Source organism: Salminus brasiliensis, chromosome 1 (genome assembly GCF_030463535.1).
Source record: "Salminus brasiliensis chromosome 1, fSalBra1.hap2, whole genome shotgun sequence".
NCBI lineage: Eukaryota > Metazoa > Chordata > Actinopteri > Characiformes > Bryconidae > Salminus > Salminus brasiliensis.
Genome location: NC_132878.1, coordinates 18,449,267 through 18,502,099, shown reverse-complemented (window position 1 = coordinate 18,502,099; position 52,833 = coordinate 18,449,267). Strand labels below are relative to the sequence as shown.

At 40.1% G+C, this 52,833-nt stretch overlaps 2 protein-coding genes across 3 annotated transcripts; both read right to left on the bottom strand.

The window, feature by feature from the left end:
- Positions 1–2,173: 2,173 nt before the first annotated feature.
- On the bottom strand, positions 2,174–26,567 carry LOC140573844 (protein NLRC3-like). Of its 2 annotated transcripts, none has more exons than XM_072693436.1 (9): positions 26,348–26,567; positions 13,979–14,035; positions 12,554–12,879; positions 9,628–9,669; positions 7,056–8,847; positions 6,781–6,945; positions 6,244–6,417; positions 5,149–5,195; positions 2,174–3,943 (listed from the first exon to the last, which is right to left on the bottom strand). In XM_072693436.1, exons 3-9 carry the CDS (start codon positions 12,819–12,821, stop codon positions 3,399–3,401), a joined length of 3,033 nt encoding a protein of 1,010 aa, XP_072549537.1. In that variant the 5' UTR covers positions 12,822–12,879; positions 13,979–14,035; positions 26,348–26,567; the 3' UTR covers positions 2,174–3,398. The 2 variants fall into 2 exon arrangements, with proteins under 2 accessions (XP_072549537.1, XP_072549545.1); XM_072693444.1 differs by having other exon boundaries at positions 12,554–12,852.
- A 7,256-nt stretch (positions 26,568–33,823) lies between these two features.
- LOC140573835 (NACHT, LRR and PYD domains-containing protein 6-like) lies at positions 33,824–44,861 on the bottom strand. Its single transcript, XM_072693424.1, has 8 exons — positions 44,806–44,861; positions 43,382–43,707; positions 42,668–42,677; positions 37,887–39,665; positions 37,612–37,776; positions 37,075–37,248; positions 36,010–36,056; positions 33,824–34,788 (listed from the first exon to the last, which is right to left on the bottom strand). The coding sequence occupies exons 2-8, from the start codon at positions 43,647–43,649 to the stop codon at positions 34,244–34,246; spliced, it is 2,988 nt and encodes a 995-aa protein (XP_072549525.1). The 5' UTR covers positions 43,650–43,707; positions 44,806–44,861; the 3' UTR covers positions 33,824–34,243.
- Between the last annotated feature and the right edge of the window lie 7,972 nt (positions 44,862–52,833).

Genomic DNA, 52,833 nt, shown 5'->3' with positions numbered 1-52,833 from the left:
CCTGCTAAAGTCCACAATCAGCTCCTTCGTTTTGCTGGCATTTAGCTGGAGATTATTATCCTGGCACCAGTTCTCCAGGGTTCTAATCTCTTCCAGGTAGGCCTTCTCGTTATTTCCTGAGATCAGGCCCACCACAACTGTGTCGTCAGCAAACTTAATGATGTTGGTGGAGCTGGAAGTGGCTTTGCAGTCTGAGGTGTACAGCGAGTACAGCAGAGGGCTAAGGACACAGCCCTGAGGGGCTCCGGTACTGAGGGTGAGGGTGGGTGAGACATGCTTGCCTACCCGAACAGCTTGTGGTCTGTTAGTCAGGAAGTTGGAGATCCAGTCACAGATGGATGGGTGGAGACCTAGATCTTCCAGCTTTGTGGTGAGTCTTGAGGGAATAATAGTGTTAAATGCTGAACTGTAGTCCACAAACAGCATTTTAACATAATTACCCCTCCCAGCATCCAGATGTGTCATCGATGTGTGGAGAAGGTGAGCGATGGCATCATCTGTGGAACGGTTTGGACGGTATGCAAACTGAAACGGGTCCAGGGTGTCGGGCAGCGTGGATGTGATGAAGTCTCTCACCAGCTTCTCGAAGCACTTCATCACGACTGATGTGAGGGCGACTGGGCAGTAGTCGTTGAGGCAGGCTGGCTGTGGTTTCTTCGGGTTTGAGGTTCATGGTATATCACTGCCATGTATCAAACTCTCATTAATCAACTATGCCAAGGAAAATACAGTTTTCCATTCTAGGGCTTATATAAATAAATAAATTTTTAAAAATACATTTATACATAATAAATTACTGACATTTTCCTCAGCTACCTTGCTAGTTTGCAAGCTAAAGACTAGACATCTAACAAAACCAAAAAAAAATTGCAATGTTTGCATGTCCAGCTGATTAGCACTCTGAGGCTAACATAGCCGAGGCAAATAATGAGTAGAGGTACCACTTGATAATATCTCCCAAGCAAATCCCAAATTAATGAATCTATAAGGTGCTTCTATGCAAAATTGTAAGCATTTGTAAAAGCTTCATACAGTTTTTACAGACAACCGCACCTGCTTTTACAACACAGAACAGCATCAAACTAGTTGCAGGACTTCCAAATGTCCATTTTAGTATGTATAGCTCAAGCAGGTTAAGCTGGACCAGCTTAGCTCTTGACCAGCATAGGGTATGTTTTGAGTTTGGGGGTTTAACTGGTTTACAAGCATGATCAACCTAACCAAGCTAGACAAGCAGTATGACGAAGCTTGACAATGCTGGTGGACCAGCATGACCAGAAAGACCAAGCTTGTTGACTAGCATGACCAGCGAGACCATGACCTGGCCGACCAGCATGAACAAGCATGACCAGAAGCAAATGTAACATACACTATGCTGGTCAAGAATTATTTAGTTGGATTACCATAGGGTAATAGAGTTAAGACATTAGTGAGTCTAATTAGCCAGCATGTAAAAATGTTTTGAAGCGAAACCTCGGCAACAAAAATGGTCGTAATCTGACATCATTTCATTTATAAAAAAGAAATTAAAGATTAAATTATATCAATTATAACATTTGATATGCTAGGTTCAAACTGAGCTTCAAGGCCTTGGTATTGTTCTTGCAAAAGCAATGTTCAACTGGCCTAACAAGCAAACATGCAGAGGCTTTGTTCACCATGTTTTGCACATGTCACTTGTGCAGCATAGGTGCGACACAGTTCCAAGTGGTGAGAAAAAGATGCTATGATGCTGTCAAATAGGTTTAGAAAAGTAACAAAGTGAGAAAGAAGAGGGTTTGGAATCCTATCTGAGCTGTTCAGACTTCACAGTCACAATCTGATTCCAGTCGTTTATACAGATAGCTCGAATTATGGCTGCTGATATGTGAACACTACGTCTGCTGCAGGCAACAGCAGGAGTAATTTAATGTGATGAATGGCTTTGGTTTTCCTCACTAGCACTTCACTAATTAAATCAGCACAAATCAGTTCAGGTACAAGCGTGTCACTCAAAGTCACCCAAGGTCAGGTTGTTGAAAGGGCCCCATGGAGAAACGAACAGGAAACTGTAGGGAAGGCAATCAGACTGCCCACCCTTCCTGTCTGTTCCTGAGAGGCCTGGGCCATTTCCAAAGAGTTTAGATCTCAAGCTGAAATCTACTGGAAACCCAACTAGTGGGGAAAGGGCATGATAAAGAATGACAGAGCACCATCTAGAGGCTACTCTGGGAAAGACAGGCTGCTCTGGGCATGTTCTGACTGATCATAATTACAACAAATTGATTCTCGGTTGCAGATTCAGCAGATTCCAAACAAAATGACACAGAGTAATGATGTTCACTCTCTCCATGTTCTTATACTATAACTAGCCGCTGGGCGGCAGGAGGCATATGAATGAACACTGAACATGCTATCATGGGTTCATTATGGCCATTGGATACTGAAAAAAATACAATTACAATGGATAGCGTAAAACAAGCAGCTGATATTGACTTTTGTTTACTTTCTACTACCCAACTTGGTGCCCACTGTGTTCAGCACTACATCATCTCTACTGCAAGATGGAAACCAGGAATCTGGTGTTCACCAGTGTTATGTGCAGATGTGCAGATGTGTTATTTTTTACTTGTTATTTTTCAGATATTGTATGTCTGTGGAACTGATCCATAAATTGGCCGACGTACAGAGTGGTCAGCAACTAAACCTGTGTCCTTCTAACTGTGTCCTTCTAACTGTGTTCTTTTAACATACACATCAGTAACTTTAATTATTTTTTGTTCTTGATAAGACCGTACTTACATACATGTTCATGCACAGCCCATGTAACATACAATTCTTTCATTAACAGCTTTCATTGTGTAGCTTAATGCAATTGTACACTTTGCAAAAGGCAGGGATAAGGCCTTTGATACAGTATCAGGGTCTCTGGGTCCCCAAACACAAGGGAAATCATCATCATCATCATCATCATCACTATGATTCCAGAGGCAAACAGCGGCATGAATTATGTAATCATGTAAATGACACAATTTCAAAATCCTGTCACTGGAATTCCTGATCCCATGTCCCTTAATTTTCTCCTTGAGTTTAAAGTCTGTGCTGCCCCTTTGTGGCCAGTTTTGCTAATTGCACTCCTATGTGTTCCGGACATCCAAGATTTAGACCAATTACAGAGTGCTTGTAAACAACAACCAGTGCATATTAACTGCATAAACCACATAGCCGATTGCATGTCAGACCATTATGTCATTATTTTATATTGTTATCTTTTTTCCCCCAATTGTTTGGTTTTTCCTCCTCCCCAGATTTTCTTGGCCTACAGTAGAGTAGTCTGTGTATTGGGTATTCAGAAAAGCCTGCGTCTTTCCCTGAAGACTCTTGAAGATCCTTCTAGCTAGCAAACAGCTTCTTATATCTCATATCTTACACAAGTGCAGTGAACAGTCATTATTAACCCTAAAGCCTGCATAGAGGGGCTCTGTAAATGTCTCATGGTAAGTATGTAATAGATGAAAGGAGGTTGCATGCCGTGCGCCAGAAGAGACACTGTAGAAGGAAAGAGTGCTGGCCGGCCAGTCCAGATACACTCCTGCTCTGTTGGAGCGGAAGGGGGGGCCAGTTAAGATGATTTTCTCCTTGTTGTGCAGGACAGAGTACTCGTCATTACAGAAGATCAGACTCCAGGACTTTTCATTCCACCCGAACTGAGACTCAGCGGCATCTCCCTGCCTGACAATTCCTTTATACGTCACTGCAATTTCAGCTTCATCACTCCACTCGGCCTCCCAGTAGCAGCGTCCACTCAGGGCCTCTGTACTCAGCACCTGCTCACAGTCGTCAAATCTTTCTGGACGATTGGGATACGGCTGCTCCTCTCCTGTGTACACCACCTTTCTGTTCCCCTCAGACAGAGAGAGCTGTCTGTGCGCAGTGTTTGGGTCCAGTCTGATCTCACAGGCATCTGCAGGCAAGAAGAAAAATCAGAGAACACAATTAAAGAGTGTGTGTGTGAACCTGTGATCACCCTAGTGTAGTTATTTTACTCTGTTTTCCCTGTGGTGGCCTAGCTTGGACCAATGTCATATGGAGAGGGCCCATAGGTCAAGACACACCAAACCGATGCGGATGAAATCAGCCAGTTGATGATCACCTGCATTCTGCTCGCCTTAGGCTGTGAGATTTTGAAATGAAATACTCCTCAAAGACTACAGCTGTAGCCTGTATGGACATACTCAATGTACCTCCATGTCAGGAACACGACGCTCTGTAGGAAGTTCTATGGGTGGGCTATATGACAATATGACAAAATACAGTATGTTTTTGTGATAAGCAATATGCTTTTCTGAGCCTATGCTGGACATTGTTAGTAGTTACAGTAGTTACAGTACTCGGCAGCACATATGTCTTTCAGTATGTCTTTAAGTATCATGATATATTATTTTTATCATATTGTTCACCAGACAATTATTCACCATTGAGATGATTGTATGATTGTAAAACTGCGACGTGACCTGTACCATTATTTCATTGTAAAAATAAAAAGCTTGGCACTAGCTGCGGGAAGAGGTGAATTTTGATACATTACCATTATTTCAACACTATATATCAACATTACCAACAGAAACTGCATATTTCACTGGTTAATTATGTGACAAAAGCCTCAAGTACCCCATGCTTTATTTGGTATATTAAATAATATAATTTTTTCTTTAGATATGTTTGAGAAATTTAAATATATTTGTTTAAAAATTGGACATTCAAGTAGAAAAGTAGTCCCAAATGTCAGAAGCTGTTCCCTTTGTGTGAGAGTACCACACAGTAGATTCTCTTATTGGGTGCTGACGTACAGCTCTCTCACAGACAGATGCCAATGCTGATTTACCATGTTTAATAGGCCAAAACAGCACTGACAAAGACTGACTAGTGGGGGCACAGTGGTGTGGAACAAATCACACAGACTACAGGCAACAATCAGCCACCGATGCTCACCAACAGCCTGATGGCATACAGTGTCTAACAGTGGGCTTGGTGTCACAGGCTTCACAAAAGTGGCCTCTATAGCAGAAGCTGTGTGTAGCGCTGAAAGTCAGTTGAAGTCAGTCAGTTGCCCCACCACTTTCTGCCCACCTGCTAATGTGAATATTACACTAAATCCAGTTAACTTACATTTTCTTAGGCCTGGTTTAATTCTGTTCTCTCCTGCAAACTCCATCCTAAAGACAAAGACAATCATGCACACACAGACATCAAGTTAAATTATTGAAGCACTTAATTAATAATTAATAATCATTTCATATCATGACATAATTTATGGATTCATTATTCCAGTGCATTTAAATTGACCAACATGCAAAGTATGTTCTAGTATCCATTTAAAATACTCTCCACCCCTCAGTCAACTCTTACAGAAGGGCAATCAACTTGCAGAGCCTTCTGAAGCTAATTTAAAAAAACTTTTAAAATTTGAACTAAAAATGTTTATAATAAATTATGATGGGGTGGGCAATCTCACAATATTCTATCATATCATGGTTAAGGAACACTGAGCAATTGCATGTTTCATTTAAAATGCATTGCAATTATTCCTATTTAATTGGATGAAGTGCAGCAGATTTTGAACACTGGACTCAGTATGGAATAATCATCCAGCACTGGGCAGCTCTTTTAGTGACCGGCTGCTTCACCCCAAGTGTGTGAAGGAGCGGTATCGTAGGTCGTTCTGTCCTGCTGCCGGCAGACTGCACAACCAGCACTGCTCCCAGCGGACCACATACACACACTTAAACTACACACACATGTTCATGGAATAGAGATTCCTCAATGTAAAAATACAATGTGCCCCCCATTGTGCAATTAAGAGTCAATTTGCAATTATCTGTAAATAATCTGTAAATAATATTGTCATTGCTTTTTTACTTCTATTATTTATATTGTGTATATAGTGTAATTTATTTATCTACGTTTTTGCATCTGAGTGTCTTGCTATCCCTTTCTGCTGTGGCACTGAGATTTTCCCCACTGTGGGACTAATAAAGGATTATCTTATCTTATCTTATTTAAATATCTGAATAGCAGTTTTCAAGAATCTGCCGTTACTAATGCATTTGGTATGTGTTGCTAAATATATATATAATTCAATGTTTTTTACTGTGATATATTGTTACCATACTGTGCACCTCACTATTAAATTATATTTTAATAATTATTCAAAATTAAAAATACAAGGTATCAATACAGAAACTCAGACAGAGCTCTACTTACCTGAGTGTTTCCAGTCTATATTGTGTATCTTTCAGCTTGGCTGTGAGCAGCTTCACTCCTGAGTCTCCTGGGTGGTTGTAGGTCAGATCCAGTTCTTTGAGGTGTGAGGGGTTTGAACTCAGAGCTGAATCAAGAGAAGAACAGCCTTCTTCTGTAATCATACAGCCAGACAATCTGTGGAGAAGGAAGGTATTCAGATCACGGTTATTATGAAGTGCACAGAGACAAGGCCCACTGAACATAAGGTTGAGACAGAGACAGGATCGAGACCATTCATTCATTCATTCAAGCACAACAACACTAGAGCATGTCATAGGTAAGTACAGTCCAGTACTACTGTGTCAAAACTGTAGAGATAATGACTGCATCTGAACAGCTGAAGGACTTTTCCTTTCTTATTTGCTGTCCTGATTTTTCGGCTAAATTAAAATGAAAAATCAAAATAAATCTGATTTTGCAAAATTGAAGAAAACAAAGAGGAAAGGGAAAGTTATTCCATGTTACATATGCAGACACTACATATTCAGATATACTGACCTAAGTATCTCCAGTTTGCAGTGTGAACTCTTCAGTCCCACACAGAGCTGCTTCACTCCTGAATCCTGCAGGTCGTTGTTGCTCAGATCCAGCTCTTTTATCATTGAACTGAAAACTGTCGCCAGTGCTTTACAGCTGTTCTCATTGAGATTACTATTATCCAACCTTGACAACAAATATTATACTTAATATCTAAGCTTTAAAAGCAGAAACAGCCTGTTTATGAAAGTTTAAAAAAATTAATGAAATAAATGATGAAGGAAAATGATACTTGCAGTGCTCTTTGTGTGGTTTTCACCACTGGCAGTAGTCTCCTCAGTGCTTCATTCGACGGTCTGTATTTCTTCAGTTCAAACTTCTCCTGAGTTTCTTCCGACATCCGCAACACAAACGCCAAAGCTGACCACTGTGTAGAGGAGAGTTTCTGAGTGGTGATTTCATCAGATATCAAGTACTTCTGGATGTCACTTGTCAGGGAAGTGTCTTTCAGTTCACTCAGGCAGTGGAAGAGATTGATGACCTTTTCAGATGATGTGGTCTCCTTGATCTTACTTTGGATGTATTTTATAGTGTCCTCCAAACTCTCTTCTTTGATTGTCAGTTCTGGCAGTAAACTCTTGAGGAGTCTCTGATTGGACTGCAGCGAGAGGCCTATAAGGAAGCGGAGAAAAAGGTCCAGGTGTCCATTTTCGCTCTCCATGGCTTTTTTCACTGCTGTTTTGAGATTATCAACCAGTTTGTGTTTAATTTTCCATTGCATTTTCTTCAGGGTTTGAAGATATGGGCTCTGTGCACCATTTACAAATGTGAAGAACACAAAGACGGCTGCAAGAAACTCCTGGAAGCTTAAATGCACAAAGCTGAAGTGTGTCTCATCCATTTCAAAGATTTGAGTACAAACTCCAGACTGCACTAAAGCTCCATCAACGTCAATGTCACATTCTTCCAGGTCGTTCTTGTAGAATATGACTTGCTCCCTTTGTAACTGAAGAAAGGCTAACTTTCCAAGCTTCAGGATATCCGACTCTCTTAAGGTGTCTCTATCAACCAGTTGTACAGTACTGTCCTTTCTGGATATGGTACTGTATTTCTCACTCTTTTGCTTTGTCTGAAACACCAAGAATCGCGTGTACATTTCCGTCAGAGTTGTGGGAGCATTTTCCATATCTGTGTCGTCCAACATTTTCAGGAGCACTTTAGCTGAGATTTTACAGAAGATGGGGATGTGACACAGAATGTGCAGACTTCTCACTGACCTAATATATGTAATGACTTTGTGGGCTTTCTCTGGATCTCTGAGCCTCTTCTTGAAGTACTCCTGCTTCTGCGAGTCATTGAATCCACGTATTTCGGTAACCTGATCAATGTACTTATGTGGGATCTTATCAGCTGCGGCCGGTCGGGAGGTTATCCAGACGAGAGCTGAGGGAAGCAGCTCTCCTTTGATGAGGTTTATTATCAGCTTATCGAGAGTGTTCTCCTCGGTTACCTCTGAGACTTTCTCCTGATTAAACTCAAGGTGAATTTGGCTTTCGTCCAAGCCATCGAATATAAAAATCATCCTGACATTTTCTCTTAACATCTCTTTTACGTCTTCATCATTAAAATCACGATGGAGGTACTTCACAAGACTCAAAAGGTTGTACTTGTTATCTTTGATCACGTTCAGGTCGCGAAAAGGGAGGTAGAGAATGAAATCTATATCCTGGTTGGATTTGTCTCCAGCCCAGTCCAGAATAAACTTCTGCACAGAGGCTGTTTTTCCTACTCCAGCTATTCCTAGTGTCAGTACTTTTGTACCAGGGACATTTTGACCAGACTGCACTTGGAACACGTCACTGAGTTTGACTGGGGAATCTTTTAATTTGGGATAAAAGGCCTCTATCTGTTTGATTTCATGCTCAGTGTTCACTCCTCCTGTGCAGCTTTCAGTCACGTAGAGTTCAGTGTAGACGTCTTGTAAAGACAAAGCATCTTCTTCCAGTGAAGTCTTGTCAGGTCGCTTTGCAAATTTGTGGATAAAGTATCTTTTCTCTTTTGCCTTGAGATTGCTCCTTTTGTTAGGATCTGTTGGTAAAACAGGAAAAATAAATCTTAAACATTTTTTACATTGACTTTGAGTGAAAGTTAAGAAAGTTTTTTTCTTTTTTGGTTGGTGTGGCGCAACAGATAACCCCACTGCCTGCCAGTGAGCTACCACACCATGTGGGAGACTGGGGTTCAATTCCAAGTCTGGGTGACTGCTACGCTACACCAATAAGAGTCCTTGGGCAAGACTCCTTACACTACTGCCCCACCTCTGTAATATAACTAACCCTGGATAAGAGTGTCAGCTAAATGCCATAAATGTAAATGTCCCTTATGTGCTGCCACAATAGATCAGAACATTCGATGCATGGATAACACAAGACCTCTGAAGGTATCCTGTGGTATCTGGCACCAAGACAGCAGCAGATCCCATAAGCCTCTCGCTGATTTTGACGCATTTTGGTAGGTACTAAGCACTGCAAACCTGGAACACCCTACAAGACCTGCCTGATGTTCTGTGATTGTTCCTGCCTTTAACACATCACCTACAAAAACTGACTGACGACTGGCTCCCTAATATATCCACCCCTTGACAGATGCCACTGAAGATAATCAGTGATTTTCAACTCACCTGTTGTCTGCAAACAGGTAGCATAACACACAAACATATATACTTTCAGATATTCTTTCAGTTGCCCAATAATAAAATGGAACGCTGTTTAAGCTTATTAGTAAAAGCAAAAACATGAATATTTTAAGCTGAAACTGTTTTGGCATTTATTGCAAAGCATTAGTAAAGATGAGACGTGATGTGTTTACCTAGAGTACTGGTCAGCGTTGGAGTTACCTCATCACATTTGCCTAAAAGAGTGGACAGTAGAAATTTATATCTGCTTCCATTATTATATAAATCCCTTCATCAGCTGACTTACAAGCTTTTTAATAATATAAATACAATAATTATTTATTCTTAGAATGCAGCGTATCACAAAAGTGAGTACACCCATCACATTTCTGCAGATATTTAAGTACATCTTTTCATGGGACAACACTAAAAAAATGACACATTGACACAATAAGAAGTAGTTTGTGTGCAGCTTATATAACAGTGTACATTTATTCTTCCCTCAAAATAACTCAATATACAGCCATTAATTTCTAAACCACCGGCAACAAAAGTGAGTACACCCCTAAGAGACTACACCCCTAAATGTCCAAATTGAGCACTGTTGGTCATTTTCCCTCCAAAATGTCATGTGACGATGTTCGTGTTACTAGGTCTCAGGTGTGCATAGGCAACAGGTGTGTTCAATTTTGTAGTACAGCTCTCACACTCTCCCATACTGGTCACTGAAAGTTCCAACATAGCACCTAATGGCAAAGAACTCTCTAAGGATCTTAAAAGACGAATTGTTGCGCTACATAAAAATGGTCAAGGCTACAAGAAGATTGCCAACACCCTGAAACTGAGCTGCAGCACAGTCGCCAAGATCATTCAGCGTTTTAAAAGAGCAGGGTCCATTTAGAACAGACCTTGTGTTGGAAGCTAAGTACACATGCTCAGCGTCACATCAAAATGCTGCCTTTCAAAGATGGGTGCAGAAGTCCTGTCAGCATTGCTGCAAACATTGAAGAGGTGGGGGGTCAGCTGGTCAGTGCTCAGACCATACGCCACACACTACATCAAATTGGTCTGCATGGCTGTCACCCAAGAAGGAAGCCTCTTCTAAAGTATGTCCACAAGAAAGCCCGCAAACAGTTTGCTGAAGACATGTCAACAAAGGACATGGATTACTGGAACCAAGCATGGTGTCAAGCATGGTGGTGGGAATGCCGTGGTCTGGGGCTGCATGAGTGCAGCAGGTGTTGGGGAGTTACATTTCATTGAGGGACACATGAACTCTACTATGTACTGTGAAATACTGAAGCAGAGCATGATTTTCTCCCTCCAGAAACTGGGTCGCAGGGCAGTGTTCCAGCATTAAAATGACCCCAAACACACCTCTAAGACGACCACTGCTTTATTGAAGAGGCTGAGGGTAAAGGTGATGGACTGGCCAAGCATGTCTTAAGACCTAAATTCAATAGAACATTGTTGGGGCATCCTCAAGTGGAAGGTGGAGGAGTCTTGAATATCCGCCAGCTCCGTGATGTCGTCATGGAGGAGTGGAAAAGCATTCCAGTGGCAACCTGTGAAGCTCTGGTAAACTCCATGCCCAGGAGAGTTAAGGCTGTTCTGGAAAATAATGGTGGCCACACAAAATATTGACACTTCAGGAACTTTCACGAAGGGGTGTACTCATTTTTGTTGCCAGTGGTTTAGACATTAATGGCTGTATATTGCGTTATTTTGAGGGAAGAATAAATTTACACTGTTATATAAGCTGCTGTTATATAAGTATGTGTGACCTCTTTAATTAAATACAGGTATGCGGAAAAAAACTTGGACCCCCAATAAATACATTTATCTTTTTTTTTTTACTTATTTAACCCTATGGTCATTTTGACAATACTGAGAGATGGAGGTAATATAACTAAACACATAAAACTGAAGAAATATCTTTTAAACAGATGTAATTCTCCTGTGAAGAAAAAATGTTGGACACTCCCACAATTGAAATGTCTACAATCAGAATCGGGTGCAGCACATAAGCTGCAGATGATTAGAACATTGTTGGAGAGGATATTGGAGGAGCCATGTAGATGCAGAGGAGTCTGGTAAGGAATTTAAAAAGATCTTAGCACAAAAACAGCCATTCCACTATCCAGAAAATAATTTAGAAGTGCCAACTACCAGCATGGCCATCAAAGAGACTGCCATAGTCGGGAGGTGTGCTGTCAAGCCAAAAATCAGGGCAAGACTCCTAGACTCCTATCCAACGCATATTGTTCTAGAAGTCCTGGTTTTGGTCTAGGTCTTTTCTGGCAAGTCTTGCCCTGATGTTTTTTGATAGTTTACATCTTTCACACCTCCCATGAAAGTCTCTTACTGATGGTAGATGCTGTACTTTGACATCAGATGTCACTACCACCACTAGATGGCTACCTGTAGACCCTGTGATGACATTTTAGGATTGTTGAAGACTTATGGCTGAACTTACTAGAACAGCCTGATCTGGACATGTTGGCAAATGTTTCACTTGTAAATTATTTTCTGGACAGTGGGATGGATGATTTCTAAGAGTTCTGAGATCTTTTTAAATCCTTTCCCAGACTCATATCCATCTAAAACCTTAATTCTGATGGCCTCAGAGAGCTCTTTGGATCTTGCCATAGTGGTACCACTCACTACAACAACCATAAGCAAACCAAACGAAATGTCTGAGGTATTCTAATTTTAGACATTTTAAGTAGTAAAATGTCTAAAATTGTGGTGGCTCTAAAAGTGGCTCTAAAAGTGGTGGCTCAGCGGTTAGAGCGCCGGGCTATCGATAACAGGGTTGTGGGTTCGATTGGGTTAAATGCGGAGGACACATTTCGCTGTACAGTGACAGATACGTGCACCTTTACCTTAGTAATAATTGTGGGAGTGTCCTAACTTTTCCCTCCAAAACAAACTGCATTTCTATTTATTACACCTCACAAATGTTCTTTAGTATTTGCTTAATTATAGTACCTCCATATCTCAATATTGTTCAAATGAATATCAAAAGTCTAGATGCTGAATGTGTTAAAAAAAAGGTTTTCATGTGGTGTCCTATTTTTCTATGAGTTTAAAGAGTAAGTATGGCGTCAGCTGCATTACACTCTTCGTAGTTAGTCTCCAATTCCTTAGCTAGTTGGTTCTGGTGTAACTTCTTCAGGACATCCAGTGTGACTTCCACAGCTTTATTGTGGCCAAACATCTCCACCATCTTATCCACCGTCGTATGTCTCTCTGCATTCTCCAGGTGAGCCCATGGAATAGGGGCGTAACCTTTGATGCCATCTCTTAGATACCACTGGAATTTTTTCATATCTTCCATCCCTAAGCTTTCAAGAGTCTTCAGTAAGATTTCCTTTATCTTAACCATTTTGCATTACTGGTACTGAAGAGCTGAGGAACTGCAGAACAAAGTTTAATGGTGGGTTCTGAAAAGTAAACACAACAGGGCAACAACCCACAAATACAAGACCATTTACTTTTAGAGGAATCATTCCTTTTAAAATGTCAGTCTGTATTTCTAGACAGTTGTCACTGAAATATTAACGTTTCTTTAAAAGTTACATTAGCAAGCCTTGCACTAGCTATGTAATTTAAAAAAGGCCCATCTAAATAATAACAGTACATAATAACAGTAATAATAAAATGCTCTTTGGCTATTAGAAACATTGGTGATCTTGCCATTGCTGACTTGTGACCCTGCTAGTGTCAAGTTACTTACAGTAGCCCATCTGTTGGCATGCAAATCTCTGATGAGGCACATTTGGTTTGTGTGAAAGGCAAATGAAGCTCAGCTTCAGTATTATAATATGATGGACATTTAAAGCACTTGTAATGTATTTGTGGGCACGGACATATTCTCTGAACAGTATCAAAGACCTATTATTTATGACCAGGTAAGTATATATTGACCAGTTTGAGCATTGTATGAGGTAGAAAGGTTAGAATTTAGTTTGAGTAGCATATTCTAAATCTGATTGGATGGAATTGAACACTCTGCAGTAATCAAATGCAAAGAAGTGAACTATTGCCCCAGTTTTCTGGATTAACTATTTTTTTTGAATGTTTTATAGGAAATAATTCTTATTTTAAAACTGACGCAAAACGAAACTACTAAGCTACACTGTCCTAAAACGGAATGTTTAAATAGGAATGTAATTAAGGTACAAACATTTTATGTTAGAACAACTCAAATAAGTTGAATAACTCATTAACTTCACTAAAAATCTCAACTGGCAACAAAAAAGAAAAACGTATTCTTTTATTCCTCAATTGACTGAACATTAACTGCCAAAAAACTAACAGTATAATCCTGTGGTAATGCAAGGGTGACCACTTCCTTACTCCTTAGCCAGCATATAGTCACACTCAGCAACGCAAAATGGTAACTTATCTCCAAAGAAAGCATAATTTAAGAGAGTAAACCAGGCTTATGGCTTTAAAAGTCCAGTACATTAATCTGATGTAGGTTAATGAGATGCTATAGTAAAACTCATTAAAAGCCTGAGGTTTAGGAGGAGAATTTACCTTGATCTGGGTTTGCTCTATAAATCTTCAGATAGAAAAATCCAGGTCCGTTTTCATCTAGATGTCCAGTGCAACAGAAGAAAAAGAAAAACAGCTCAGAGAACACCATTTCTATTACATTACACACACACACACACACACTCTGCCTCACCTGTGGAGTCTGGTAGTACTGACACTTTCATTTTCTGACTGGCACTAAGCCAGAAAGATAAAAACCAATCAAAGTACATTCCAGACACTAGCAGATGAACCATGTGAAATGTGCACATGCATTTTGTGTTTAGAGTTAAGTAACTCCACCTTTATTTATTACAGCTTGATTTCTCCTGTTTAAGCGTTGTTTATCTGATGGGACAGTTTTTGTGGTCCACCGGGCCTTGCACGGTTGTTAGGAGTTCCCTCTAAGAAATCTTCCTAGAAATATTGCCTGACATTTTTCAAATGAGGGTATTTTAATGGATGATTCAACTGGACCTGAAATAAACAAAGAATGGTCTCTGGCTTTTGCAGAAAAAAATATACCGAAGCATAATGTTGGCTAAAATAATTAGATATGATGCCAAAACAGTTCCTGCTCCTCAGTCCTAGGCACATGGCACATTACACACTTAAGGGCTATTGAGACCACACCCCCTACATTCACTGTTCATTCCTCCATCACATGTACAGCATATATCCTGATGATTTTTAGAAACCATTAATTCCAGTTAATTTCCATAATTACCCATTAATTCCCATGGTAAACGTATTGCACTATGCACTGTTATGCCTTCAAGTCTGCTGTTGACCAAAAAAAAAAAAAAAGGCCACTGATGATAGTGTAGGATATAGTTCCTTTAAATCATTCAATGTTTTCTATTAATTCCAAGAAATACCCACAATTTCCGAAACCTTCATGGAAAACATTTTGGAATAGTAATATTTTTGGAAAAAGTTCTCGAGCTAAATTTTCCATGGAAAGACACTGATAATTTACCGGAAATTTATCTGAAACTGTCCACCCCTTTGCAACCCTACTCAAAGCACTTAGGATGTTCCAATATTGAAATTGTGGGCTGATTTTCCAATGTATTGTACACATCTGTAGAAAGCAAATAATTAAAATGATCAAATAATCATATCATAGATCATGTAAATGTAGACATTGGGAGTAGATCTACATTTAAAATATACAGAAATAACATTTACAATTTTCTGTATTTCTGCATATATTTGACCTGCAATTAGGTTGTGAATTTTGACAATGATTCGCAAACATTAGACAGACAGATAGACAGACAGACTACTTTCTAACAAGTAAGATCTGGGTCTGGGTGAATGCGTTGAATCACTCTCCCGCTAGAAGATGTAATGATGGCTCAGATTTAGCATCCTGGCAGACATTCCTCAATGAAAAATGTCTGGGAACTGGACAGAGGCTACAATGTCATGTACATGCCATCACAAGTTTCTTGAGTTCTTGATTCAGAACAGCCTTGCATTACATTTCCACCACAATATTTCCTCCATACCTCTTTTAAATCAAGTACACCCCCTCACTGGTGCCAAAAGGCTCGGTTTTGGCCACAGAACCCAGTTCTGATTAAAAGTCTAATGGCATGAAGCAAACTCCACACTCTACTGGCAAGCTTTCCAAATAGCAATCGGACATGGAGACATTGGTCTGAAATCAAATACTACATACTACAGATTCATTCAAAACCACACTACTTTACTGCTAACTTAGAACAGCAGATGGGAAGACCTTGACAATGTCTAAGGTCAACACAGGTTTCTGCAGAGATGTGCAAGGTCTTGATTTCAATCTAGCTTGCTGTAATCCTTTACTAGCAAAACACAAAAATCATACTTTTAACATCACTGATCATCTCTCTAAGTTAGAGAACTATCAGTCAAGGTCTATCAGTCATAGCAGATACTTTCATCCCTAGTCACATGGTTTGTTTAAGGCACATTGTTTACATACAATACAAGATTTGTCCACATGCTCCACATGTGTCACACAACTGCTTTGTCTCTGGGCCTGTTTACACCTGGCATTAAACATGTGGTTTGTATCTGGATGGTATCTGGATCTACTTTAACAGGACTCTGAGATCAGATTGTACCTTCTTGTATAAAAATCATTAAGTATGGTGGGGGAGTTGCTACCTGATTTGCGTCCCCTGCTTGATATGTGCAGTGCATGCAGGCTTGTGAAGTGAAAACTGTCCAAGGAACAGTACAGAGTCTAGGGTAGTGGCGTTGCTGCCCTCACCTGCTTGACCTCGACCTCCTTACTCCTCATTGGCTAGCAGACTAATGCTACTGCTGAAAAAGCATGGTTAGCCTGCATAGATAGGGCAGACTTTACTGTTTGTTTATCTGCCTCAAAATGAGAGTCATGAGAGTCAAGGCATCCAGAGCTTTTTGGCAGTTACTGGTGTTTCGTTTGTAATGGGAATGGTTTTGGTTGTCAAATGTGTCTCGGAGAGACTAATGTGTTTGCAATACAAAGCAACACGTGGCTCAAACGTGTGAAGTGGTTTGAGTGATTGGATTTATACAGTTGAAACCAGAAGTTTACATACACTATATAAAAAGACACAGATGCATTTATTCCCTCACTGTCTGACATGACATCGGAATAAACCTTTCCCGTTTTAGGTCAATTAGGATTACCAAAATGATTTCTATTTGCTAAATGGCAGAATAATGAGAGAATTTAAGGCAATTTTTATTACTTTCCTCATAGTCAAATACTATTGCCCTTAAACTGTATGACTTGGGTCAAACGCTTTGGATATCCTTCCACAAGCTTCTCACAATATTTGGCAGGAATTCTGGCCCATTCCTTCTGACAGAACTGCTGCAACTGAACCATGTTTGTAGGCCGCCTTGCTCGCACACAGCTTTTCAGCTTTGCCCAAATTTTCTATAGGATTGAGATCAGGGCTTTGTGATGGCTCCTCCAGAACATTGACTTTGTTCTCCTTAAGCCACTTTGTAACCAGTCTGGCAGTATGCTTTGGGTCATTGTCATTTGGAAGACCCATTTGCGCCCAAGCTTTAACTTCCTGGATGATGTCTTGAGATGTTGCTTCAGTATTTCCACATAATGTTCTTTCCTCATGATGCCATCTATTTTGTCAAGTGCACCAGTCCCTCCTGCAGCAAAACAACCCCACAACATGATGCTGCCCCCCCCGTGTTTCACAGTTGAGATGGTGTTCTCAGGCTTGCTTTATCCACAGTGAACTGTATCTGTACTGTATCGACATTACTCTAAAAGAAACATAAATAGCCAGATTAATGTTTGCAAATGCACACAGGGACAAATATCTCAATTTCTGAAGACATGTCCTGTGGTCTGACGAAACTAAAATTGAACTGTTTGGCCATAATGACCATCGTTACGTTTGGAGGTAAAAGGGTGAAGCTTACCAGCTTCAGCAATCATCTTCACAAGGTCTTTTGCTTTTGTTCTTGGATTGATTTGGGCACATTTCAGACTAAAGCATGTTAATCTCAGGGACACAGAACTGGCTGGACATTCCCATCTTGTTCTTACTTGCATATAATTGTTTGTACAGATGAACAAGGCACCTTCAGGCATCTGGAAACTGCACCCAAGGATGAGTCAGACTTGTGTAAGTCAACAATTCTCTGATTTCTTTCGACTTTCCCATGATGTTACACAAAGAACCCATCAGAAGTTTCCAAAAGACATGACCTCATCATATGGGATGTCCCAAATTGTTTAAAGGCATAGTAATCTTAATGTATTTAAACATTTGACTTTGAAGAAAGTAATAAAATTTGCCTTAAAAATTCCCCTCTCTCTTTATTCTGGCATTTAGTGAATAGAAATAATTTTGGTAATCTAAAATTACCAAATCTGATCTAAAATTGATCTAAAATGGGAAAAGTTTATTCTGATTTCATGTCAGACATGATAAAATGCATGTGTCTTATTATATAGTGCATGTAAACTTCTGGTTTCAACTGTATCTGTTTGAAATGTGTCGGGTGTGTTTACACTAGCAGTTTTATGTGGTTCGGCCTTGTCCTGATATAAACCCGATACTGGAGAAACATGAAACGACCAGGTGTAAACAGGGTCCCTGATCAACCCATTACACCACTATGCAACATTTATTGGTTATTGGGGGCTACCTTCTAAAGACTCCGCTGGACTATAAACAGATACGAATAATCAAGATCAAACTTTAAATTTCTCTTCTACACTTTTTTTAACTTGATCATAGAGTTGGCAATTGTAAGAGGTGGTGATTTATTAAGGCAAATTCTGATAGTGATTCTTCAGTGTAATTCTTTTTTGACTAAATGTTCAAAATGATTTATTTATTTATTTATTTGTTATAAGATACAAGCAGTATTTTAGTAGATTAGCAGATAGCAGATTAGATTCCATTCCATTCTAAACGTGCCATTTGCACATTTAAACCTCAGGCCTACGAGTTACATTTTCTCAAGCAGTTTTGCCAATGCCACTGTTCATTGGCTTTTTACCCAAAGCTTACACTTTACATCTTAAATGAATGCATTAATATGATCCACACATCAACGCTGGCTTTCAATTCTATTCTTTCAGAGGTGGGTAATAATTGGTTACACTTACTCAGTTAATCACATCAAGTACAATCAGGATGAATGCGTTTTCCAACTATTTCTTCTTAGTTCTACGGAACTGCAATTTCTGCAGTTTCCTTCACATTGTATTTTACTCTGCTACAGTGGCGACAGCATCTGATCTTCTTAGTAATGCCTAGATTTTATTGTAGACAAAAAAAAAATAGACCAACATTCTTCGAAAAGTAACTTTTTAGGTTGGAAAAGTAACATTCTATGGACAAAAGTATTGGGACATCTGCTCCTTCATTGTTCCTTCTGAAATCAAGGATAATGAAAAAGGGGTTTTTCCTGCTTTTGTTGGAGTAACTGTCTCCACTGTCCACGGAAGGTTTTCTACTGGCTTTTAGGGCATTTCTGAGAGGATATTGCAAACAGCAGAAAGGGCATTAGTGAGGTCAGGCTGTTAAATGATCACTACTCCACCTCAACTAATCCAAAACGTATTGGATGGGGCACCATCGTTCCAGAGAACACAGCTCAACTGCTAAGGGTTGCTTTATTCCCCTCTAGCCTATGCCTGGCATTAGGCAGGGTCCTATTCTATTGGCAATACATCTCTACACGGACTACACAAGCTAAGTGTGCATGCATAATGGGTGCAACCTAACATAGTTGAATGCATGTAGATGGCATTTTCACTATGGATTAAGGATGTAATGTTTTCAGATTTAACGCCTGGACTGATGGCCTTCATACAATTTTCCAGATATTGCTTGCAAGCCCCTGCAATGAGTCACAGTTTCCAAAGAAAGGTGTTGAAAACAAAAGCTACCCAAGAGAGGTAGTGACTGAAATCCAGTGGGGGAACCCTCAGGGCATTTCAAGCCTTTAGAGAAGGTCTGATGACTTCTGAGCACAAAAAAATGTTTTTTCCCCCTATATAAACAGAGACAGTCAAGCAAGCTCTCTGTTAATGCTCAGATTAACAGGCAATGTAATTAGAATGTGACAGGGGGATTCACCAATCATGTGTTGGTTTCCAGTGGGTGAGGCTGATTTCGCAAGAAAAGCCTGCTCCTGAGAGTCTTTATGGACAATACTTCTTTAGGCTGTGTGCCTGCATTTGCACATATGTGTCAGCAATGGATACAGCCTCAAATGGCAGAATGCATTCATCTATAAGGCAAAGATGCACCAGCATTAGCTTAGCACAGCCCTACACATTACATGAATTCTTATTACAGCACTAGCAGAAATAAGCATTTTCAAAACTGAATTTATTTATTTGTTCATTTTTGTGACCGGAACTGAAGGCTTAAGCTGGTTACAATGGTTACAATTCACCGCTGCTGAGATGGTATAATTAATCTATTATGGGGATGGAGATGGACGAAGTCTCTGGTTTGAGCTCTAAGTGTATATTACAGAGCCTATCACAGAGCTTCAACTGCATTTTGTTCAGCAATACATACTGCATTCATGACAGACCTTTTACCAGGTGATATGACTTACGACAGTGATTACTATAATGCTGGACTGTTGCCATGGAGGTTTATCTTTTAAAAAAGGAAAGGCACTGTATCAGTTTGTATTCTAGCAGCAGGCAAGGAATGGATGTTCAAATAAATTAGGCCTGGTTATCAGCCCTGTGAAACACGTACAGGCACCAGGGCTTTTGAATTCTTATCTTAAAACCTCTGCATGCTTACATGCAATTCTGTTTGCCTTAATCAAGACTAATGTTTAACACATCAGCATTTACCTAAGAACAATACACAAATACACAGTTGCTATTTCTCCTTTATGCATGGCAAATCTTAAAGGAATACAAAAAATATTTATATCAAATGAACATACAGATAAACAGATGTGTTAACCACAGATGACTTACTATTCTATAAACACATCTTTACATAGGTTTCGGATGTATTTTTGAAGCAAATTAATTAGTATTTGAGCATGCATTTACTGTGATGAGACTGGGGACAGTCCAAATCAAACGTTTGATTACAACCTCTGTCTAGAATCTCCCAACCACAGCTTTGTTGACCATGCTTTGTGCACAGTCATGCTGGAACAGACCAGGAAGAGAGTTAGAAACATACAATCGTCCAAAATGTCTTGGTATGCTGAAGCACTCCTTCCATTGAAACTAAGGGGTCTAAGCAGTTCCTGAAAAACCATCCCCTACAGCATTATCCCTCCTCTACCAAACTTTATAGTCCCACCGTTCACCAAACCCAGACTCGTCCATCAGACTGCCAGATAGAGAAGAGTGATTCATCACTACACAGAACACGTTTCCACTGCTCCAAATTCCAGTGGAAGCTCCTGCTTGCGGCACCCAGTTTTTTTTTGCCGATGTTAATGCCAGAGAAGGCTTGGAACTCTGCAGTTATTAAGTAAGCAGAGAGTTATGAAGTTATGAAGTGTAATCCTGCTCTGTAACTTGTATGAGTTGCGGTGGTTCCAAAATGTTACAATTTTTCAAAAATGCCACTCACATTTGATCATGGAATATATGAAAGGGAAAACATTTCATGAACTGACTTGTTGCAAAGCCAGCATCCTATTACAGAACAACGCTGGAATTCAGCGAGCTCTTTTATAATTTCACTGAAATATTAAAAGATCATAGAACTCAATAGGTTGCAAATTATTGTAATAAGACTATGGATACAGCTTGATTACTGTGTCAGCTTATTAGCATGCTAAAGGCTACATGGCCAAAAACAACATAAAATAACCAGCCAAACCACAATTTGTGGTCAGACCAAGCAATAATTTAAGTTCTTCCCTACTTGTGGAACATGGGTATGGCAAGGTGGAAAGTGAAATTAGTTCAATTTAAAGCTCAGTATATTGGACTTTCCATGCAAGCCAATACTTTTAGCATACCCAGTTAAGAGTAAAGGTGCTACAAAGAAACTGTGCATGTGAACTGTACCTGTAAATTGGAAAACAACCTTTACATTGACGCGCTTTACACTTTTATTTTGAAGAGTGTCATTTTAAAGAGAAATTAGACCTTTGCTTATACTGTCCAGCCGAAATTGAGGTCAAATGGGGATGCAGGTTTATTAGTCCGCAGCAGATACGAGTTAAGCTGCCAGTGAATGCAAATTTAACCCAGCCAGAAGTGCATTAAATTATGCAAATGTAACAGTGAGATTAATTAACAAGACACATTCGGACTTGGAATGAAAACAGAATGTACTTTTCACGGAAGCGCACGGGTCTAAAGCATAAGCAAAAACAGACAGAAACATTTGACCTCCTGAAAAGTCAAGGACACCTGAAAGCATTTAACAAGGCATAGGCTGACCATTTTTCACACTGACAAGCACACACACAATGAAATAATTTGATGTACCATGTACACGCTATTAAGGTTTCAAAGCAGACTGCTTTATGACAATATAGCAATGTTTTGAAAACTTATTTGAGGAATTCTGATTTAGGCAATTTGAGATTATATATCACCGTGAACCTCACTAGTTGCAGATTCAAGCAGACACTAGCAGGACTGCCTCCTCATTGCAACAACAAAGCATGTTCAGTGAAGTCACACTGATTTTCCTGACTGGATGTTATCTCAGATTATTTAGGAGGAGAAAGTCTAGACATTTTATGACTGGTGTTACAGTGCAAACAAGGAAGGCTATACACCCAACATTTTCCTGTTAGTCATTCTGTTACTGGAAATGAGGAATGCATTAATAAAGTACCTCATCATGATCAGTAATATCTATGCTGTTAAATTCAAGTTCAAGTTACTTTCAAGCAAGATTATAAGATAAGAGGTCATTCACAGAGGCAAATTCACAAACAAAGGGTTTTTACTAAACGTGCAAATGTAATTAAATGTATCTTTCTTACTCCACAATACTATTTGCTTTGTCTAAAAATAAAGTAAATAAAAAATGAAAAAATGAAAGTTAATTTTGAGAAATCACTTTACTGTGACATTATTTAACACAGAAACACACTTGCTCATTTAAATCAGGACCACTGGCATGGTTTTCACTTTACTGATTGGAACTTCAGGAACAGCTTGTATATCTGGTATCCAACATTTTTACATTTCCTTTTTCTTACTGTCACTCTTTACTGTGTATTCAAGCTGTAAAATTTGATTTATTTACTATTCTGTTATTGTTTAAACTTTATTTTTATTTACCCTTTTCCATTCAACGTCTTTTATCAGAATCCACTTCTACGATTTGAAGATGTTCTGTCCATTTTAGCCTCCAAACATATCTGTCAATAATGTGCCTGACCTCACCAACAGGTTCATTTTTTTTTGGGACTGTCACTGAGGTCATGTGTAACAAATACCACAACGGTAAAAAGACAGCAGTGCACCAAGAACCATCACTGTAACCTGTGGCTCATATCTCAATACTCAAATCTCAATACTCAGACAACCATATGGTATATGAACAGAGACGGGAGGATGCCTAAACAGTTGACAGCTAACTACATGACTTCACACAGCGTGAGTGTGTGCTGTTTCAGGATATACTGTGAGTGGAGAGACATTCCATTAAAAAACACTAGAATTTCTATAATACTCGACTTCCCACTATTTATTTACCAGGTCTGAAGAGTAAATAAGAGAAACAAGGAGAACATTTCTATGCCTTCTATGGATCTTCACTCAGGCCGCACAATCCGTACGGGATACAGACACTGCCACAAGGAAGGAGGAAGTAAAATCTCTCCTGATAATCAGGACACCCTGCCCTATGTTTTGCCCTGGTCTCCTTCACTTGCATGGCACGCTCCAGTTAGCCTGCAGCACAGAAACTGACCTTAAGCATGTTTCAAATGCAAATTCATTCTTAGTCACTTTCCTCTATGTGATTAGGGCTGTCTGTGTCCAATCTATTAAACCAGAATCAGTGCAGATCCAACCATGTTTAGCAGAAGGGATATTTTAAGCCCGATTCAATTGCAATCCTTTGTTTTTACTGCTGTGCAATGAAGTCAATGAAGTCTCCAAAGCACAGTCTCCAAAACTGTGTTCTAGCAGGGCGCACTCAGGATTCCCTAGGCTTTATGAATGAAGATTACTCACAGGTCACAGCAGCGTGGAACTATTTTACAGTGAAAAATGAAAACTTAACGTAATGTCTGTGGTTCTAGTGCTTTACTGCGTTGAGCTGCTTTTTCCCCACAGGTTTGCCCTTTTCTTTATACTTTTTTTGCCCTTGCTACCAGATCCATGGAGGTAAATACACTCCTGCTACACCTTTACTTTCGAGTTATGTCTGGTTAGTAATATAGTGTACATATAGTGTCACATTAAAATAGATTTTCCTTCAGGTTTTCAGATTTTTATCTTACTACACAAGACCTTGTTTGGTCAGTGGTTTAAAATGGAAACTAACTCCATCAAATCTCTGGCTGTGACCAAAATGGATCCCTACTTCTTCATTAGTTTTATACTTATGTTTAGTTTATTAAATAACCCACACATTAATTAATAAATTAATTATCTGATGGGAGTCTTTCCTATCAAACTGCATCAGTCAAACTGCACTAAGCAACCACAAAACACTCTTTTGTGTTATTGTTATAATGAAAAAGAGGAGTGGACATGGGGGACCCATGAGGGACATGTCTTTGGTTCTGAAGAATGCTTATGAACTGCAAATACAATGCATTTTACATTTCAATGAGGTTCAGAGGCTTGAATGGCCAGCAGATACATTTGTATCCATCTACATATGGGTGGGAAATACAACTATTTTAGCGTCACTCTGATAAACAATGTTGCAGAATGTTCTCCTAATAATTGTGGACATTGTCAGTACATTAAAAAGTGTTGGCCCTTTTTATTAGTAAATAGCCGATAATCCCAAAGGCTATCCTAAGTATTTCTGTAAAGGTATCACCACTCAAGCTTTTTCTCAGTTTAAACTTATCAAACCATGAAAAGCTAAATATCGTAAACCTGTCTTAAAGTATCAGGATTTGAATTTGACCATATTACTCATCCCTATGTCTCCCTTTGATCCACAAGGCTCTGTAAGCTTTGTCATATGTGGCCTTTTTAAAGCTGAAGGAACCAGCGTATGATCTAATTTTCCAATCGATGGCATGTGAAATAATCCTTTTTCTTAATATCACTCATCAAAGTGAGATTTGCCAGACAAACAGGGAGCCCAAGTGTGCTGGGCTTCAGAGAAAATCCTCTTAAACTCATCAAAAGGATATCGTCAGGCGCTGGCAACGTAGGAATGAACACCCATACGGTTATGAATGAACATGGACACGTCTACAATACAACTAGATACAATCATTGATCAGTATCACAGGGTATCAGCAGGCATCAGTATCAGGCCAGAAAGGACTGGATCAGATACTGGAGGGGAAACTGTGTAATACTGTGTTGTAAACTGTGCATTTCTTCCTTGCAGTGTTTGAGTAGTTTGGGTGTGACAGCTTACTCTTGAAAAACACTCATTTTAAAGCTCAGTAGTTTTTAACAAAGATCAATAATGTCATGGAGAGAGGATACTCAGGCTTTCAGCATTGCAGCCAATCAGAAAAGAGATATTTGCATAGGTTCACCTTAAAGGCACAGTCTCCAAAACAGAGACAAACAGAGCTTGGACATGGTCCTGTAAAATTCACTGAGACGGTTTTACTACATAAAACCATACTGAAGGCACGAGGGAACAAAATATGGAGAAAAGATTTAAGGTATAGGTATAGGCCTTTGAGCTCAAAGTCAAGCCTGACCAATGGAAAAATAAAAATAAAAATAAGTGAGGGACATTCCTATTTGGCTTAAAAGACGAGGGGATATCCTGCATTTTGAAACATCCCCCTATAAAACGGTTGCTCGACTCATTTGTGCCTAAAAATTAAAGTGCTTAAACTTTGGACTAGCTATATTTATTAGCATTTTTTGTGTTTGTTTTTTTTACATTTCTATTTTAATTAACCTTCATATAATTTTCCCCTCAACAAATTGTCTTTGTATATTCTATTTTGTGTATTTTGTATTTATTGAACATAATTTTTAATATAACTTTATTTTTAATATGTTTAGTATGTATATAGTTTTGTCCTCCTGTAGAGCATCAACCTGAGCTTCACCACAAGCATTTCAATGCATAAATGTCCTGACATGTTGTGCAGATGACAAACTTGAAACTTGTCATTTTTTTAAATAAATAAATGTATAAAATAAATAAAATGATTTATAAAATAAATAAATAAAATTATTTATAAAATAAATAAATAAAATAGCAGTCCCACGTGACCAAAAGACTGGACTTCATATGAGCACCTTCTCACCTTCAGCCATACGGGTGGATCACACTCAGACCTGGACACTAACGGGTTATAGTAACGTTAGCCTACCTCACATCGTCCAAACGTTACTGAAGGTTTGCAGTTCACCTCAGCTAAACAAAGGGGGAAACCGGTCTATCGGAAAGTGACAATGGCAGAATAAAGGCTCAGCTGATTTGGAATTAATCCCTGAACGTGTCTGAAAGGCAGTAACAGAGAGAGGCACGAAGAAAACACCAGTCCCACTTCCCATGGCTGCCACTTGTCAGCCACTGAACAGCTCTCAGCTCTCTGTGAGTAGGTGGCTTCATTACCTACCTACAACAACCCAACACAAACAAACCAGCTAACCACCAGCCTCCAGTTTAGGAGGACGACACTGTGTCGATTAGACCAAACGCTGTGGGTCCGCACGTTAGTCTGCCGTGCGTGGACAGAGAGCACCTGAACACGGGTCGTCTGAAGTGTGAACAGGAGTGTGTTTACCTGAAGCCGGAAAGTTCTCAACTCCGCACCAGTAGAGTGACCAGCTGTCGTGGAGAGTCCAGATTCAGTAACCGAGGCGAGTGCTGCGGGTGTGGTTGCACATACAGCGTGGAGGAAAGCAGCCCAAACACGAGCACTGTGATCTCTCTCTCTCTCTCTCAGTCAGCCGGTGTTCAGGGGTGCTGTGTTGTGGATGTGAAACTGCAGCGCCGACTGGCAGCGCCGTCTAATGATGGGAAGTTCGATTCAGTGTGCCGAGCCGATTCTTTCGAACGCAGCGTTTCACTGAATCGAACGTCGACTTCAATGATTCACTGATTCAAACGTCGAGTCTTTTTTTTTTAGTCAGGTAATTTTTTAATTCAGGTAAATTCATATAAGTTTATTATGGTCAGCTAAAATGCTACATACCTTGGGATTGCTCCGAAGTGATAAATTTTTTGCGTTAATTAATAAATTATTATAAAATTATTACATTATAATTAATTTAAATATTTTATCTGTACCTTATTGTACGCAAATAATTGCACTTTTTTTTAATGTGAATAGAAACTAATCTAACATTATAAACGTAGGGTTTTCTGTTGTTTTGTTAAAAGTCATTAGACCAACTAATACGAAAAAATAAAAGTTTAAAAGTCACTGGTTGAAAAAGTGGTTTGATCGATGTCTTCACATTTGTGCTCAGCAAACTCACAGAGCATATAGCCTATTTAAGATATGGACAATAACTGGTGTTAGTTATCTTAGTATTACATTACATTATTTTAATTAGCTACACTGTAAATACTGAAAACTAGAACGTTGCAGATTTAAAGTGTTTGAATTAGTATAAAATGTCGCTTCCCTTCCCTTAAACTAAATGTGCTTTGCTTTGTTTCATTTAAAGTATATATTTAAGTTAAAAACAACCAGTTAAATTGCTTACAAACAACAGGATGCACACACATCACGGTAGGACTCGTGAATCAGTTTGAGTCGGTTCAAAAGAACCGATTCAAAAGATTCAACTCGGCAAGCAACGTCTGCAGACAGCAGAGACCAACAGCAAACGTTCACACCACAGTCACGTGGATAAGGAGCTGGTCCTGAGGTGTTCTGCTTTAACTCCATAGTCTGAAACACTCAAACGCAGACCCACAGTGATCAGCTGTCAACGTTGAAATGTTATTCCTCAGAAAGTTCTAGGAGGTTCAGACAACAAAGTGACAACAGTAAGAAGCTGCTCCTTGTTTAATTGCGGCAGTCAGACAGTCAGTCTGACAAGATCATGTGGCAGTGTTACTTAATGAGCTTGTGACATTGTGACAACCTTTCTGAGACAAGGTTGACAGCACCACCTTTCAACAACATTGTTTCAATGTTGTAAAGAAGAGTCCAGCATTGTGACAATGTGTGTTTTCTGAGAGGTGACCTACAGCTGCTGCTCTGCTCAACTGTTGAACTTGGCCACTTCATTTGCCATCTAATTTGTTTTCCAAATTTGTGCTTTAGGACTGGCTGTACGCACTCGGTGGAACATCATTAGGGGCCATCGCATTACTGTATTGGCTCATGTGAAGTTTCTTTAGATGGGTCCTTGGAGGAGTAAAGAATCATCCAAATAGGCATGAGCTTCATCCTCTGTTTCAGAACCTCTTCTAATATTCCCCTGTTCACTTTGTTTGGCCTTTTCCATCAGGGGAATTTCTAACAATATTAAAGGTCCCAGTGCATTTATTGAGTATTTTAAGTTCATTGATGTCATAGTAAAAATGTGACTTTGGTTGAGGCGTGTGATGAGCATTGCTCTGATTGGCTGTTAGCTAGCTGAAGAGATTGTAGTAAGGTTTGGAAGGGAGGTAGCTTTTAGTCTAGCACAAATACAGTGTGTGCAGAATTATTAGGCAAGTTATATTTGAGAGGATTCTTTTTATTATTGAACAACTATGTTCTCAATCAACCCAAAAGACTCATAAATATCAAAGCTTAATATTTTTGGAAGTTGGAGTGTGTTTTTTTTTTTAGATTTGGCTATCTTAGGAGGATATCTGTTTGTGCAGGTAACCATTACTGTGCAGAATTATTAGGCAACTTAATAAAAAACAAATATATACCCATCTCACTTGTTTATTTCCACCAGGTAAACCAATATAACATTTAGAAATAAACATTTCTGACGTTCATAAACAAAACCAAAAACAAATCAGTGACCAATATAGCCACCTTTCTTTACCATGACACTCAAAAGCCTTCCATCCATAGATTCTGTCAGTTGCTTGATCTGTTTACGATCAACATTGCGTGCAGCAGACACCACAGCCTCCCAGACACTGTTCAGAGAGGTGTACTGTTTTCCCTCCCTGTAGATCTCACATTTCATGAGGGACCACAGGTTCTCTATGGGGTTCAGATCAGGTGAACAAGGGGGCCATGTCATCATTTTTTCTTTTTTTAGACCCTTACTGGCCAGCCACGCTGTGGAGTATTTGGATGCATGTGATGGAGCATTGTCCTGCATGAAAATCAAGGTTTTCTTACCACTGCTTGAAGGTGTCTTCCAGAAACTGGCAGTAGGTCTGGGAGTTGAGCTTCACTCCATCCTCAACCCAAAAAGGTCCCACAAGTTCATCTTTGATGATACCAGCCCATACCAGTACCCTACCTCCACCTTGCTGGTGTCTGAGTCAGAGTGGAGCTCTCTGCCCTTTACTGATCCAGCCTCGGGCCCATCCATCTGGCCCATCAAGAGTCACTCGCATTTCATCAGTCCATAAAACCTTATTTTTACCATAAAACCTAAGATATTTCTTGGCCCAGTCTTGACGTTTTATCTTATGTTTCTTGTTCAATGGTGGTCATTTTTCAGCCTTCCTTACCTTGGCCATGTCCCTGAGTATCGCACACCTTGTGCTTAGTGAAACTCCAGTAATGTTGCAGCTCTGAAATATGGCAAAACTGGTGGCAAATGGCATCTTGGCAGCTTCACGCTTGATTTTCCTCAATTCATGGGCAGTTATTTTGCGCCTTTTTTTTTCAACACATTTCTTGGGACACTGTTGGCTATTTGCCATGAAACGCTTGATTGTTCGGTGATCACGCTTCAAAAGTTTGGCAATTTCAAGACTGCTGCATCCCTCTGCAAGACATCTCACAATTTTTGACTTTTCAGAGTCCGTCAAATCTCTATTCTGACCCATTTTGCCAAAGGAAAGGAAGTTGCCTAATAATTAAGCACACCTTATATAGGGTGTTGATGTCATTAGACCACACCCCTCCTCATTACAGAGATGCACATCACCTGATTTACTTGATTGGTAGTTGGCTTTCAAGCCTATATAGCTTGGAGTAGGGCAACATGTATAAAAAGGATGATGTGATCAAAATACTCATTTGCCTAATAATTCTGCACACAGTGTACCGATTCATTTTTTTTTGGCCTCTCCCGGCCTCCAAGCTGGGACCTGTTACATAACATGTTTGAATTGGCCCATTTTACAGCTTTGTTTTACTTAAGTGGGTTTCAAAAAAAAAAAAAAAAAATCAAAAATCAAATTTTATTTGTCACATACATAGTCATACACAGTATAACTTGCAGTGAAATGCTTTTTTGACAGTCTGCCCACATCAAGCTATACAATAAAAATCTACATTTAAACTTAACTAAACCTTAACTTAATGAAGTAAAGTGCAAAAGTGCAAAAGAAAAATAAAAGAAAAATGAAGAAAATAAAAATAGAATAAGTTACATTTAAGTTAAAGAATAGAATATAAAAATATGAAAATATAGAAATATAAGCAAAAAAAAAATACAGAATACAAATATACAAATATATATACAGAGATGAAATAGTGCGTGTCTGTGTGTGTGTGTGTGTATATATATATATACATACATATACATATGTACATATTTATCTGTATGTGAGTGTATGTGTGAGTTAAAAAGAAATATTTTCATTATTGTCCGTAGTGTGTTTTCCGTGAGCCATGGTTGTGTATTGTAGTGAGTGAGGGTCCAGTTTGTGTATGTAGATACTTTGATTTAGTGTCCTAAGTCCCTGTCCCCATTCAAGGCACGGATGGCTTGTGGAAAGAAGCTCCTCCTCATTCTCTCTGTGTTAGCCTTCAGGGTTCTTAAGCGTCCATTGTTGGGATGACTGGGGTCCTTCACAATCTTCTTGGCCTTGGTCCAACACCGCTTCTTGTAGATGGACTGCAGGTCAGGAAACTCCATCCTAGTGATTCGCTCTGCTGAACGTCTCACTCGTCGTAGCGCTTGCCTGTCCTGCTTGGTGCTGTTCCCAAACCAGACTGTGATGTTCCCCGTGAGGATGCTCTCGATGGTGCAGGAGTAGAAGGATCGTAGTACCTTGGAGGGCAGTCTGAAGTCCCTCAGTCGTCTCAGGTGGTATAGGCGCTGACGAGCCTTCTTCGTTATGGTGTTGATGTGGCAACTCCATGACAGGTCCTGAGAGATGGTCACTCCAAGGTATTTGAAGCTTCCTACCCTATCCACCGCCGTTCCACTGATGTGGACAGGTTGGTAGCTCCTCTGCTGTTTCCTGCTAAAGTCCACAATCAGCTCCTTCGTTTTGCTGGCATTTAGCTGGAGATTATTATCCTGGCACCAGTTCTCCAGGGTTCTAATCTCTTCCAGGTAGGCCTTCTCGTTATTTCCTGAGATCAGGCCCACCACAACTGTGTCGTCAGCAAACTTAATGATGTTGGTGGAGCTGGAAGTGGCTTTGCAGTCTGAGGTGTACAGCGAGTACAGCAGAGGGCTAAGGACACAGCCCTGAGGGGCTCCGGTACTGAGGGTGAGGGTGGGTGAGACATGCTTGCCTACCCGAACAGCTTGTGGTCTGTTAGTCAGGAAGTTGGAGATCCAGTCACAGATGGATGGGTGGAGACCTAGATCTTCCAGCTTTGTGGTGAGTCTTGAGGGAATAATAGTGTTAAATGCTGAACTGTAGTCCACAAACAGCATTTTAACATAATTACCCCTCCCAGCATCCAGATGTGTCATCGATGTGTGGAGAAGGTGAGCGATGGCATCATCTTTGGAACGGTTTGGACGGTATGCAAACTGAAACGGGTCCAGGGTGTCGGGCAGCGTGGATGTGATGAAGTCTCTCACCAGCTTCTCGAAGCACTTCATCACGACTGATGTGAGGGCGACTGGGCAGTAGTCGTTGAGGCAGGCTGGCTGTGGTTTCTTCGGGTTTGAGGTTCATGGTATATCACTGCCATGTATCAAACTCTCATTAATCAACTATGCCAAGGAAAATACAGTTTTCCATTCTAGGGCTTATATAAATAAATACATTTTTAAAAATACATTTATACATAATAAATTACTGACATTTTCCTCAGCTACCTTGCTAGTTTGCAAGCTAAAGACTAGACATCTAACAAAACCAAAAAAAAATTGCAATGTTTGCATGTCCAGCTGATTAGCACTCTGAGGCTAACATAGCCGAGGCAAATAATGAGTAGAGGTACCACTTGATAATATCTCCCAAGCAAATCCCAAATTAATGAATCTATAAGGTGCTTCTATGCAAAATTGTAAGCATTTGTAAAAGCTTCATACAGTTTTTACAGACAACCGCACCTGCTTTTACAACACAGAACAGCATCAAACTAGTTGCAGGACTTCCAAATGTCCATTTTAGTATGTATAGCTCAAGCAGGTTAAGCTGGACCAGCTTAGCTCTTGACCAGCATAGGGTATGTTTTGAGTTTGGGGGTTTAACTGGTTTACAAGCATGATCAACCTAACCAAGCTAGACAAGCAGTATGACGAAGCTTGACAATGCTGGTGGACCAGCATGACCAGAAAGACCAAGCTTGTTGACTAGCATGACCAGCGAGACCATGACCTGGCCGACCAGCATGAACAAGCATGACCAGAAGCAAATGTAACATACACTATGCTGGTCAAGAATTATTTAGTTGGATTACCATAGGGTAATAGAGTTAAGACATTAGTGAGTCTAATTAGCCAGCATGTAAAAATGTTTTGAAGCGAAACCTCGGCAACAAAAATGGTCGTAATCTGATATCATTTCATTTATAAAAAAGAAATTAAAGATTAAATTATATCAATTATAACATTTGATATGCTAGGTTCAAACTGAGCTTCAAGGCCTTGGTATTGTTCTTGCAAAAGCAATGTTCAACTGGCCTAACAAGCAAACATGCAGAGGCTTTGTTCACCATGTTTTGCACATGTCACTTGTGCAGCATAGGTGCGACACAGTTCCAAGTGGTGAGAAAAAGATGCTATGATGCTGTCAAATAGGTTTAGAAAAGTAACAAAGTGAGAAAGAAGAGGGTTTGGAATCCTATCTGAGCTGTTCAGACTTCACAGTCACAATCTGATTCCAGTCGTTTATACAGATAGCTCGAATTATGGCTGCTGATATGTGAACACTACGTCTGCTGCAGGCAACAGCAGGAGTAATTTAATGTGATGAATGGCTTTGGTTTTCCTCACTAGCACTTCACTAATTAAATCAGCACAAATCAGTTCAGGTACAAGCGTGTCACTCAAAGTCACCCAAGGTCAGGTTGTTGAAAGGGCCCCATGGAGAAACGAACAGGAAACTGTAGGGAAGGCAATCAGACTGCCCACCCTTCCTGTCTGTTCCTGAGAGGCCTGGGCCATTTCCAAAGAGTTTAGATCTCAAGCTGAAATCTACTGGAAACCCAACTAGTGGGGAAAGGGCATGATAAAGAATGACAGAGCACCATCTAGAGGCTACTCTGGGAAAGACAGGCTACTCTGGGTATGTTCTGACTGATCATAATTACAACAAATTGATTCTCGGTTGCAGATTCAGCAGATTCCAAACAAAATGACACAGAGTAATGATGTTCACTCTCTCCATGTTGTTATACTATAACTAGCCGCTGGGCGGCAGGAGGCATATGAAAAAAATACAATTACAATGGATAGCGTAAAACAAGCAGCTGATATTGACTTTTGTTTACTTTCTACTACCCAACTTGGTGCCCACTGTGTTCAGCACTACATCATCTCTACTGCAAGATGGAAACCAGGAATCTGGTGTTCACCAGTGTTATGTGCAGATGTGCAGGCTGTTATTTTTTACTTGTTATTTTTCAGATATTGTATGTCTGTGGAACTGATCCATAAATTGGCCGACGTACAGAGTGGTCAGCAACTAAACCTATGTCCTTCTAACTGTGTCCTTCTAACTGTGTTCTTCTAACATACACATCAGTAACTTTAATTATTTTTTGTTCTTGATAAGACCGTACTTACATACATGTTCATGCACAGCCCATGTAACATACAATTCTTTCATTAACAGCTTTCATTGTGTAGCTTAATGCAATTGTACACTTTGCAAAAGGCAGGGATAAGGCCTTTGATACAGTATCAGGGTCTCTGGGTCCCCAAACACAAGGGAAATCATCATCATCATCATCATCATCATCACTATGATTCCAGAGGCAAACAGCGGCATGAATTATGTAATCATGTAAATGACACAATTTCAAAATCCTGTCACTGGAATTCCTGATCCCATGTCCCTTAATTTTCTCCTTGAGTTTAAAGTCTGTGCTGCCCCTTTGTGGCCAGTTTTGCTAATTGCACTCCTATGTGTTCCGGACATCCAAGATTTAGACCAATTACAGAGTGCTTGTAAACAACAACCAGTGCATATTAACTGCATAAACCACATAGCCGATTGCATGTCAGACCATTATGTCATTATTTTATATTGTTGTTATCTTTTTTCCCCCAATTGTTTGGTTTTTCCTCCTCCCCAGATTTTCTTGGCCTACAGTAGAGTAGTCTGTGTATTGGGTATTCAGAAAAGCCTGCGTCTTTCCCTGAAGACTCTTGAAGATCCTTCTAGCTAGCAAACAGCTTCTTATATCTCATATCTTACACAAGTGCAGTGAACAGTCATTATTAACCCTAAAGCCTGCATAGAGGGGCTCTGTAAATGTCTCATGGTAAGTATGTAATAGATGAAAGGAGGTTGCATGCCGTGCGCCAGAAGAGACACTGTAGAAGGAAAGAGTGCTGGCCGGCCAGTCCAGATACACTCCTGCTCTGTTGGAGCGGAAGGGGGGGCCAGTTAAGATGATTTTCTCCTTGTTGTGCAGGACAGAGTACTCGTCATTACAGAAGATCAGACTCCAGGACTTTTCATTCCACCCGAACTGAGACTCAGCGGCATCTCCCTGCCTGACAATTCCTTTGTACGTCACTGCAATTTCAGCTTCATCACTCCACTCGGCCTCCCAGTAGCAGCGTCCACTCAGGGCCTCTGTACTCAGCACCTGCTCACAGTCGTCAAATCTTTTTGGATGATTGGGATACGGCTGCTCCTCTCCTGTGTACACCACCTTTCTGTTCCCCTCAGACAGAGAGAGCTGTCTGTGCGCAGTGTTTGGGTCCAGTCTGATCTCACAGGCATCTGCAGGCAAGAAGAAAAATCAGAGAACACAATTAAAGAGTGTGTGTGTGAACCTGTGATCACCCTAGTGTAGTTATTTAACTCTGTTTTCCCTGTGGTGGCCTAGCTTGGACCAATGTCATATGGAGAGGGCCCATAGGTCAAGACACACCAAACCGATGCGGATGAAATCAGCCAGTTGATGATCACCTGCATTCTGCTCGCCTTAGCCTGTGAGATTTTGAAATGAAATACTCCTCAAAGACTACAGCTGTAGCCTGTATGGACATACTCAATGTACCTCCATGTCAGGAACACGACGCTCTGTAGGAAGTTCTATGGGTGGGCTATATGACAATATGACAAAATACAGTATGTTTTTGTGATAAGCAATATGCTTTTCTGAGCCTATGCTGGACATTGTTAGTAGTTACAGTAGTTACAGTACTCGGCAGCACATACGTCTTTCAGTATGTCTTTAAGTATCATGATATATTATTTTTATCATATTGTTTACCAGACAATTATTCACCAGAGCTGAGATTGATGATTGAGATGATTGTATGATTGTAAAACTGCGACGTGACCTGTACCATTATTTCATTGTAAAAATAAAAAGCTTGGCACTAGCTGCGGGAAGAGGTGAATTTTGATACATTACCATTATTTCAACACTATATATCAACATTACCAACAGAAACTGCATATTTCACTGGTTAATTATGTGACAAAAGCCTCAAGTACCCCATGCTTTATTTGGTATATTAAATAATATAATTTTTTCTTTAGATATGTTTGAGAAATTTAAATATATTTGTTTAAAAATTGGACATTCAAGTAGAAAAGTAGTCCCAAATGTCAGAAGCTGTTCCCTTTGTGTGAGAGTACCACACAGTAGATTCTCTTATTGGGTGCTGACGTACAGCTCTCTCACAGACAGATGCCAATGCTGATTTACCATGTTTAATAGGCCAAAAAAGCACTGACAAAGACTGACTAGTGGGGGCACAGTGGTGTGGAACAAATCACACAGACTACAGGCAACAATCAGCCACCGATGCTCACCAACAGCCTGATGGCATACAGTGTCTAACAGTGGGCTTGGTGTCACAGGCTTCACAAAAGTGGCCTCTATAGCAGAAGCTGTGTGTAGCGCTGAAAGTCAGTTGAAGTCAGTCAGTTGCCCCACCACTTTCTGCCCACCTGCTTATGTGAATATTACACTAAATCCAGTTAACTTACATTTTCTTAGGCCTGGTTTAATTCTGTTCTCTCCTGCAAACTCCATCCTAAAGACAAAGACAATCATGCACACACAGATATCAAGTTAAATTATTGAAGCACTTTTGGATAATTAATAATCATTTCATATCATGACATAATTTATGGATTCATTATTCCAGTGCATTTAAATTGACCAACATGCAAAGTATGTTCTAGTATCCATTTAAAATACTCTCCACCCCTCAGTCAACTCTTACAGAAGGGCAATCAACTTGCAGAGCCTTCTGAAGCTAATTTAAAAAAACTTTTAAAATTTGAACTAAAAATGTTTATAATAAATTATGATGGGGTGGGCAATCTCACAATATTCTATCATATCATGGTTAAGGAACACTGAGCAATTGCATGTTTAATTTAAAATGCATTGCAATTATTCCTATTTAATTGGATGAAGTGCAGCAGATTTTGAACACTGGACTCAGTATGGAATAATCATCCAGCACTGGGCAGCTCTTTTAGTGACCGGCTGCTTCACCCCAAGTGTGTGAAGGAGCGGTATACTGCACAACCAGCACTGCTCCCAGCGGACCACATACACACACTTAAACTACACACACATGTTCATGGAATAGAGATTCCTCAATGTAAAAATACAATGTGCCCCCCATTGTGCAATTAAGAGTCAATTTGCAATTATCTGTAAATAATCTGTAAATAATATTGTCATTGCTTTTTTACTTCTATTATTTATATTGTGTATATAGTGTAATTTATTTATCTACGTTTTTGCATCTGAGTGTCTTGCTATCCCTTTCTGCTGTGGCACTGAGATTTTCCCCACTGTGGGACTAATAAAGGATTATCTTATCTTATCTTATTTAAATATCTGAATAGCAGTTTTCAAGAATCTGCCGTTACTAATGCATTTGGTATGTGTTGCTAAATATATATATAATTCAATGTTTTTTACTGTGATATATTGTTACCATACTGTGCACCTCACTATTAAATTATATTTTAATAATTATTCAAAATTAAAAATACAAGGTATCAATACAGAAACTCAGACAGAGCTCTACTTACCTGAGTGTTTCCAGTCTATATTGTGTATCTTTCAGCTTGGCTGTGAGCAGCTTCACTCCTGAGTCTCCTGGGTGGTTGTAGGTCAGATCCAGTTCTTTGAGGTGTGAGGGGTTTGAACTCAGAGCTGAATCAAGAGAAGAACAGCCTTCTTCTGTAATCATACAGCCAGACAATCTGTGGAGAAGGAAGGTATTCAGATCACGGTTATTATGAAGTGCACAGAGACAAGGCCCACTGAACATAAGGTTGAGACAGAGACAGGATCGAGACCATTCATTCATTCATTCAAGCACAACAACACTAGAGCATGTCATAGGTAAGTACAGTCCAGTACTACTGTGTCAAAACTGTAGAGATAATGACTGCATCTGAACAGCTGAAGGACTTTTCCTTTCTTATTTGCTGTCCTGATTTTTCGGCTAAATTAAAATGAAAAATCAAAATAAATCTGATTTTGCAAAATTGAAGAAAACAAAGAGGAAAGGGAAAGTTATTCCATGTTACATATGCAGACACTACATATTCAGATATACTGACCTAAGTATCTCCAGTTTGCAGTGTGAACTCTTCAGTCCCACACAGAGCTGCTTCACTCCTGAATCCTGCAGGTCGTTGTTGCTCAGATCCAGCTCTTTTATCATTGAACTGAAAACTGTCGCCAGTGCTTTACAGCTGTTCTCATTGAGATTACTATTATCCAACCTTGACAACAAATATTATACTTAATATCTAAGCTTTAAAAGCAGAAACAGCCTGTTTATGAAAGTTTAAAAAAATTAATGAAATAAATGATGAAGGAAAATGATACTTGCAGTGCTCTTTGTGTGGTTTTCACCACTGGCAGTAGTCTCCTCAGTGCTTCATTCGACGGTCTGTATTTCTTCAGTTCAAACTTCTCCTGAGTTTCTTCCGACATCCGCAACACAAACGCCAAAGCTGACCACTGTGTAGAGGAGAGTTTCTGAGTGGTGATTTCATCAGATATCAAGTACTTCTGGATGTCACTTGTCAGGGAAGTGTCTTTCAGTTCACTCAGGCAGTGGAAGAGATTGATGACCTTTTCAGATGATGTGGTCTCCTTGATCTTACTTTGGATGTATTTTATAGTGTCCTCCAAACTCTCTTCTTTGATTGTCAGTTCTGGCAGTAAACTCTTGAGGAGTCTCTGATTGGACTGCAGCGAGAGGCCTATAAGGAAGCGGAGAAAAAGGTCCAGGTGTCCATTTTCGCTCTCCATGGCTTTTTTCAATGCTGTTTTGAGATTATCAACCAGTTTGTGTTTAATTTTCCATTGCATTTTCTTCAGGGTTTGAAGATATGGGCTCTGTGCACCATTTACAAATGTGAAGAACACAAAGACGGCTGCAAGAAACTCCTGGAAGCTTAAATGCACAAAGCTGAAGTGTGTCTCATCCATTTCAAAGATTTGAGTACAAACTCCAGACTGCACTAAAGCTCCATCAACGTCAATGTCACATTCTTCCAGGTCGTTCTTGTAGAATGTGACTTGCTCCCTTTGTAACTGAAGAAAGGCTAACTTTCCAAGCTTCAGGATATCCGACTCTCTTAAGGTGTCTCTATCAACCAGTTGTACAGTACTGTCCTTTCTGGATATGGTACTGTATTTCTCACTCTTTTGCTTTGTCTGAAACACCAAGAATCGCGTGTACATTTCCGTCAGAGTTGTGGGAGCATTTTCCATATCTGTGTCGTCCAACATTTTCAGGAGCACTTTAGCTGAGATTTTACAGAAGATGGGGATGTGACACAGAATGTGCAGACTTCTCACTGACCTAATATATGTAATGACTTTGTGGGCTTTCTCTGGATCTCTGAGCCTCTTCTTGAAGTACTCCTGCTTCTGCGAGTCATTGAATCCACGTATTTCGGTAACCTGATCAATGTACTTATGTGGGATCTTATCAGCTGCGGCCGGTCGGGAGGTTATCCAGATGAGAGCTGAGGGAAGCAGCTCTCCTTTGATGAGGTTTATTATCAGCTTATCGAGAGTGTTCTCCTCGGTTACCTCTGAGACTTTCTCCTGATTAAACTCAAGGTGAATTTGGCTTTCGTCCAAGCCATCGAATATAAAAATCATCCTGCCATTTTCTCTTAACATCTCTTTTACGTCTTCATCATTAAAATCACGATGGAGGTACTTCACAAGACTCAAAAGGTTGTACTTGTTATCTTTGATCACGTTCAGGTCGCGAAAAGGGAGGTAGAGAATGAAATCTATATCCTGGTTGGATTTGTCTCCAGCCCAGTCCAGAATAAACTTCTGCACAGAGGCTGTTTTTCCTACTCCAGCTATTCCTAGTGTCAGTACTTTTGTACCAGGGACATTTTGACCAGACTGCACTTGGAACACGTCACTGAGTTTGACTGGGGAATCTTTTAATTTGGGATAAAAGGCCTCTATCTGTTTGATTTCATGCTCAGTGTTCACTCCTCCTGTGCAGCTTTCAGTCACGTAGAGTTCAGTGTAGACGTCTTGTAAAGACAAAGCATCTTCTTCCAGTGAAGTCTTGTCAGGTCGCTTTGCAAATTTGTGGATAAAGTATCTTTTCTCTTTTGCCTTGAGATTGCTCCTTTTGTTAGGATCTGTTGGTAAAACAGGAAAAATAAATCTTAAACATTTTTTACATTGACTTTGAGTGAAAGTTTTTTTCTTTTTTGGTTGGTGTGGCGCAACAGATAACCCCACTGCCTGCCAGTGAGCTACCACACCATGTGGGAGACTGGGGTTCAATTCCAAGTCTGGGTGACTGCTACGCTACACCAATAAGAGTCCTTGGGCAAGACTCCTTACACTACTGCCCCACCTCTGTAATATAACTAACCCTGGATAAGAGTGTCAGCTAAATGCCATAAATGTAAATGTAAATGTCCCTTATGTGCTGCCACAACAGATCAGAACATTCGATGCATGGATAACACAAGACCTCTGAAGGTATCCTGTGGTATCTGGCACCAAGACAGCAGCAGATCCCATAAGCCTCTCGCTGATTTTGACGCATTTTGGTATGTACTAAGCACTGCAAACCTGGAACACCCTACAAGACCTGCCTGATGTTCTGTGATTGTTCCTGCCTTTAACACATCACCTACAAAAACTGACTGACGACTGGCTCCCTAATATATCCACCCCTTGACAGATGCCACTGAAGATAATCAGTGATTTTCAAGTCACCTGTTGTCTGCAAACAGGTAGCATAACACACAAACATATATACTTTCAGATATTCTTTCAGTTGCCCAATAATAAAATGGAACGCTGTTTAAGCTTATTAGTAAAAGCAAAAACATGAATATTTTAAGCTGAAACTGTTTTGGCATTTATTGCAAAGCATTAGTAAAGATGAGACGTGATGTGTTTACCTAGAGTACTGGTCAGCGTTGGAATTACCTCATCACATTTGCCTAAAAGAGTGGACAGTAGAAATTTATATCTGCTTCCATTATTATATAAATCCCTTCATCAGCTGACTTACAAGCTTTTTAATAATATAAATACAATAATTATTTATTCTTAGAATGCAGCGTATCACAAAAGTGAGTACACCCATCACATTTCTGCAGATATTTAAGTACATCTTTTCATGGGACAACACTAAAAAAATGACACATTGACACAATAAGAAGTAGTTTGTGTGCAGCTTATATAACAGTGTACATTTATTCTTCCCTCAAAATAACTCAATATACAGCCATTAATTTCTAAACCACCGGCAACAAAAGTGAGTACACCCCTAAGAGACTACACCCCTAAATGTCCAAATTGAGCACTGCTGGTCATTTTCCCTCCAAAATGTCATGTGACGATGTTCGTGTTACTAGGTCTCAGGTGTGCATAGGCAACAGGTGTGTTCAATTTTGTAGTACAGCTCTCACACTCTCCCATACTGGTCACTGAAAGTTCCAACATAGCACCTCATGGCAAAGAACTCTCTAAGGATCTTAAAAGACGAATTGTTGCGCTACATAAAAATGGTCAAGGCTACAAGAAGATTGCCAACACCCTGAAACTGAGCTGCAGCACAGTCGCCAAGATCATTCAGCGTTTTAAAAGAGCAGGGTCCATTTAGAACAGACCTTGTGTTGGAAGCTAAGTACACATGCTCAGCGTCACATCAAAATGCTGCCTTTCAAAGATGGGTGCAGAAGTGCTGTCAGCATTGCTGCAAACATTGAAGAGGTGGGGGGTCAGCCGGTCAGTGCTCAGACCATACGCCACACACTACATCAAATTGGTCTGCATGGCTGTCACCCAAGAAGGAAGCCTCTTCTAAAGTATGTCCACAAGAAAGCCCGCAAACAGTTTGCTGAAGACATGTCAACAAAGGACATGGATTACTGGAACCAAGCATGGTGTCAAGCATGGTGGTGGGAATGCCATGGTCTGGGGCTGCATGAGTGCAGCAGGTGTTGGGGAGTTATATTTCATTGAGGGACACATGAACTCTACTATGTACTGTGAAATACTGAAGCAGAGCATGATTTTCTCCCTCCAGAAACTGGGTCGCAGGGCAGTGTTCCAGCATTAAAATGACCCCAAACACACCTCTAAGACGACCACTGCTTTATTGAAGAGGCTGAGGGTAAAGGTGATGGACTGGCCAAGCATGTCTTAAGACCTAAATTCAATAGAACATTGTTGGGGCATCCTCAAGTGGAAGGTGGAGGAGTCTTGAATATCCGCCAGCTCCGTGATGTCGTCATGGAGGAGTGGAAAAGCATTCCAGTGGCAACCTGTGAAGCTCTGGTAAACTCCATGCCCAGGAGAGTTAAGGCTGTTCTGGAAAATAATGGTGGCCACACAAAATATTGACACTTCAGGAACTTTCACGAAGGGGTGTACTCATTTTTGTTGCCAGTGGTTTAGACATTAATGGCTGTATATTGCGTTATTTTGAGGGAAGAATAAATTTACACTGTTATATAAGCTGCTGTTATATAAGTATGTGTGACCTCTTTAATTAAATACAGGTATGCGGAAAAAAACTTGGATCCCCAATAAATACATTTATCTTTTTTTTTTACTTATTTAACCCTATGGTCATTTTGACAATACTGAGAGATGGAGGTAATATAACTAAACACATAAAACTGAAGAAATATCTTTTAAACAGATGTAATTCTCCTGTGAAGAAAAAATGTTGGACACTCCCACAATTGAAATGTCTACAATCAGAATCGGGTGCAGCACATAAGCTGCAGATGATTAGAACATTGTTGGAGAGGATATTGGAGGAGCCATGTAGATGCAGAGGAGTCTGGTAAGGAATTTAAAAAGATCTTAGCACAAAAACAGCCATTCCACTATCCAGAAAATAATTTAGAAGTGCCAACTACCAGCATGGCCATCAAAGAGACTGCCATAGTCGGGAGGTGTGCTGTCAAGCCAAAAATCAGGGCAAGACTCCTAGACTCCTATCCAACGCATATTGTTCTAGAAGTCCTGGTTTTGGTCTAGGTCTTTTCTGGCAAGTCTTGCCCTGATGTTTTTTGATAGTTTACATCTTTCACACCTCCTATGAAAGTCTCTTACTGATGGTAGATGCTGTACTTTGACATCAGATGTCACTACCACCACCAGATGGCTACCTGTAGACCCTGTGATGACATTTTAGGATTGTTGAAGACTTATGGCTGAACTTACTAGAACAGCCTGATCTGGACATGTTGGCAAATGTTTCACTTGTAAATTATTTTCTGGACAGTGGGATGGATGATTTCTAAGAGTTCTGAGATCTTTTTAAATCCTTTCCCAGACTCATATCCATCTAAAACCTTAATTCTGATGGCCTCAGAGAGCTCTTTGGATCTTGCCATAGTGGTACCACTCACTACAACAACCATAAGCAAACCAAACGAAATGTCTGAGGTATTCTAATTTTAGACATTTTAAGTAGTAAAATGTCTAAAATTGTGGTGGCTCTAAAAGTGGCTCTAAAAGTGGTGGCTCAGCGGTTAGAGCGCCGGGCTATCGATAACAGGGTTGTGGGTTCGATTGGGTTAAATGCGGAGGACACATTTCGCTGTACAGTGACAGATACGTGCACCTTTACCTTAGTAATAATTGTGGGAGTGTCCTAACTTTTCCCTCCAAAACAAACTGCATTTCTATTTATTACACCTCACAAATGTTCTTTAGTATTTGCTTAATTATAGTACCTCCATATCTCAATATTGTTCAAATGAATATCAAAAGTCTAGATGCTGAATGTGTTAAAAAAAAAGGTTTTCATGTGGTGTCCTATTTTTCTATGAGTTTAAAGAGTAAGTATGGCGTCAGCTGCATTACACTCTTCGTAGTTAGTCTCCAATTCCTTAGCTAGTTGGTTCTGGTGTAACTTCTTCAGGACATCCAGTGTGACTTCCACAGCTTTATTGTGGCCAAACATCTCCACCATCTTATCCACCGTCGTATGTCTCTCTGCATTCTCCAGGTGAGCCCATGGAATAGGGGCGTAACCTTTGATGCCATCTCTTAGATACCACTGGAATTTTTTCATATCTTCCATCCCTAAGCTTTCAAGAGTCTTCAGTAAGATTTCCTTTATCTTAACCATTTTGCATTACTGGTACTGAAGAGCTGAGGAACTGCAGAACAAAGTTTAATGGTGGGTTCTGAAAAGTAAACACAACAGGGCAACAACCCACAAATACAAGACCATTTACTTTTAGAGGAATCATTCCTTTTAAAATGTCAGTCTGTATTTCTAGACAGTTGTCACTGAAATATTAATGTTTCTTTAAAAGTTACATTAGCAAGCCTTGCACTAGCTATGTAATTTAAAAAAGGCCCATCTAAATAATAACAGTACATAATAACAGTAATAATAAAATGCTCTTTGGCTATTAGAAACATTGGTGATCTTGCCATTGCTGACTTGTGACCCTGCTAGTGTCAAGTTACTTACAGTAGCCCATCTGTTGGCATGCAAATCTCTGATGAGGCACATTTGGTTTGTGTGAAAGGCAAATGAAGCTCAGCTTCAGTATTATAATATGATGGACATTTAAAGCACTTGTAATGCATTTGTGGGCACGGACATATTCTCTGAACAGTATCAAAGACCTATTATTTATGACCAGGTAAGTATATATTGACCAGTTTGAGCATTGTATGAGGTAGAAAGGTTAGAATTTAGTTTGAGTAGCATATTCTAAATCTGATTGGATGGAATTGAACACTCTGCAGTAATCAAATGCAAAGAAGTGAACTATTGCCCCAGTTTTCTGGATTAACTATTTTTTTGAATGTTTTATAGGAAATAATTCTTATTTTAAAACTGACGCAAAACGAAACTACTAAGCTACACTGTCCTAAAACGGAATGTTTAAATAGGAATGTAATTAAGGTACAAACATTTTATGTTAGAAAAACTCAAATAAGTTGAATAACTCATTAACTTCACTAAAAATCTCAACTGGCAACAAAAAAGAAAAACGTATTCTTTTATTCCTCAATTGACTGAACATTAACTGCCAAAAAACTAACAGTATAATCCTGTGGTAATGCAAGGGTGACCACTTCCTTACTCCTTAGCCAGCATATAGTCACACTCAGCAACGCAAAATGGTAACTTATCTCCAAAGAAAGCATAATTTAAGGGAGTAAACCAGGCTTATGGCTTTAAAAGTCCAGTACATTGATCTGATGTAGGTTAATGAGATGCTATAGTAAAACTCATTAAAAGCCTGAGGTTTAGGAGGAGAATTTACCTTGATCTGGGTTTGCTCTATAAATCTTCAGATAGAAAAATCCAGGTCCGTTTTCATCTAGATGTCCAGTGCAACAGAAGAAGAACAGAGAACACCATTTCTATTACATTACACACACACACACACACTCTGCCTCACCTGTGGAGTCTGGTAGTACTGACACTTTCATTTTCTGACTGGCACTAAGCCAGAAAGATAAAAAACCAGTCAAAGTACATTCCAGACACTAGCAGATGAACCATGTGAAATGTGCACATGCATTTTGTGTTTAGAGTTGAGTAACTCCACCTTTATTTATTACAGCTTGATTTCTCCTGTTTAAGCGTTGTTTATCTGATGGGACAGTTTTTGTGGTCCACCGGGCCTTGCACGGTTGTTAGGAGTTCCCTCTAAGAAATCTTCCTAGAAATATTGCCTGACATTTTTCAAATGAGGGTATTTTAATGGATGATTCAACTGGACCTGAAATAAACAAAGAATGGTCTCTGGCTTTTGCAGAGTACGTTAATTGTAAAATTGGAAGTAAATTCCAACACAAAACTGTCTTCCCAACTTGTAAAAAAAAGGAACAGAAAGCACCAGAACACCAGTTCTGCATGCTTTTAATGATTCTGAAAGTTTGTCTCTTTACTTTAGTAAAAAAAAAAAAAAAAAAGAACACACATATGCAGTTATGTAACCACATGAGTTTAAAGATAGATTAAACTTTAGTCTATAAAAGCTGCTGCTATGCAGATATGGTTAATTCAACTATTGGGCCTAGCCAAGAAAGCGAGCGCTGGTCACGCGACTCACGATTGGACGAATGTGAAAGTGTTTGCTCTCATCGTCACGATCAAATGAAGGTCAAGCACCAGAGACACAGGAGTAGGCTAGATATATACTGTGTAAGTGTTTATATGGTAAATGGTAGAGTCTCCTCATGTATATGCCATATTCCTGGATATACACAATAAGCTAATGCGTTAAACATGGACCATACAAGATTGTCTAACAAAATGAGAGGAGGTAGTACAAATGTAGTGTCTACACTGCATCCTAATTCATTCATACATTCAAAAAAAGCTGTAGTTTCCTACCTTTAAAGTGCTGTTTTTAAAGAAAGCATTCCTTCACCTTGAGGGGAAGTATCTTTTCAGCAGCTAGGCAAATGTCCGAGCACATGATTAGATTACACTGGATGAAAATTAACTGCGGTAATACAACCGTATGACTGTGTGTGTGTCCGCTTTGGCTCTCCAAGTTGACAAAACAAACAAATGTGCAGAGTCTGCACTGAATAGTCATGGGGTGAGTGTTAGGATGCCACTTTAGAGAGGAAGAACACACTGCCTTTCAAAATAAACACAGGTCATTCTGGCATGGTACGCCTATCATATCATATCTGATTCAGCTTATTGAGCACTACAGCCCAGGTTTTATGGTATTCATAACAAGCCAAAGTTCAAATTGTGCTCCACATAGAAAATGTATTTGGACTAGACCACTGGTTCTGAGTCCTGCGCAGGGAGTATCACTGCAATGCTAGTTGTAGTTACCCAAGCTGTAACACACACAGTTCACTTCAGAAAGGGCTTGTTAATAATATCATTGACAGGGATTGTCAGTGTTGGGAGCAGTAGAAACTGTACATACACACACACACACACACACACACACACATTAATACATATATATATATATATATATATATATATATATACACTGTGTGTGTGCACTTGTGCACGCGTGTTTAGGCTAAAGGCAATAATGGGGGTGTAATGTCTCCCTCTGCTGGACTCAGTGGTTAGCTCAGGCATATGGGCTGGGTTCCGTCTGTTTGGTGCTGACACTTTGCTTTGTTTCAGCTAAAAGGATTACGGATTTGCCTCTGATATACCTGCCTGTCCTGATGTTAAGTTTTGCCTTAGCCCTAAAGAAGAACCGTTGCACATGCAGCCTTCCACAACCAGTCCGTTACAGGAGGCGAGAGGTTTGCATGGAATTCATTTGTAATATCCATATATTAATAAATAAGCACTGGCCTCACGCCTGTCCACACCAACGACAATCTAGCGCTGCTCCTGCAAAACCTAGCATGTAGGCTTCCCACACTTGCCCACTCCATTTATGTCATACCCGCCCCAACACCTGCGGTCTATTTTTCCCCTGTCCACTTCTGTAGGCAGCTGATAATCTAACCTCCCAAACCCACCTCTCCCAGCTTTGTGATAGCGATAACACGTCTGTTCTAACCCCCAATCTGTTGACAATTTGCCTGCTATGATCACAGTGCTGAATTTGATCCTGCATGCCAGTTACCGTCTGCCAGGATCATGCGGAATCAATGTGAACACCCACCTTGTGAAGTCCTATGATTGGGGGCTTTGTCCATATATATTTACAGTAATGGTGTGGGTTATCCTGGGACATGATGTAAATGACAGGTTTGCGTGAGACCGCTCAGAGGGTCTCGCTTCCCGAGTTAACTTGAGCTCATGCAATGAAAAGGGTGTTGTCTGTGACCCTCTGACTGGTCTCATTAGGCCCAACAATGACACAAGCAAAATGAACAAACAAACAAACAAAAACAAGGGAACAACAAAGCAGGCACTGAGGAAAAAACTCCCCCGACCCTTGCTGTGCAGACACTAATTCCACGTTCCTGTTCATTCTCACACATTTCACCTATTCCCTTACCTCCCAGCCTTATCCACGAACACATTCCCGGCTCTTCCACTTATAAAATGCATCAAATTCCTATCTTTCTGATGCCCTTCTTTTCACTCCCAGACTTCCTCAATGTCTTTCTTTCTCTTGACCAGCGTGTATGTTTGTGAGATGAAATCACGTCATGGCCAGGGTCCCCGTGGCGTGGAACAGCAGGGAGGCTGAGCACACACACACTCGGCACAAAAGCCCGACACAAACGAGCCGGGCCGCTCTTGAGGAAATCTCATCGACCGGAAGAACTGGTGGCCGCATCCAGTGGAGTCTCACGTTATGCCCCCTACCTTCAGGCCTGACCTCTCAACAATGCCCCACACAGGCCGGTCTGGCCATCCACCCTCCATCACTGACCTGATTAATGGTTGTTGAATCTTATGCTAGTCCACAGAATTGGTTTCCAAAACAGGCAAGCTTGTCTAGAATGTTTTCTAGCATACTTCAAACGCTGAGATTTGTGATCAGGTCACAGCTAAGGACTGATGCTAAACTTTCATGAAAGAACATGGGGGGTTATGATTTGCCTGGCTTCCCAGCATACAGCATAGTTCTCTCTGACAGTTTTCTTGGTCTTACTGATCTCACCTTGACCTCCACAGTTCCCCTGAACTGTAGAAACAGCAAGTGTTTGATGAGTGCTAGTCCACGATTCGAAGAGTCAATATTTTGGAAGGTTGATTCAGTTCCTAGTTGCAATTGGTGACTTACCCCAGGCCTGATTTGCAAGGTCAATCTGTGGCTCTATGTTATGACAAAAATAACTGTGCATTTTTTTGTTTATGTTTGTGTTTGTGTGTATATTATGTTTGATTACATGCATTTCTATTAAAAAATGTGTAATTTTGTCAAGGGCACCCAAACTTTTGCAAAAGACTGTACTGTATATGTACAAAACGGTCAGGATGACCTTCTATGCATTCTGACTCTCATTCTGCTTATATCAGAGGCCAACTAGCTGCCCTGACTGACCGTCTGCCCTGACTAGGAATACAGTGGTACAGACAGGACTAATTATCTAAATTAGAACACCACTATTCCACTAAGTCCTGGCAGTACTAAGCTTCACATGAACAGACACCTGAATCTGTTGGAATCATACCACTGAATAAAGGAGAGTCTGCGTGTCTCTGTAGTAATCTGATTCACTAAGAAAGGAGTAACTCCCCAAAAAATCTGTATTGGCAGGATATACAGCAGATAAAGTAAGCTCCCAGATTTTAAACAGGAGAGCTGAATCCACTGCTACAGCACGGCTTGTGTGAAAAACATTGTTGATGGATAATCATGACTATATACTAATAATCGGTGATGAACAGAGGGATGCATGTTTCTGCACTGCAGTCTGCTATGTGTCCAAAAGTACCTAGACAGCCCTAATTTGTGGCGGACACTGATGTTCAGTTGTATGATCTTTAAGTATTGAATAGAATAGAAATGAATGGGGTGCTCTAGAACAGGCACAAATAGGCTAGGGGGGTATAAAACTGTGGGCCTGTGTTATTATTAATAGTATTTTTTGGCATTATTTGTATTATTATTTGTAGTAGTATTCTTGTTGTTGCTGTATTAACAACAACAACAACAACAACAACAACAATAATAATAATAATAATAAACACTGTCATGGCGAGTTAGGCCAGACACAGAGGGATAAACACTCGCAGAGATGGATCCAATGCAAGTAATTTATTACAGAAAAAGGGGACACACAAAAGGGGGCAATTGAGACACAAGTTGCAGCAGCTAAAGGGCATAAACGTGAACCCAGTGATCAACCAAACCAGAACATGGCAAACAAGAGGGTGAAAACACACAGTCCTGAGACCGGGGGTTTAGCTGGGAAACCAGCTACTTGGCAAGAGCGGCTAGGCCGACCCAACCTGGAGCTGCTGCATGGCAGAGGGTCGCCTAGCTGGAGCGAGAGTCATGAGAATAACGTAGCAGATAGAACCGCCGGCTGGCTTGCTCGCAGATGAGGGAGTCGAGCCGAAGCTGGCCTAAACACCCCGTGGTCCGAGACGGGAACCTCTCGGGCTACCTCAAGGTTCCAAACTGACTGTACTGACTGTGACTGTGCTGACTGTACTCAAGCACTGTAAACTCACTGCCAGTATTTCTTCAAAAAGGCCCAACCTTTGAGTCCAACGATCAGTAGATCAAATAAATGAGAGTTATTATATTTATGTTTTATAGAAGTTTATAAACTTCATACTACTTCATTTTCTTCATGAATATGGTTAAACTTTAAGTCAGCCGGTTCTCAGGCCCCCAGAGGAGTCCTCAGGCCCCTACTGGGAGTCATGAGTAAGCGAAAATGTGGACTGCCCGGGAGGCCTTGAGGGCCGGTTTGACAACCCCTGCTTTAAGTCCCTCTGTTGAAAGGATAGGTGGAAGGATGCAACCTCAAAGTAAGGATCACTGGGCATATTTACTGAGTCAGCGTAATGCAGAGTTACAGGTTTAGGACTTTCGTTTGAAAGATGACATGATTCAGTTTGATGTTCATGAGTTGGTTCAAGCACAGAGGGGAGGTAAAGGTCTTTTTGGCCAAGGCTGGCCTCTTACTGCCCAAGACAGAGATTATAGGATTTGTGAGCTGGCTAAGTCCCAAAAAAAGGCTTGAAACACATTCTCATCCTGCAAAGTCCATAAGCGGAAAGTTAGGAAATCTCCACTTTGCAGCTTTGGGAGCGTGGCGTGTCGATTAGTCTAGCACAGTCGTCTCTAAACAAACAAACACCGAAAGCCAGGACCTGTGAGCTGCCACAGTCAACCAACCAAAACAATGCTGATGCAGATCCTTCTCATAAAATATCAACTGACCAGGTTTCAGCTCTTTGGAAAAAAGGCAACTCTGTGGTTTGTTATTCTAATCTGATAGATATTATTAATCTGATAGATTATATGTTGGAAATAACTAATCAGATCTGCAGGCCTAAACTGTGGCAGGCCCGCTGAGTGAGGGGAATGGAAAGATTACGGTATTGCTAAGCTGTGCCATGCTATTTCTGACCATAGAGGGTCGCTGCTCACTTAAGAGTGGCCCAAAGACTTTTTTTTATCATTTAGACTCTGAGGGCCCACACATGGGCCACTCCTTAACTAGTACACCACTAAGTATGTTAGTTTATAAGTTGTAGCAGTTATTAAATAATGAATTAGCTATTAAATAATTGGTTGTGAGCCCTTCAGATAAAACATTATTTTGCCTTACTTTGCCTTACATGTAGGAGTAAATGGAATTAAAAATACATTTTAGGCTCAGAACTATTGTAAAAGACTATCTTGAACATCAGGCATGGGATTCATTTTTATTTCATTTAATTCAACGACTTTTAATGACTTTCTGTGATGTAGCTTTTTAGAATTTTCATTAAAACTATCAGTTATCTGTTACTTTCAGTATTGTGACTTTGTTGCTTTGGCCATCAATGGCACCAATGACCAATGAAGATTCAAATGTCTGTGTTTGAGTTAATAATTGTAATTGTAATTCCTTAAATATTGATAAATGCTGCAGCATTTCTTTAAAGAATCATCCATTTAAAGACTCTTTGGGGAGGCATAGGTGATTTCGGTTAAGAAACGGTTTGAGAATTGGTGCTTCACAAGACTGACCACTTTGTGAGCACCACCCACCGTATAGGTCACTAGGTCTACCTAGGTTGTACAATTACAGAATGTAGCCTATGTCAGGGAGCCCCTCAGCTGCACAAGGTCTGATGAATATGTACACAGATGGTAACTGAACTGTCAATTTTCATAGACGACATGGATTTTGGATGTGAGAGAAACGGTCAGGTGTGCCTGAGCAACTTTACCAAGGGCAAGCCCACTCCTGCACACTGGTCAGAGTGCCAATGATAACCCTTGACCACTGTAGAAAGCATCTGCAATGGACACATGAGTGTCAGAACAAGACATCGGAGCAATGAAGGAAGGTTGCCTGGACTGATGAGTCATGCTTTCTTTTTCATCACTTTTGGGGGGAGGGGGGGGGGTCTGGGACTGAAAGGGGCCCTAAAAAATTGTATTTTGGCAGAATTGTTAGAGTTCTAGGGCCCAGTGTAATGTCCTTTCATGGGGCTCAAAATCCCTGGCAGCGCCCCTGGTGCCAAATACCACAGAGAACACCTTCAGACGTCCAGGTCTTAATGTATTAAATGACTTTGCTATTTTGGAGTTTCTGACAACTACTTGAACTGTTGCGTGACCAGAAAAGTTATTTTCACTGGAAGGGGTGGGATTGGGGGCGTTTGGAAGCCGTGACAGTAACAGGATTCAGCAGGGCAGAGTGGATGTTTCAACCAATGAAAGTCCTAATCTGGGCAAGGGTCTGTGAAAACAGTTCACAACAAGGGGCGGGCGGAGAACACAAAAGTGAATGGAGGCGCTTAGACCCCAAAGCAAGACTTTTGACAGATTATGTAGAAATATTTGGCATATCCTTGCTAATCAGATTAGCATGGTGCAACTTTGACCATGAAGGGGGAAAACTACAAACTGGATGGATTCATAATTACACATCCAGTCAAGCAGAAGAAGCAGCTACGGAATGGTCATGCAGCATGAAAAATACCATAAGCCCTTTCTCCGAGTTACGGACTGAGAAATGCGGGTGAGGGTAGAACATTCATAACACTGAAATAATGCAATAAAATCTGAATATGCACACACCTAAATGCTGTGCATTTCTTCTTTCACTCGATTTTAAGGAAGATCTTAAAAAAAGAAAGGACTACATAAAAAACATAATATTTAATATAATAATATTTAATTTTGTAATTATAGCGATACTTATTTTGCTGGCACATTGACCACTGTTATTCCTATAACATATGAAAGAAAATGACTAGAGTTCAAAAAATGATTAAACGATGGGACTCCTAACAACCTAGCAAAACCTTGTAGGCCACCTAGAACAGCAGCGATGTATATATATATATATATATATATATATATATATATATATATATATATCTTCACCACTGTGAACAATTCTGAAATTTCTCTAGAACAGAGTATTTCACACCACACTTTAGAAATGTCTTAACTCATCCTTAATGACAGTGGTGACTGCACACAGATATGTTTCTAGCCTTTTCATTTCCAAAAGATAGTGCTCTAAATGTTTCTAGAATGTGTACTTGATGTCACAATTTTAGACAGAGTACATTTTTATTAGATTAGATTTTTATTACTATTTCAGACCCAGCATGTGCAATTAATGCATTTAATATGTGCATTTAATATATGTATATATGTAAGAAAAGTTGTACTTTTATACATGAGAATTAAATATTTACTTCAGTTTACACTGGT

What these genes read in the sequence shown, in the direction of transcription:
- LOC140573835 (XM_072693424.1), bottom strand. Translation starts at nt 43,649, where the DNA reads ATGGTTAAGATAAAGGAAATCTTACTGAAGACTCTTGAAAGCTTAGGG. An exon ending in AAAACCACACAAAGAGCACT is followed by an intron (nt 37,777 to 37,886) that starts GCAAGTATCATT and finishes TTTGTTGTCAAG; the next exon opens with GTTGGATAATAGTAATCTCA. An exon ending in TAAACCAGGCCTAAGAAAAT is followed by an intron (nt 34,789 to 36,009) that starts GTAAGTTAACTG and finishes TCTTGCCTGCAG; the next exon opens with ATGCCTGTGAGATCAGACTG.
- LOC140573844 (XM_072693436.1), bottom strand. Translation starts at nt 12,821, where the DNA reads ATGGTTAAGATAAAGGAAATCTTACTGAAGACTCTTGAAAGCTTAGGG. An exon ending in GGAGACTAACTACGAAGAGT is followed by an intron (nt 9,670 to 12,553) that starts GTAATGCAGCTG and finishes CCACTCTTTTAG; the next exon opens with GCAAATGTGATGAGGTAACT. An exon ending in AACGCTGACCAGTACTCTAG is followed by an intron (nt 8,848 to 9,627) that starts GTAAACACATCA and finishes TTTTACCAACAG; the next exon opens with ATCCTAACAAAAGGAGCAAT.